This window comes from Sceloporus occidentalis, unplaced genomic scaffold (genome assembly GCF_023333645.1).
Source record: "Sceloporus occidentalis isolate IW3139 unplaced genomic scaffold, rSceOcc1.0.p SCAF_66, whole genome shotgun sequence".
Taxonomy (NCBI): Eukaryota; Metazoa; Chordata; class Lepidosauria; order Squamata; family Phrynosomatidae; genus Sceloporus; species Sceloporus occidentalis.
In genome coordinates this window covers 4,055,600-4,127,688 of record NW_028317046.1, presented here as the reverse complement: position 1 = coordinate 4,127,688, position 72,089 = coordinate 4,055,600, and the positions used below count along the sequence as shown (strand labels likewise).

The 72,089-nt window shown below is 41.9% G+C and overlaps 1 protein-coding gene across 1 annotated transcript; it reads right to left on the bottom strand.

Annotated features, from left to right (window-relative positions):
* Nucleotides 1-47,770: 47,770 nt before the first annotated feature.
* LOC149286925 (protein turtle homolog B-like) lies at nt 47,771-70,477 on the bottom strand. Its single transcript, XM_089493706.1, has 19 exons — nt 70,213-70,477; nt 68,803-68,949; nt 67,894-68,045; nt 66,819-66,936; nt 66,482-66,623; nt 65,465-65,610; nt 64,879-65,021; nt 64,259-64,399; nt 63,054-63,170; nt 60,251-60,401; nt 59,635-59,758; nt 57,784-57,959; nt 57,444-57,670; nt 57,259-57,343; nt 56,757-56,918; nt 56,466-56,511; nt 54,678-56,177; nt 49,084-49,190; nt 47,771-47,985 (listed from the first exon to the last, which is right to left on the bottom strand). The coding sequence occupies exons 1-19, from the start codon at nt 70,475-70,477 to the stop codon at nt 47,771-47,773; spliced, it is 4,164 nt and encodes a 1,387-aa protein (XP_089349832.1).
* Nucleotides 70,478-72,089: the final 1,612 nt, after the last annotated feature.

Below are 72,089 nucleotides of genomic sequence, written 5' to 3'. Positions count from 1 at the left end.
AAGAGTTGACAAAAAAACACTAATTACTGATCACTAACGGTTAACAAGAAAAAAGCAGAAATACAAAGCCTGGCATGGGATAATTAGCTGCGGAGGTCGCTCGTTGCGAGGCCGTACATATGTTCCTGATCTTGGCTACATATGTAGCGAGAAAACCTTTTAATGATATTTCACTTAAAGGGAAGTCGCATGAAAATAAAGAGATTCCCTTTGAACATTAAAGGTTTTTTCAATAAATTCCCTTTATTAGTATTATTTAGTCTTTTATATAGCGCCATCAACTTCCGTAGCGCTGTACAATGGGCTTTATCTAAAGACCCGAAGGCCGCTATTTTGGACAAAACATGCCGGTGTCTAAAAACATTATGTGTTCGAAAAAAACGATCTTTTTAATGCATTATTAAAATCTGGTGAGAGTTTCTCTTTGAATTAAAGGGAAACAGGGGGCATTTTTGAGGCTGGCCTAACACCTTGAGTGGCTGATGGGCCTTAAAGTCAAGAGCTTAGGATAATGTGTGGCAATACATCGATCTCCGCCATGCCAGACTCATGGGGCTTTCATCAGAGAGGAACCCAAAAATAACGCTCCTCCAAAGCCCTCTTGAACCTGGTTGTTGGGACTGTCCATGGAAATTCATGACTGTTGGCAGCTTTGAGTACAGTAATTATTGACTTGATAACTACTAGTTTTAGACTCCTCCATACTATTTATGTGCCGAATAGTCTGCAGAATCTCCTGCTACCATCTGCGGGCCGTGGGGTTTCTTTTTGGCCCGCATCATCGCCTTAATGTTGGATCTCGGCCCGGAGACGGTTACATTATCTTCACATGTCAGGCAGTGGATACATTTGATGTAATCTCGTTTTATCAGCACAATATCTGAGACATTCTCAATTCTCAGTCAACCAATTATACGGACGTCTGTTAATCTGCGAATATAAAACTCTGAAATAACAGATCTTTGGCAAGGTGTCAGGAAGGAGCTCAGCGCGACATGGAAGTTCCGTCTAATTGCTGAAAAACCTCCCCGTCAGGAAAGCGTTTGGGAGAAAAGCGAGTGATCGGTCTTATGAAGCGGAGGTAACGGGACCGGATCTAGATCTTTAGTAAAGTAAATTTAGAATTCTGGGTGTGGGGTCTTTTGATGCATTTCTGTCGGCCGGTCCTGTTATGTTTGTGTAGAACCGTTCCTGATCATAGATACTTTAGTCTTCAGGATAAATAACACATTCCAAAGCAGGCACCAGACTTTTGCATTTGGATTCATACGAAATGCGAATTTGACGGAATTTGCGTATTTCGGCAAATTCACATGAACATCTGAAAATGAGGTGAGATCCCCCCCCACAGAACGATCGAAAAGCAAGCAAAAGGATAAGAATTTTCATCCATGTTCTCACACTCTCATCCACATTCTCTCACACTCTCATTAACTCACACTCGCCTTCTCTCACACTCTTATTCCCTCATTCTTTCACACTCTCATTCTCTCTCACTCTCATCCACATTCTCTCACACTCTCATTCACTCATATCCCTACCTTTTTCTGCTCCCATATCTCACAGCTCTGGTTTCATTTTTATTTTCAGGACATTTGTTTCCAGACAATGAATTTTGTATCCTGCCCTTTCGATTTGGATGAAAGTTGGAAGATGCTCAGTTTCAAAACAACATTTGGTACAATATTTTATTTTCTCTCCACAGTATTCTTGGATCTCAGCCAGCTCAATTAGAAACACGTGTCTCCTGTCATTTACATCGATGGAAGTCTATTATTCCAATAACTTGAAACAATTGCTGTGTCAGCAATGATAGAGTTAACCCTCCTTTTTTAAGGTTTATTATTGCTTGACAAGTTCCTATGAATCTGAATGCACAAGTCTACTAACCAAGTCACATAATAAAAAAATAAAAAAAACTCGGCTCCTGCTGAGATTTTACTCAGAAGTCATTGAGTCCACAGCCAACTCCTACACACAACATATATTCACAGAAACAGCCAGTTGGAGGGGATTATATATTGGAAAAAATACTGTAGCATGAAGGTTTTTAAAGTGGACCTATCACCATAGCAACTAATGGAATGTTCCTGCTAATTGGACCATTCCATTGGTTGCTATAGTAATAATACCACTTCTCAAACTTTGTTTCACACGAGTCCACAGATCAAAGACACGGTGTCATGATATGTGCCACGGAGATGCCGAAGACTGACTTACCTAGTGTCTTGGGAAAAGGATTTAATAAAGGAAGAGACATTTTAGAGCAAGGCCATAACGAGGCTAGAATCTAAAACTAGAGGGTCAGAGTCATAGACAGAATGTTAGGAAGTTTACTTTACAGAGAGAGTGGTAGATAAGTGGAACAGCCTCCCAGCAGAAGTGGTAGAGGGTAATACACTGAGGGTATTAAACATGCATGGGATAGACATACGGCTCCTGAATCTAAGACAAGACCAACGACTGATTAAAGTTGGGAGTCTTTAAAGCAGGAGAAACGGGCGACGGGGGCCGGATGGGGCCGATCTGCCGGCAGGTTCTGAGTTTCTAAGATCCAGGTGATTATCAGATTCCTTTGAAGGTTCGGGGACATCATTTTGATTATATTCGCCATCCCAATTCTAACAAACACCGGGCTTTCCACTTTTTATAGCTCTGCTTCCGAAGAGTCTTTATCCTCGCGGGACATTTTATAACCACAATAAATGGTAGGAATTGTCTAGACGGCTCACGAGTCTCTCCCCGACACCAGGCTGGCTTCTTAATAAACTGTACATTTGATTAAGTATTGATTTCACTGTACGAGGAATTAACATTTTCAGCCGGGGATTACAATTAAAAACAAATTCCAACCATTCTTAATGCGAGTTATTGTTACTCTCCAGAAATCTTTGGAGGAATGTAAATTAATTAGAGAAGGCCTGGACCCCCCCCCCCATAGTCACACATTAATATTAAATAAAATGTATTGCCATGGCCACAAGTGGCTTTAATTGGGGCATAAAAGCGCAGATGATATTGTTGCTATAATTGCCTCCTGTTTGCATCCCGCAGCCGGAACATAATTTAAAGGGACACTCCGGCCGCCGTATGCACTTTAATGCCTGAGCGGCCCCTTTAAGTTCTCATGGTGTCCCTTTTGCAGACACGTGGGGGCATTTTGCAGAGCCCCCCCATATCTATTTGCCCCCCCCCCCTATTTGCCACGCAGGAGATGCGTTCGGCCGTACACATCCCCTGACACGTGGGCACCAGGGTTTGGGGCACAAGGAGGGACTGCCCAGGCTGAACCGGGACATTTAGTAGGTACGGAATGGGAAGTACTCGATCTCCCTGATGATTGATGCCTCGTCGTATAGACAATTAAAGGGATTTTGTCTCTGATTTCTGGAGCAGATGCCTCCGTCGGTGATCCAAGAGGCTTTTTACAGCTAATTCTGACATCTTTCCGATAGCCGATGAATCACACATCACAGTAAGTAATATTCCGCGCCACGCAGCTCATTCTCCGAGACGCTCGGCCGGCCGGCGCAGACGTCCTCAAGATGAGTTAATAGTCATATAGATCTTTGGGGGGATTTTTCTTTTATTTTGTGTACGGAAAGAGCTTGTCAGCGCAATGCACAGGGTGAGTAACGAGTGACGAGAGTTTTTTCCCCCCATTTTTTTGGTGAATGGGGGGGTAATACATTTCTTTATTAATCTACAACAATCCATTGGACTTATTTCTATAACTATTTTATATCTGCTCGAATAAATCAAGCGGAGATTATATATTACAAATATTATATGTATTTTAATCTATTTAATGATTAATTTAATTAATTAGATATTCTTTCCCAACTTTCTCTCACAAGCTAATGTCACTAAAATCCCCCAAAAAATCAATGAAGTTAATAGAGAAAAGAGGAATTTAAAATACTGAGTTAAAGGGGTGACGATGACATCATAGAACATACAAATTCATGACGGAACGTGGCACGGAATTTTCAGATAAAAAGGGTTTGTTAGATGTTAGAGGGATGGCATTCTGTAAAAGGGGTTAAAGATAACATGAGATATCATTATCATATATATGCATTTTAGCCTTTTTAATAAACTTCGGAATATGTATTTTAAAGCCACAGGAACTCATTAGATTCTAATAAAATAACTTGTTTTGTTGTTTTTGTGAAAATAAATAAACAAAAAGAAAGAAACAAAATAATATAAACTTCTACATACTGCGTGTGATGTAAAAAGAAAATCAAACAAAGTTATCACTCTCAGGCATCCCAAAGCTGTTTAAAATTTGAAAAAGTCATCAAATTCATATTTAAAGTATATTTTTGAAAGCGAGCGGCGTTATTCCCAATTTTGTCATATTGTTTGGACTTCTCTTTGAATGTACACGGAGCATTAAAGTGTCCATGATGCAGGGCTATCAATGACGGAATAAACATTAATATTTTTTTAGAGCGTCTCGATCCGAGGAGAAATCTGATTGCATTTTGGAGTCAAGAAGGACATTTTTGGCAAGTGGCAAAAATGTGGAAAATAGCTGAATTGGGTTTTTTCCTGCTTTTGGATTAAAAGCAGGAAGGATCGGTAGAAGGGTTGAACTTCACGGGCTGAGGTCTTCTTTTAGTTACTATGATTTGGTTGAGCTCTATAAAGTAGATTATAATCCTCATCATGCTCAGGCAAATTTCCAACAGCGCCACATGTCCAGCTAAGTATGATGGGAATAGTAGTGTGCCCATGGGGATAGTCCAAGCCCAAAGAACCCGTGGTAATGCATGGGGGGGGGTAGTGGTTGGTGCAACATGTATCTTTGGTTCGGAGTGATGTGACTTGTATTCCGCACCAGCTGCCGGTTCCCGGATGCGCTGCCACCCACCCAATGTTACTTTCACCCCCCTGAATTACCATCCTTGTGTATATCTCAGCAGAGCGTCTCTGAATGTATTCTCCGGAGGCTCAGAGCAATTTCTTCCACAAATATTTGTCTGGAAGGATTACGCTCCATGTAGGAGCCGCTTTCCGGCGAAGGAGATGCTTCCGATTTTAGGCTCTTATGTATTAACCGTCCGGCTGCCAGAGAGGTTTGCAGTTTGCGTCTTTAACTCAATTCCTAACCAATTATTGTACAGTAAGATCTCGCAGCGTTTACTGGCACTGACATACCGCAAAGAAATGAAACATAATGTTTACTAAACCTACTTATATGAGCGTCTGCGTGTTCCAAATCATTGGTGGCTAATAGTTTACCATCCAATACCAACAGCGACAAAAGCTTCTCAAACGGGGGATGATTTACAGCATATATAAGGTTTTAGGAACAGAAAGATCTAAGCAGTGTGGTGGATAAGTGGAACAGCCTTCTAGTAGAAGTGGTAGAGGGTAGTACAGTGAGGGTATTAAACATGCATGGGATAGACATACGGCTCCTGAATCTAAGACGAGACCAACGACTGATTAAGGTTTGAGTCTTTACAGCAGGAGAAACGAACAGACTAGACGGGGGCCGGATGGGGCCGATCTACACTCTCCAGACGTTTGAGATGTTGTAGCCGTTACAATAATTGGTATATTAGGTGGGACGAACAGCTCCCAATTCTCCCAATTCCCCGCAATAATGTTTCCCGTTTTCTTAGTTGGTTCTATTTTGTTTGCGGGTGAAGCCGGCGTCACAATAATTCCCTCCTGCACTATTCCTTGTTTTGTGAATTTCTACATTTACGCCATTTTTTATTTTATTTTTTTAAATCATATCCGGAAAGCAGATCTTCTGACACCGAACCCCTGGAGATTATCGCGCTCCTCGCCTTCATAAATCGCTGTCCGCAGTTCTTCTGTACATTTTTTTTATAAACCCGCCATCTATATTCAGTTGTCTTCTTCTGCGGTGTTTTTGCTCATTGTTTCCCGGTGTTATTTATTTTATATCTCGGAGGAATTCTTGTCATTGCCTGACATTGATGATGATGGGTATTTTTTCCGATACTGACCCTGGGTTACAGAGTATCATTTTCTCTCTGATTTTCCATCGTTCGGGGCTGGATCAGGCTCCGTGGTTATCACTGTGTCCAATTTGAATCGTCTGGTGAACAATCATTTCTCCGGGGACGTGTAACGTTCTTTTAGATGAAACTTCATCGTTCTGGAAAACCACATTATGTGGAGGTCCAAGAACGTTATTTCCTTATTATTTTCATTATTCATCAATTAACGATGTCGATTCCTTTGAATTAAATACACTTTGATGTTCCGGAGTATTTTAATATGCTTTCTTCAACCTGTTTAACAATGAAAATAAATGGACTTCTCAATCATTTCCTCCCGTATACCCTCCACCTTCCCCTACTCCCTACACCCTCTCACCCTGTCACTCTCCCTCCTCACTTAATCTCCACTCTCCTCTTACTCCATCCATTCTCCACTACTCCCCCTCACCCCCTCTGCTCTCGTCTTACTCCACTCACTTTCCCCTACTCTCTTACCCTCTCATTCTCCCTACTACTCCTCACTCCCCACACTCTCTCCTAATCTCTACATACCCCTTCATTCTCACTTACTCTTCCACACTCCCCACACTTCTTCTACTCCTTACTTACACCGATCATTCTTCCTTACTCCCCCGCTCTTCTGTTACCCCCTCTACATTCCTCACACTCTCTTCTACTCCCCACTTACCCCTCATTCTCCCTTACTCCCCCTCACACACTCTCCTACTCTCCACTTACCCCTCATTCTCCCTTACTCCTCCACCCTTCTCTAACCCCCTCTACATTCACACACTCTCTCTCTTTAGATTCCTACTCACTCACCTTTGCTCCCCTTTATCCACTCACTTTCCTATACTCCCCTACCCTCTAATTTTTCCTTACCCCCTCATTGCGCACACTCTCCCCTACTCCCTACATACCCCCTCATTCACCCTTATGCCCCCTATTTTCCTCTATATCCCCCTCATTGTCCTTCACTCCCTCTTACACCCCCCCTAGCTCTACCCCCCTTAGTCTTCCTATCTATATCTCTACAAATACAAATTCCAAACCAAAAGCTTTTCCATTTTCCCAGCCAAGCGAATTAAATATAATATTCTGACAAACACCACCTTCCGCCCTCTGATATATTCCTCTCACTACCTCCTCTGCAACTTTTAAATCACAAACAAAGTCTAGAAACAGGAACATTTCCTCTTTTCTTTTGGAATCCTGACAGCGGTCGATTCTCAAACTTTGAGCAAGACTTATAAACCCGAGAAAGCAAACGACCGGAATCTGAAGGCTCCATACGTAAAAAAAAAGACAATTTAACAGAAACTCGGCAGTTTGAAGAAATGAGGAGTCAATAAAAGCAGCTCGGCTCTCGATGCTAAAAATGAGTTAGTTTGTCTTAAAAATAATAAATCGGAATGACAGCATCTTGACGGAACTATTTAGGACAGTGAAGGTGGAATTATAGGATTTAAAGTCTGTGTTTTGGTAGTTTTTATCACATAACGGTGACAGATCTCATCATGATCTGAGCACCATTCTGCGTCTGTGTGTAATGTATTGTTCATCTAGAACCCAATCATTCTATCGACACACGCATTAGATTCCAATTTGCACTATGAAAAAAAAGACAGTATGGCTTCAAACCCAAGATACGCCAAGACGAGAGGCATCATTCCACTAAGAATGTTCTCCAATATTTACCTTTTCTTACCCCCCCCTTCTTAGGTTGAAGGGTAGTACGTAGGGTTCATAGTCAAACATATAGTTTGCATCAGATGGCCGTTCCCCACCTTCTGTATCCTTTTTTTCCCCCCAAATTACCATCTTTCTGGTAATGGAAGTTTTGTAAGAATTCAAAATACTTAGACTTAAAAAAGTATTCATGATATAGTTGTAATGTTAAAAAAAAACACCTTGCAGAATGTAATGGACCCAGAAAGACTCTACTGCTGTATCGCTCCTGCTTTATAATTTTTTATTTCTGTTTTGTGTGTATGCAGCGTGACTACATTGGTGAAAACTCAGTAACATTTACATTAAAAATAGATTCGTATGCAGAAGCAGCCAACTTGTAGCTTTTTAAGAAGATTCTCCATAAATCGCCATAAACAATGTATCAAGGAATATCAGCTCGCGGCTGCCAGGAGATAACTTGCCTTGTGGTGTAAATTCATGCAGTAGATGCCAGGATGGTCTCTGGTTTGAACACCATGATAAGGTCTGTCACAATGAGTTGCTCTCAAGCTTAAGTTGACTTCTTTCGAGCTACATTTGACAGTTGCTGAGTTACACTTCAGTGCTGTTGAGTTGAGCGAAGGTCGACAGTTGACTTGTCTTCCAAGATTCCACCAGTAGTGACTGTAGGGGTTGGAAGCCCTTTGGATATTAGAGAGTCGACTTGCCTAGTTCTGAGGATGATTTTGTTGAGATGGACTCCTTCTTCAATTCAACCACCAACAACTTGACTCAAGTTGAATTTCTGTGGATAGATGAGTTGCAACACTTTTTATGGCTTCTATTTGGTCCATATTGGTAGATACCATCTTGTGTCTTCCTATGGTATGTCTTTAACGTAGCATGTAAGGGTCCTTGGACTGTGGTCAACTTGACAATCGTGTTAACAGATACTCAACCATACTTTGGATTCAGTTTGACTGTGAATAGAACTCCAACCTTTGTGAATTAACCCAATAGAACCTTAGCTAACATCCTGGGAAGAGTCCATTGGGTTTTACAATTCTTTCCAGTGTTTGTTCTTTGGAAAATTTAATGAAATGCAGTCAAAAATATACCTGCTGAAATATAATGATACCGATATCTATTACGAACTGTATCCTTCCCATCTCTGTGATGGAAATGCCCGTGGCAAACTGTCCTTGGAATTGAAAGCACTAAAAAATGGTGAGCTTTCATTGTTTTTCTGTGTCTTTCTTCTTATTTCCACCGTAATAATAACATTTTAAACACAAAATAATATTTCATATTATCATTAATCAATACTTGAAGTCTATCCCAGACAGGATTTTCATTCTATATTGTTTCTGCCGTTAACATTTTTGTAAGTTTTGTCTATTGGGAAATTCTGAAAATAACAGAATTACAAACAATTGTATTTTTTTCCTGAGCAAAAATGTCCTCGGGCAACTTTTTTGTGAACAAGTCAATATCGTTGATTTTGTTGCTTATTCCTGATGCTTAAATTGTGTATAAGTGAACAAGGGAGGATACCTTGTATCAGAAAAACAATTGTTTACCATAATCAGAATAAACTGCACGAGACGCACTGCATGCCTCCTAAAAAAAAACAGGTATTTACTGAGAAGAGGATCAGGTGGTCACAGTAGAACACAGCAGATTGGAATATATTTGGGATACAACATAATGGGAACATGAAAAGGATCTTGACATGGTGTAAATGCTGCATAAAAAATCCTTGTTAAAGTAGACATTTTTGAGTTGGGCTACACATCAAATACACAAAAAGGGCTTCTGGTGGTCTACGATGTTGAAATGAGGGCTGCCCAACCCCCCCCCCCGGCCCGCTCACCTTGACAGCCTTCCAATGAAACAAAGTATTTATGTAATCTCTACACTTTTAACAGTGTTGTTACATTATATCTAAAATTACTGGCCGTCTCTTTTATTTATACCAATACCCTGCCCCATATGCAAATTAACCACTTTACATTAAATTTGCATATAGACGTACATATTGATCACAAAAAAGTTGAAGCCAAGAAAGTATTTTTTCCTCTTAATTTATATATTGATTTTTACTTCCTAATGAATGCATTGTCTCCATTGGGTTCTTCAACGAACATTAAATGTCTGGTATTATTATTAAGTTATTAATTGCTAAATAGTTAAATAAAAAGTTATTAAAAACACTTTCAGGGTCGTTGTCTTAATATAGGATCTGAATAAGGCATTTGTTTTTGCTACATTTTACCTTCTTATTCTTAAGGGATCCACTGAAATCTATCCCCGTTTAATAATTAGCTCTGATGTTTGGATTTTTGAGATTCGCTATCTATTTGTAGAGAACACCACAGTTCCTTCATAAATTCTAGAGATCTCTCCTAATTCCCAATCTGGGGGATATTTAGTTTCTGAGAAGTTAATAATACTAAAATAAGGTCATCAGTATCAGTTTTCGCTCGTCGGATTGAAAGAATTAATTATAATTCTCTGGCGGGATTCTCTGCATCGGATCATCATGTTTACCGGCGCTTATTATTGTTTTGATACAAATGTCATGATTATATAGATATACTTGCTAATTGGTGAGGGGAACCTCTAGAGTTCCGCGGCTCCTGGGCGCGGGTCTGATGAACTCAATCTGGACTCCGCTGTCTTTGGACTTTGTGATTGACCTCTGCACCGTGTCTCTGATCGTCCGTATGGTTCAGCCGAGCGCTGTTAGGACTTTCAGGTACTGGGTTCCTCTGAATCCAGAGTCTTTATACCACTGGGAATTAAGTTCAATTTTTAGTTCAGTAAACGGTGCCCAGGACCCTTGTAAAAGCTCATGGATGGACACGCTTTAAGCAAGACCACCAGTCAATGTCCAATAAATGTTGGGGAACCTAATACTGCCTTTCCCCGTCTTGGTCCGTCTCATCTAATAAACCTCTAAAAATCACTTTACAAATTGTCGTAGAAAACTATTTTGAGATTCTCGCCAACAGACTTCATAGCCCGTTCTACGGAAACTCTCATGGGCACATAGAGGAAAAAAAATCTCTATCAGCGTATCACTCTGATTCCAGCGCAGAACCAAAATCCCTCTGCTTTAGAACAACCACCCCAGAGAAACATTGAAACCTTCTGAGACCTAATCTGGGGAGACAGCAAGGAGGTCCACAGCTGCACTCACCTTGTGATTTGGGATGGACCCCAAGAGAACCCCCAAAATGAAATGCCAAGTTTGAGATGCTCACCAAGAACAGTAGCCGGTCCTCCGGTGCGTCCCTCGCTTGGAAGCATCTCAAGTTTTAGCTTATTTCTGCCGTTACAGGAGGAAAATATCAGTCAGATACTGTGCCAAGGGCAGAACCGAAAGGTGGGGCAAATTCCCCCTCGATTGTTACCGTCATCACATTCAACCAACAAAAAGCAAAAGATAAAAAAGATTACAATGTATCATAAAATACAGTATATGACAGTGTCTGGAGCTTAGGGGGTTAAATCTAGAAATGATAAAAAGTGACCTTGTGTAGTTCTTTATTTCTTTATTGGAAATCAGGGCTGTATGGCCGGCGCTCTGCGTATCCATCGCTTTACCCACCGTATCCGTCCGTAATGAATGTGATGCGGAGCAAAGAAAATATTGAAGTGAATTAAATATAATGCGTTTTATGGAAAAACCCTGTTTTGTAAATTTTCTGTATGTCCTCCGTCGGTATGAGCCAATAAAGCTCAATTCCGTACGTCAGCTTTAATCCTGTCTGCAGATTACTTTGTGAAGCTGATTTCTAGACATGTATTTATTTATTTGATTTTTTTTCTAGGTGAGTCGCTTCGAGATTTGGAGATTGTCTTTCCGGATATTCCAGAGGTAGCAAGATGTAGCGTTCTAGACTCGATCCGAGATTCTAAATACGGAACATAACAAGAAAAACAAAAAAACTGGTAAAATAACGAAGGTTAAATATTGCCTCTGGTTTTAAGCAATATTGGGACCAGAGATAAACCCCAGAACCTTTACTTTAAAACATTAGAGCAAGTGAACCCCAAGCAGATGAGGCTTAGAAGGCTTAAATGGAAGGTAAGGAAGTTTTATGTCACTGAGAGGGTGGTAGATAAATGGAACAGTCTCCCAGCAAGGGTGGTAGAGGGTAATACAGTGAGGGGATTTAAACACACATGGGATAGGCCACAATTTCAGTTGCAAATAGTTATTGAGGATGTGGATATTCCCAGATAATAAATCTTTACCTGGATTTGTCGGCAGACAAATTAATTAAAATATTTTCAATTTATTTATTGATTTTGGAAAAATAAATACACATTTGACATGTTAAATTGTCCGTTAGCGAGTCGGGGAGCGAAAGTGGCCCGGGGCAGTTATTAGCACATAGCTGAGAGATATTCACACTTAATTACCTCCTTTATATCATTACCATTTGCTACCCAGTACAGCTGATGATGGTGGGAGTTATGGGGGCCGCAGCCGCTCTGTACTCTGCGGCAAACTAATGATTCCAACAGCATAGGAAATAGCAGCGAGTCTCTGTGTACCAAACAGAACGGGTTTAATGATTCACAGAACGGGTCTATTGCTAATGATAAAAGAACAGCAACGAGCGTCAGCTTATAAACAAAAACATGTCCGGGCGATGTATTTAATACCTTGTATCAACCCAACGCGTGCAAGTGGCAGATGAGGTTCAATATAGAGAAATGCAAAGTTATGCATTATGGTAAAAATAATAAAAATGCAACCTATTCTTTAAATGGAATATCCTTGGGGGAAACGACCAATGAGAAGGATTTAGGAATAACGGTTGACAACAGACTTGACAACAGTGCACAATGCCAGCAAGCAGCTGCGAGGGCCAATAAGGTGTTGGCTTGCATAAAAAGAGGTATCGATTCAAGGGAGGAGGATATCATCTTGCCTCTGTACAGGTCGTTGGTAAGACCTCACCTTGAGTATGCGGTACAATTCTGGGCACCCGTCCTTAAAAAGGACATTATGGAATTAGAAAAAGTGCAAAGGAGGGCTACGGAATTAATAAGGGGATTGGGAGATACTCGTTATGAAGAGAGACTAAAAAAGTTAAAATTATATACACTGGAAAAACGGCGTCTCAGAGGGGATATGATAACATTATATAAATATATGCGGGGCTGATATAAAGAGCTCTTCAGTGTCCTGTTCATTAACAGAAATATACAAAGAACAAGAGGTCGCCCTCTGAGACTGGAAGAGCGCAGGTTTTATAAACGACAAAGGAAGGGATTCTTCACAGTGAGGACAATTAAGGTATGGAATTCACTTCCATGGGAGGTGGTTATCCAATACATTAGATACCTTCAAAAGGGGCCTCGATATTTTCTTAGAAAGGCACAATATACAGGGATATAAATAGAATAACATTAATATTTTAGAGCTTCTGGATCCAAGGAGAAATCCGATTGCCTCTTGGAGTCGAGAAGGAATTTTTTCCCCTGATGGCAGAATTCAAAGTAGCTTAATTAGGGTTTTTTTGCCTTCTTTTGGATCAAGAATAGAAAGGTTAGGTAGAAGGGTTGAACTTGATGGACTTAGGTCTTTTTTCAACCTTATGAACTATGTAACTATGTAACACATTTGTGATGTCTGATTAAAAGGGACAACCCAGTCCCCTGAAAAAAAAATCCATGTTTAAGAACTTTATATGTTTATTAAATCTGCAAAAGAAAAAAAAAGAAGACTTAAGGAGAAGCTGCAGCTCTAGAGCTGCTGCAGCAAAATGCTTCCTCCATGGTCCAACATTTCATGCTGCTGATTGAATGTTACATGTAAGGTCGGGCTGGGGATGATAAGGCAGGCCTGGCACTTTAAGGCCAGTGGCCGTCTGATGATGCAAAGGGAACATCACAAAAGTTTAAAGGGGCCGCTCGCGTTAAAGTGCCTGATGGCTCAAGTATCCCTTTAATGGCTCGAGGTTTATAGACGAGGTCCAGCTTTTTTTTCGCTGGATAAACCTACAATTTTATAATTTCAGAGAAAACCTTCCAATAAAAGAGACATTAAATCCAAAAAAATAAATTAAATTAATGTATTTTTCATCACAGAGGGCTTAGTTTTTAGATACAAAATATTTTTTTAGATATCTGATTCATTTTTTTCATTTGTATGACATAGAAGGTACTGTTCCGTTCTATAAGACTGTGTTATATTACATCGTGCAGAAGGTTATCCCCCGACCGTCTCCACAATGGGTGCCATAAATCTTACAGGTCATGTGTTTGGTGTTAAGGAGGCAGAAACCAGACATGGAGAGCATTTCAGGAGCTTTTACTTATGGAATATGGAAGGTCCGGGACTTGAATCTCAATCAGATTTCTTTCACTAGACCACATACTGCTAGATACTTAGGGAAGCCGATTGATATTCAAAGGAAAAGAGAAACCGAAGCCCAGATATCCTTCGCTATTTGAAGAAAAACATAAATTAAGAGGTACGTTTCTTGGTTGTCACATAATAACTATGTATGCTCTTCAGGAAGGTTCAAGCGTCTGGAGCCAAACACGCAAATTCTATCAATTTCAAATAGAAGAGCTTCTGAAAAATCAAATTCAAGTCCTAACAAACTATTTTTATATTTTTTTGGTGGACTGGAATCCATTATATGTTGGGAATGAGAAGCAGAACTTCTGAGAGTTTAAAAATACCATTCAGAAGTTTGGGGTCACTTAGACATTTCCTTGTTTTTGGGGGGGGAAATGACATTTTGTCCATTAAAATAACATGAAATGGATCAGGAATCCAGCGCAGACGGGGTTAATGTTGGGAATGACTAATGTAGCTTGGAACGGCTTTTTTTAATGGAATCTCTTCATAGGCGTACAGAGGCCCTTTATCACTCCCATCACTCCTGTCTTCCAATGGCCCTTTATCACTCCCATCACTCCTGTGTTCCAATGGCCCTTTATCACTCCCATCACTCCTGTGTTCCAACGGCCCTTTATCACTCCCATCACTCCTGTGTCCCAACGGCCCTTTATCACTCCCATCACTCCTGTGTTCCAACGGCCCTTTATCACTCCCATCACTCCTGTGTTCCAATGGCCCTTTATCACTCCCATCACTCCTGTGTTCCAATGGCCCTTTATCACTCCCATCACTCCTGGGTTCCAATGGCCCTTTATCCCTCCCATCACTCCTGTGTTCCAATGGCTGTTTGTCACCCCAAACATATCCCCGAGCAGCCTCCCAGCAGAAGTGGTAGAGGGTAATACAGTGAGGGGATTAAACATGCATGGGATAGACATACGGCTCCTGAATCTAAGACGAGACCAACGACTGATTAAGGTTCCGATAGGATTCTATGTTTTCAAATCCAAGAATACGTAAAGCTGGACCCTTCTTATGCCCTAGAGAATGGCTAAAGGAAGCTTATGTGCTGATATCTGCCTGCTGGCCTGATATTCTTTAATAAGTCATGCTTTCTCCTTTAACATACCAAATAAATCATTTGCATTATTTCTGAACACAGCCGCTCCACACAACTGAAATTCCGCAGGCGAGGAAAAGGGAAACAATGATGTCGTTCAAACAGCTCCTTTGTGAATCTCCGGCTTCGTTGCCGTATGTCTGACCAGAGCGACTCGATGTGACGCGACTCCATCGTCTCCGCAGACACACAGAGGCCAAGCGCAGCCGCGCACGTACAACAAGAATCAATAGCACAGCCGGTGTGACTGCTGGAGTCCGCGGCAGACGCCGATCGCTCGGTGATATATGAAGCCGCGCGTGAGCCGGCAAGCTGTTCCGAGCGCATGTCAGACTCCGCTGGGCCGCGCAGGCAGGTCGACACCTTTTGGTCCGGGTTTCTCTGTGCCCTTTCCAGGCCTGTATACTTTGAATGCATGCACACGGCGCAGCGTGTTAAATCTAAAATAAGGGTTAAAACTCAAATAAAGAGCATCGTTGGGTTTGGGATTCCGCCCCTTCCTTCGCTGCCTGCCAACTCCTGGCACTCTTAGACAGCCAGACCTCCGTAATCGCCATTAAGCTAATGGAGCCTTAATTTGTTTGCAGACGGAGGGGCCGTGTACACGGAGCTTCATCGCCTCCGCAGAGGGGGGTATTTACCAGGAAGGTGACAGACCGAAAGCAATGGAGGGGCTGACCTGCAAGCTGTCTCCCGAATCACCTCTCTGCGGCACGGCCAGGCTCATTGTCATACCACAGAACGCTAGCCGCGCATGTAGAGGGACAGCCGAGGCTACCACGCTGCCCCTGAAGGCTACTGATCCTCCCTTCCTGCTGTCGGGCCACCTGTTGGACCTGTCATTGTCATTTCCGATGCATCCGACTTCGCTGCGGGAAATTTTTCAGGCTAAACACGAACGGCATATCAATGGGTTTGATTATTTTCCGCTGGCATTCGGCAAATTAGTGACAACCAAGCTGACTTACACGGGGGTCCTAGCAGCTCCATACCTGCACATAATGCACCTAGGGGCTCAGGGGCTTTGCCACCCCAATATCTAGTTCAATTCATGGAAAGCCATATGATGCATGTCGCTTTCCCAAAGAGCTTACAATCTATCCTGTGGAGGAGTGCAGTCCAGCATTCTTCTTCAGCCTTAATCCCTGTTTCCAATTTAATTTAGGACCAATATGGCATAAAAAATACCTATTTACAGTAGCTCGGTTATTCATGTTATTGCGACCTTTTACATCCGCAGTATTCCGCTTGCGTAGCCGGCCGGATCGTCCCGTACATATAAAAGCGTCCTCGGGCGCGGGGTCATTGGCATGCTGCCGGATCGCAGACCCCTGATCACGTATTGTCAGCCCCATAATGGATGTCATTGGTATGCGGCTGACAAGGTTGCTCTTTCGTACCGGCCTGCATTGTGGAGCTTAAATATAGAGTGAATAACATCGGGAGCGACGTGGAGCCTGAAAGAAAGAAAGATAAAGTCGCTAACGCTAGAAAAGTCATCTCGAGATAACATCTCCCAGATCAGAAGGAGCTGCTTCTCACCGGCAGACGAGGCCGGAACTGTAAATCCGTTCTGTTACATGTTACGTTAAAAATTGCTACACAGTATCACATCAATAGGCGAGAACTTTCCGAATCAGCCAACAAGCCTTCAAATGATTAACCTTTTAATAGCCATTTGTTAATGGAACCCCCCCCCCATTTGCACCAGCATTTAAATGGACATCGCATTGGCCCAACGCGTTTTACGGCACGTGGTTGGGTCTTATAGAAATGATACGTTTTTATGACCAAAGAGTGGTATCCGGCTACTGGCGGCAGGCTGAGGCAGCAGATCAGGTGAGTGGTGCCGCTGACCACCAGGCACTCGATGAGTGTCCAGTCCGAGTCTGCGCTCATACTCCTGTGAGCTGAGTGCCAGCTGCTTGAATGCTTGCAAGTTTAGCCTGGTGTGACCCTGTCCCAATTTATCTGGTTCTGTCCCCATTCCTTGCAGCAGCGGCAGGAAACGTTAAGATTCTTGACACGGAGCGAGAGATGCGCCCGGCGAGCTAATCCGAGGAGGTTAATTCCCCGCTCAGTTCATTTGCTCTTATTAAAGCCGGCAGACACCCCGTGGATGCCTCATTACCGGTACCACTCCAGTGCAGGGTTTGTCTATAATGAGTTCAGCCACGCGAAGCCTGCTGAGATTTTGAGGAGGAACTCAAAGCAGGGAGACCTTCAACTCAAATAGTATTAGAGAGACTGACAGATACAAGGACAGAAATACAGACGAGTGTCAAACACGGACAAACAGTACATTTCAGAAGCCTAGAGGGGCGGACGGGCAAACAAGGGAGATGCTGGAAACACAAAGCATAAGCCGGATGTCTGATAGACAGAGACAGGCACACGAGCAAGGAGATTGGAACAGACATGTGTACTGGAGAGATCTGCCGAGCAGAGACAGACATACAAACCTGGAGATAAACAGACATTAAATAGACCGACAAGAAATGAAGGCAGCGGACGGAGCGAAGACAAGAAATAAGACACAGCAAGCAACTCTGGCAATCAGACACGAGGCTCGGTACTCAATACACTAGAGACAAACCTGGGACACGGTTAGCCCTGCATTAACCTACACATAGCAGCCAGCGGCCATCTGCCTGCGATTGGGGTAATTACGACAAAAAGACTCTCATCATCAAACCTTGAAGGGTTCTCCACACTTGTAGGACTTTTTTGGGGGACTCTTCCCTGGCCACCCAAATATCCTGAACACTTACCCCTCATTTAAGCATATAAAGTAACAAATGAACTTAAATGTCCAGATTATTTACATTTACCAGTCATCATCCCTAATGTTCTTCCATTGTGTGCCGAAACTACCTACGCTGCTCACCCCGTATGTCTTCTCATCATAACGCCGAAGCTTTCCTCAAAAGCCAGTGTCCTTTTTTTTTATATCGATGTAACTCATGTGTTTAGTAAGAGATAGAACTTGACATCTAACCCTGTTTAGGTAGGTTATGTAGGTTTATGTAGGTTCTATCGGACTGTTGGCTGTATAGACGCAAAAAGACTCCAATAGTATCTCCCATTATCTCCGGAAGGACCGGTCACTGTAGACCCAAGATAAATAAGCTGAAGAAGACAAGCAAACACGAGTAAAATTAGGAGTATGGAGAAGCAATAATAGTGACAGATGACAGAAGCTAAAGAATTTTAGAAATATCAACACTGATGGCCCTTGGATATGGCGGGCTTCTGGTTCAGGTTTATGGTCTTCAGCTCAGCTGCCAAGTCAACCCCAGATTTCCAGAACTCCCTCTGGCTATAGATATAAAATACTGGAATATTACTAATCATTTTTTTCCTGATATCTTAAAGCAAAAATTCAATTGGGAAGAGGAAGCAAAGCCTGCACCATCGGAGGTCACACTCATGTTTCTCCCAGACCATTGAAGATCGTGGAAACCTTCTTAACAGGACTTTACTAAAGAAGACCAACATCTGATATCAAAAAGGCCCCAAAACTTTGCACCGACCACCGCATTATTATTCCAATAACCATAGAGTTAATGATTTGGTCTTGGCATGAGGCTGACCTTCCATGGTGTAGACTTTGCTCCCTATTCTTCTGAAGGCCGAGAACAAGAAGATTCTATACAAGCAGAATAAGGTTCTATACAAGAAGAAGAAGGTTCTGACTCCCACTCGGTCATGAAGGATAATAGAAAACCTTATATATAGGATAGGTTATAGAAACCTAGGACTTTGTAGAGAAAATAAGCACCAGTTGAAGGTCCCATTGGGCTCCATGTCATGTTTACAGCAGTTATTGTGAAAACAGAAGACTTTGGGCTCCTTCTGCTCTTAACTATTACTAAAGAGATTGCTGTTACCCTGACCTGTAGACAACACTATGGTGTTTATTACTGCGCTGCCCCTCGGCTCTTACCACTCTCACACCCGACCTTCCCACGCTGCTCACCTCACCTCTACACGTTAATATTTATGTATTGTTTCATATAGCGCCATTACTATTCTGTAGCGCTGTACATATTAAAGAACCCTATTCTCCCAAGCCTGTATTTATGATCTAGGCACGGATACGCGGATGTGCGGTGCACGGATCTTTGTTTAGATTACATTTTATTCCCTGCTGTTCTCATTCCCTTGTCTGCTGGAAGGAAGGATTTAAGTGTATCGCAGCATTAGGAGACACTCCATTAAACTTATCACAGCTAAAAAAATATGAAGACCTTTAACACTAGAACTATTTAATAAATTGCTTCTCGTACCTCCCTTAACCCTGTGCTGCAAAATACTTCCTCGGATGGAAGACGATCTAAATACTCGGGCAAACGTATCTTATGTTAAATGTTAGCCCTTAACTCTCTCGTGCCGGTAACGCCGGACACCAAGAGAACTGCGAATCGGTTCTTCTGTAACGTTTTGCTTAAGAATATATTATTTCGCAGCTATTGAGACCCTTTAAGTCCCCCCAAAAATATAGCGATGGTGATTTGGCATTGTAAGGGTTGGAGCCTCCCGAGGCGTTGTGTACGGCACACGGCGGGTCCAGCTTGCCGTTAAAAACAGCTACGACAGATGATGGAAGGAGCGGTGAGATGTAAGAACAAGGTCAACCCTAGTTAGAAGCTAATGGAGTCATCCTGTAGGTCTTTCCCAACCGCCTTGAAGAAGCCCACGCTGGGCGCCACAGGGATCCAATAACCCCAGCCGCGTCGGCTTCTTTTCATTTCTCCGTTACGTAAGAACCCACAAGAATTAAACATGAGGAACGCTGAATATTACATGAGCCCAGGCCAAGCATATTGACGGGATGTGTTTCAGCGGCTTTTGTATTCTTCAATCTGTACATCTCTTTCTGCCAATCTCTTCTCATTATGCGCGTCTTCCGTCCACCCACCTTCTTTCTTTTTGACTGTTTTTCTTACTTGCTATCTTCCTCTTGGCTCAACCATCTATCAGTCTCTCTTCCCCTCTTTAATTCTATTCCATACGGTCTATAACACAACACAGCGCGATAGAGTTATGTTCGAAGGGCGACGGCTTAGTTACGGTGGACCAACCAGCTCTTTCTTGCCTTGTGGAATCTCACAATTCTTTTGTTATCTCAGGAACCCAATTTTTTTTCTCTTCTCAAGTTTCACTCCTCCTTTTTCCTGATTCCCTCCTTTCGTGCTAAGGCAAAAAAAAATCACACATGAAATAAAAATGCAGAACACTTTTTTTTTTTGTGACCTTTTCATAGTTTTTTTTAATGGGAAAATTGCTGACATCTGTTCTGGAGAGAATTCCCTAGGGAGAAGCAAATACAGTTTTATTTTGCATGTTTCCTCCATTCCTATAAATATTCGTCTATTCATGGTGAGGATAGAGCACACGATATTGTAAATAGACCTGCTCGGAGCACTTAAATTGTATAATTTCTTAAGAATTACCAATAATCAATCATTTCTTTTTTTATAGCCATCTTTCTAACCACCTCTCTATTGTTACTGCTTTTGTTTTATAGTTTCAGATTTTCTTTCTGCTGGATACATTCGCATCTGTCCACCAATTAAGGTTCCGCACATTCGACTTGTCTGTAAGCAATCGCTTCCAAGTATATCCCGCTCCATCGCTTGTGATTGTTTAGTTCCACAGCATTTTTTTTTTTTCACCGTTTCATACTTTTTGCACTTTTAACTTCATTTTATTTTTACTTGGTACGTTAGGGCGAGAGTTTCTCAGTTTTGTTTAACCTTCATCACCCAATGGTCTAATGAAACTACTGAACTGAGAAATAGAGAAACTATATATTGTTCCACTGACATACCCAGATGCGTAGAGCATCCAAAATGATCTATACGGTTTGATAGAATCACTGACAAAGCAAAGATTGGAAGAAATAGTTCTATTCATTAAGGTTGGAGTCGTCAGTTGAGTTACGGTGATTACTTGACCGATTTCGGTAACGCTCGGAAGAGCCTGACCAAGCCAATTCCTGCATCAGCTCGAATATTCACAACGTCGTCATTAAGATCAATCGTAATGGATATTGGGATGAGCTGATGTTGGTTTTTTTTTTATGGGTTCATCTCAACTGTCCATCTGAACTCCACTGCTGTTGAGTTGGTTGACATCATGGAGGTCATTATGGGTCATAGAAGTCTACCAAGGAAACACCAGCCAGTTGTTGAGCTGAAGTCTTTCAGTCCTATAGGTTCAATGGCGTTCTGGGTCTGCTTGGAACCCCACCTTGACTCAAACCGATCTCCTGTAAATAGAGAGGTTCCTGTACTTTTCAAATCAAAATTGCAGCATGATGGCCATCTAGTTGACTTCAATTTAGATATCCATTAGGGCACAGACTAGGCATGGAATGCCCTTCCCGGTAAACAGTACTCAAGAGCCTCAGCCAAAGCATAGGTATTCTGAGTCCTTTGAGTTAAATTTCTACATCAGTTCTCAGAGGCTGTCGGTGGCTGTCGGAGGCTGTCGGTGGCTGTTGGTGGCTGTCGAGGCTGTCAGTGGATGTCGGTGGCCTGAATCATGTTTAGATGACAGTTGAATTAAAGCTGGCAATGAAAACCGCTTGGAGAAGATGTTACCTCAACGTAACTCTTTACTGGGATCCACAATTCTGGTTTTTTTTTTTCACTCCATCTGCTCCCTTAACACCTCTTCTTTTTTTTCCCTAGGAACTCCTACACAACTCCTGACTCCGTCACACACAGAAGCAGCCCCAGGTAACGCCGCGAATGTCACAAACACGAAAACCAGGGAATGGAAGCATTAATACAGCGCGGCTTTAAAAAGACTTGTAACCAAGGCGAGAGTCCATGTTTACCGCATCCTTAGGATTTACGGGGGGGGAGGCAAATCTCTCTTCGCACACCCAGTCCAAGCACGACATTTTAAATATTAAATAATAAAAAAAAGAAATAAAAAAAAATATTTTCATAGACTGTGAGATTAGCTCTGCGAGAGGCGGCTTCTAAGCACTATTTAATGCTAAGAGTATATTGCAATTAGTCATCGAAACTACACATTGCTCTGTATTAATGATGCTTATCGCAAGTCATTAATTAAACTTGTATCATGGTATTAATTTAATAAAGGCAGAGACACTAATAGCTCCCAGAACATGACATAATTAACAATATTGTGCCATTAGCTGTAATTGTCGTGTTAATTTGGAAAGCGACAATTTCTAGCAATCCTGCTATGGAAGGGTATGCCTCTCGGCTGGCTGAATGTCATGAGAGTTATAGGGGATGGATAGGGGTTGTTTTTTTTTTATTATGGATATGGAAACTTTACAATAAAAGAAAGGGGTGTAGCGGGTGATTTTTATTCTAAATCTTAATTCAGCTTTAACCGGATTCCCAGCCGCAGCACAAAAATTATATATTTTATATTATAATAGTATAAAAATGATATATTTGCCAGAACTGGAAGGCGGGATGTATAGAAGTGGAATACAATGGAATGTTTTTATTTGCCCCGCGTTCCGTCTTGTGTTCTCTAATAACTGGTTTTTATTTCTTCATAAAATAAATTAACATTTTGGAAATATAGGAATCTGCACAAAAAGGAAAAGAAAATATGCCCGAATGATGAAACAGTACATTTTCCCCACGACTATGAGGTGTGTTGATTGGTCAGCTCTCTGACTTCACCGTGTACTATGAAGAGAGCTGACACCGGGCCCCCCTGGAAGACTTACAATGGGGGCCCCCAAGCTCCTCCTACACACACAATAACATACTATCACACATACTTTCACTCATATTAATAAACGCAGTAATAGACTAACATACTTACATAAGCCCTAACTCACACACACACTCTCTAACACAGTAACACCTACACACATACTAACACCCACACAGTAATATACTTACACGGACACACACAGTAACATACTAACATACTTAAACGCACACTAACATATTAACACACAGCAATATTCTTACACAGACACACACAGCAACATACTTACACCCATACCCCCTGTCCTCCTACCTTTGTAGTTGTCCACATATGCCGGCAAATGCCGATGCTCAGACACGGTATCTCTGGACCAGCGGCATGCACAGCCCAGGGTAGAGAGGGGTTTGGCAGGGGTTGTGCTGATGCTGGCGGCCCCTCTGGACAGGAGACCTCTGAAATGCGGGGGCGCTCCGTTGCGAGTGTGCTTCAAGGACACGTCAAGTTATCATACGTGGTCCCTTTAAATGTTTGTGGTGTTGCCTTTGTAAATGCATGCAGGGATACGGCAGAGTGCAGACTGTTAAAGGGAGTGAACTTCATGTCAGTAATCAAATATCAACAAGAAAAATGTAACATTTCAAATTAGGAGTTATCTGTACAGACTGCAAAGATCTGATTAAAATTTATATTTTTTACTTTTATTAAGGTTTTTCTATTTCGCCACCAATCTTGACCATCCTCTTCCGAGTGATTTTTACCTCCCTGACATTGTCATGCGTCTGTATGTCTAGAAGTGCGAACGGGCCGCACAGCTGGTCTACTTTCCTGCATAATTTAACGACCCAGACATGTTCATGTAAGTGTCAGCGATAATGAAACCGGCTGCATAGAATATACTCGCGTTCAGTGTTTCACATCAGCTGCGCATTAAGACGTTGGACAAGGAAGACACCTAGAAAAAAAAAAGTCTACAGAGAGGGTTTTCATAGAATTAGGGAATTAGAGGCATATACATTGTGACATGTTCTACCGAAAGGGTGGTTGATAAGTGCAAGAGCTGGGACAAAACTAGAAACCACAGGGCCCCGGTGCAAAAATTGCCACCTTTGCCCCAAGCAGCTGAACAGTGCCATTCTAACCACCAAACACTCTGCCTGTGCCATCTTTTCTCCAAACAGCTTGTCTTTGCCTTCTTTGCCCCCGTGTAACATACACTCTGGCACACATATGTAAACACACTTTCACAAATGCTCATACCTATACAATTATTTTTTGTATTTTGGATGAATTCCTTGACCCCCGTCTCATAGATGTGTGTGGAGATACAGATCATGTTGTGTATGTGACTCCCTTGTTACATACTTACAGAACCTGCCTGACTCCTATTATTGGGTGAGAAAAACAAATCCTCCACTGAATTTTCTTTACATGAAAACATTGTGGCCGAGCCGTAACGCACCAAAATGTCAAGAAAACAGATACTTTTGCTTAAGGTAATTCGCTGTTCATCATTCAACGCGGTGCCAAGCGCCTTCTGTTCCATTCATTACTCGGTTTATTTCTTGACCATTAAATGGGTCCTCACAGCCTCTGTACTCCATTAAAATATTCCTAACCTTCAATCCAAGGTCCCTCCGTTGCTGTAAAATATTTTTTTACTGCCGGTGACCATTTTACAGAGGATTAGAATACATTATCTTTCAGCATCGTACCGTATTGTTTTTGTATAAACAGTGGTTATTTTAAGGTGAAAAGGGGCAAATAGATTGTTATTGTGTTGCTACTCTGAGAACGCGGATTTAAATGAAATAAAGTCATGCACTAAGAAAATGCCACATTTCACGTGTATTTATTTGCGGTTCTCTAATCACAAGGGCAAACCGTCTTTTATTATCTAAAAAGATAAGATTCAGCCTGTGGCAGAACTAGCATTATCTAGATCATTTCCTTACTTGATAGTTTAGTTACTTTATGAGACAACTAGGGAAAAAAAAGAGTTCTGAAATATTCATAAAAGTAAATATGGTCAACCCATTTTTCTTGATCACCCTACAAACTGTAGGCTTCTCTTTTTGCCATAGTGTTGCGTTGCCCTTTACTTCGTGGCGCATTAACCCTCCGGTTAACCCTTCAGTTTTGGAATCTATAGTTACAGAGAGCTCAGATGCACTAAAAAACACAAACTATCCTAAAGTTATAGAGAAAAATCCAACAACCCTTAAATCCAAAGAGTCGGACTGCAATCGGAGCGCGCGTGCACCAAGGGTGTTTTTCCACTTATTTAGCGCTCACATTCAGCTGGAAAGAAGGCAGCTCTCCTAGAGAGTCTCTTTCTTTGAAAGTTTTAAGACTCCCACAAGACATTAAGAGCTCACAGACTATTTCGCTTTGACGAGCAAAAGCTGCAGATATGAAGAAGTCCTTTCATCCCAGGGTTCTGCGGTACGAGACACGAGGAGACACTATCAAGGATGCCAATCCACTTGGAAATTCAAACCGGAGGGTTAATGCGCCACTGCGTGCTGACCGGGCGCTGTCTGGCCCTAACTCGTTAAACTTCCCCAATGTGAAATGAATATTGTGTGTCGCAATTACTATCGGATACATATTTTCTGGAGGTATTCAAGAAAATGGCAGATCTATCAGTCTATTTATAACATAATTGTCTTTGTTCTACAACAAGGGTCAGCCCAGTGAACTGATGTAAAACCAGACAGGGCTTATTAATAGGCATCATTACAGACGGTGTACATTTGCCAAAGGCAGGGGATCATATTGTGTTATACGAGCTGATTTATATTACCGAGTACCTGGCACTTCATAAAATAAAGGCACACAATACACGTTCCCAGAATCCTGTGTACTAGACATGTGCAAATGAGCCTAAATATTTTTTGGTTCTTTTTGACCCATTTGTGTTCGGGTAACGAATTTCATTCCCTGCCCATTCGGATCAGACAAAAATTAAGGGGCATTTTTCTAATTCAGGAACAAAATGAGTTGCCCAGTGCACACATTCACCCTCGCTCATTTGCTTACATTCTTATTCTCGTTCACTCTGGGCAGAGAAGGTAGGAAAACATTTAGAGAGTGTTAAGGGGGAGAATGAACGAGCGCGTGAGACGGCGTGAATGTGGGCACAGGGCAATAAATTTAATTTCAAATTTGCCCCTGAATTTTTGGTTGAAGTTCATTGCCCCAAAACAAATGGGCCAAAAACTACCCGAACCGAGCCATTTGCAACACACTCCTCAGTTCCTCTTCACAATGGTCTCGCTGGCACGCAAGGGGTTAATTGTATCAGCATTGCACGATAAGTGAAGTGAAAAATAACTTCCGGTCTGCGCATGGAATCTGTCTGGAGGGGGATAGTTTGTCATCGTCCCTGCGATGCCAAAGAGGGAAACAGAAATTCCATTAACAGAGTCATTTCTGCTGCAGGACCGGTATTAGTATAAAGTACGGCAAACGGCGGCAAACGGCCTCCGCAGATTCATTCGGACCGCTGGCGAATAACCCCCATCCCCGGGCACCTCTTTACATGATTGGTTTCTATTAAACGAAATCTAATTATTATTTCCCAAAAATCTCCTTTTATTATTTTCTGGGTATAGTTGATATATGTTGCGAAAAAAACATCAAAATAATGATTCGGGAGGGGCATCCATCGGTTTGTAGCAAACTGGAAGTTCTAACTGTCGGAGGTAGAATTCTACCATAAAAATGACTACTAAAGGGTTAATCTGTCATTTATGATAAAAAACCATTGTATTTTTATAACGGAACCAAGCAGGGGAGGCCATTTTGTTTGATTCCCACGCAAACGCATGTCCCCACCTTACGGCGTCTGAGGGGGAGACAGAGGCAAGCTGACATCTCCCCTTAACAATATTGCCCCTTTCCCATGATCCCTCAGTGCAGACTGCCGTGGAATCCTACTGTCAGCGTAAACAGGAAGTTATAACCCACTTCCTGTTCTCTTCTAACATTATTTTAGCGGACCGCTAGCGCTACAGATTGTTTCCGGGTTCCTCTGTAGAGTTTTGATCGCAAATATCTTAGGACGAGGCAGCGATATAAACCATGTGATGGGGCAGCAAGATGGCGGCTCAACGCAACAGGAGATAACAGAGGGGATTTTTAACATGAACATTTAAGCCAAAAATAAAACTATAATATATTAATATAACACATATATTGTGTATAGCTGCAAGAATAACGATTAGGAATAAAATAGAATGGAAATGATCGTCACACCGCACTCCCTCTCCCTATTTTTCTTATAATAATTATGTTACAATTATACGTTTAATTCTCGGCCCAGGTCTTCCATTGTGACAAATCGATGACCCATCAATGGCTTTGTTAATCTGCGTAAGAGCTATTTATTTCCATAAATACACAGGCCACGGATGACTGCTCCCAAATTACACGTATTTACTGTTAATTCACCCAGGATCCTGTCCTAATCACGCAGGTGTGAGCCGGATTCAGACAACACCTTATATTTAGCCGGTGATTGCACGTTATAATGTTATCCCAGATTAAAGCGCACCATTAATTATAAAATGAAGTCCATGCATCCTATATCTATGCATTAAAGGAACAAAATTGCTACTAAAATGTTGGATTTGTTAATATAACGGATAAGGTGAGGATTGTAGCCTAAAACCTACAGTTATTGGCATTCCCTTAACCATGGAGACCCCCAAAAATTATTTCCTAAATTCATAGCTTCAAACTGTACCAGAAAACATCACAATGAGAATTCCAGCAATACATTTATGGCTGAAATTTGATTTGCCTACTAAAGGCCTGGGTAATATATTATCATTTTTTATTATTATTATTATTTTTATTTTTTTTTGCGAGTGTCTGCGTGGAATGCTTGGTCTGCGTTTTTTAAGTTAAACACTGGAAATCAAAGGGTCAAGGAACCTGCTAATAAAAGACATTGCACAATGAGACATAACATTATGAATCAGCCATCGCTTAAAGCAAAATAGCTGGTGCGGATCATTAGGAGTTATTTAAATGGCTGGTTGCTCACGGTCAATAATGATTAAAGTTTATTGAGTCAGGTATGAAGGCCACATATTCACGTTCAATAAATTTCCTGTCTTTCCCCCCCCCCATCCTTAAAAAGGCTGCCTGAACCAATTAACAGCAATCAGCAACTTAACAATGGGGGGGGGGGCTAATGGGTATCAAACAGAAGCCAGGAACAGGAAGTTAAGATGGATTCTCCCATTGTATGCAGATAAGAGGGGGGTTCTAAAACATCTATGTACATCTAATACATCTCAGTCACACCAATGTGTGAAGCTTAGCCTGGCCCTGTGAAGGGTCTACCTTCTGAACAATGACCCTCATAACCACGGGAATAATGTTCTTAATTACAAGAAATGTGACGGTTAACCACAGATCTGCTTTGGTTTTTATTTGATTAATATGGCTCCACGTTTTTAGTAATATTTTTTAGGGCCTCTGTCACCTAAGCAATGTTTATGGAATGCATACAGAATGTATAATGTCGGTACGGAGAATACATATTTACATTATGCTAAATGACAAATATGTAAATGTCGGCTTCCCCATTCGTGGTCGTATGCAAATTAACCTTCACCAGAAACAATAACCCATTTTCATAAAGTGCCACAGGGTGATATGATAATTTTTTGTGTCTCGCGCATTCAATACATTTTCTTGAAATTCTACCAGCACAATGTAAATATTATATTGAACGAGCTACGTCATTTATTATTATTATTTATTGTTTTATATAGCGCCATCAAATTCCGTAGCGCTGTACAATGGGATGTTCACACCTCAAATAACTTCAAAGAGGATCTGTCTCTTTTCCAAAATCTATAAGTAAATATAATGGAGTCTGCAGGTCAGGATGGGCGATGTACGTCTATTAGGATCCCCTTTTTATGTGTATACTGTAGAACAATCCATCTTAACTTCCTGTTGTAATCAGCATAATTATCCCTCTGTCATCAGCTGACCCTTGTTTTTTTTATTTTATGATTTGTTTTTTAATTGTATCTAAATTAATTTTTTTATAAAATTGTATACATTTTAAGGAAAATACCTGAAAGATTTCATTGACCTTGCATACCCTCGCCTGAAAATTGGAAAATTTGAAAGCAAATACCTTTATTTTTTTTAAAAAATGAAACAGGTTTCCCCTATTAAACAGGGAAGGGGAGCGGGCAGATAGTCAGATGTTGTCTACAATGGAGTGTGGTCAGTCAGGTTAACCCCTAACTCATCTGACCACTCCACTTCCTCGTAAAAAAACCCAAATGTGTGTTTCTCTCACACTCTTTGTTTGATATGATTCTTCACACTCAGCGGACATAAACCGTAATAAGTTAAACTTGTCACCTTTACAATAAAATAGCTGAGCTTATTCCAGCACTAATTATTATTAAAAAAAAATGTGTTCAAAATGACAAAATGTACAAAATTAACCAATATTAACTCTTAGCCTCTTATTATGCCAGTAAATTGATTCAGTATTAGTCTAGGGTTGACCAAATTACAATTGTGGTGATCTTCTCTACAGAATCCTATCAACCACAGCCAACCATAGATGGGAGTTGCAGTGCAAAGCCAGTCAGATACCCTGGTGAGCTTTACTCAAGTATGGGCAGATTTTGGCGTAACTGCTGCTGTGACGCTCAACCATCCATTTGTTGGACGAGCATCATAAAAGTTGCAAGCCACAACTCTTATGACGCTCATCCAGCAAACTTCATCATATCATAGGCTTTGCATATCCTTATCTTTGTAAAATATTGATCTCTAAATTAAAAAATCCCCAACCAATGAGTGTCAGCCCCATATTTATGTAAAAAAAAAAATACTAAAAAATGTGTGTATTAAATTGAGGTTTTTATCAACAAGCAGCAGGTTCCGTGGAAAACCTTATGGGCTTTAAATAAATCGCGTCTCCGATGATTGACAGGCTAGTGGCAACGCCGTGCAGTTCTCTCTTACTCAAAGAGTTAATAGCGCTTCAATTGTTTCTTTGAAAGCAGGTTGATTTACGTAATAGAGGCAGAATAATGAGTTGGGAGAAGTGAGTTTAATTCGTTTCTAGGTGACCAGTTCACCTTAATGAATATCCCAGTCACCAGACCAGTACAGGCTATAAATCCCCCGCCCTTCCCCTCTGATTCTAACATATTTATGGAGAAAGAATTTCCTTTTTTTAATGGATTTCTGGTCTTTTAGTTCCATCTACTGGTTGATTCTTCACAAGGCAATAAATAAGCCCCCCTGTGGGGAGGGGAAAAAAATCAGAGACCATATGCCTATAACATGCATGTTTAAATCCCCTCATTGTGTTAGTCTCTACCACTTCTGCTGGGCAGCTGTTCCACTTATCCACCACCTTCTCAGTAAAGTAAGCAAAAACCTTATACTCTTGTGAAAATTACACCTCTGTCACAGCAGGTATTTATATCGAAACTTTATCATTTGTTTCTGATTTTAAGAAATAGATTTTACTCAATGCAATGCTGTCTTCAACATCTGTGATGTCACTCATTTGGTCAAGAACCCAGACTCATGACATCATACGTGGCGAATCCCAGTGGGAAACCAATACAAAGTAGCTTAACTATGGACTAAAGCAAAGTGAGGGTATTTCTTTTTAACCCTTTCATGCTACATGGCTATTTTCACACAATAATGGAAACTTTAACCGTTCTGTTTAGTAATCATCCTGATAGCGCAATACTAACAGCTGAAATTGAAAAATATCAGTAAATCTATAATATTTATTGTTCTACAAATCTCCTTTCTGATGAGGTTCATCGAGCAGATTGAAGAAAAAAAAATCAAACTATTGAAGTTTCTTCCGGTACGGCTTCAAACAGGAAAACTTATTTCTTCCTCCCAAGATGGCAACAGGATTTCTGTGTGGATTCAGTTCATTCTGGTAACCTTATATATATAATATAACAAAGTATCCATCCCCTTATTGAAGGTATTTACTGTATCTCTCAACATGACCCTTCTGGATCTCGGGGTGAAATCCGTAGCTTTACTGCTCTTACTGCAAAGAAGACTTTCTGCAGCTGAAGGCAAAATATAATTTTCTCGAGTCTCAAAAGATGACCTTGTTTCCTTTGGATGTTCGCTCGGCTGATGGAAATGTCATCAGATAGTTCTTTGTATTGCAGAAATTGTAGGAAAAAGTATAAAATATCCCTCGATACTTTAGGTTGCACATTTTGCTACACAAACTATATGACGGGTACATTTTTTTACACAGATTTGCTCACTTCTCTTGAATCCATTGAATGAGATGTCTATATTACATTTATGTAACAACAACTAGAAAGGGGGGTTGCCAAGGTAACCAATCATTTCCAAGAGTGGATGCATGATCAAGAAAGCAATCTCAGCTTAATGAGAACAACAAGGATCTGCTTCTGCTTTACTACAGGAGCCTGGAGATGTGCTTGGTGAGGTTTCCCAGCCGCGTTACAGGTGAAAGAATTTGGCTATAGGTTATGGGACACGCCAATGCCTGGACTAGTTACACACATACCTTACGCAGGGTTTGACCTCGAGTCTCAGGGTTTTTGCCCCCAATCTCAGGGTCTTATGGTGAAGGGGCAGATTCTCAGGATCACGCAGTCTGGAATGGACTCCTTCTTATACTTCACAGCTGGGATCATATATAAGACTCCCAATTGGTGCTTTTGCTACCAGAGTATGTTATGGCCAAACCTGGGACGTTTTAGGCTCCGCCTACCATGGGACACCCCCCCCCATTCAAGGGGAAATGGGCGGGAGTGGGGCGTGTCTGGACCCCGCTCCCGCAACTCGGAGGATTTGGTTGTCGACCATGAGAATCGGCACTTCTCCTGGAGTCCCTAAGCTGTATCCTATCTCTTCTGATTGGCTGAAAAAAATAGATTTTTCTTGTTTCGCTAAAATTCTGCATTTCTTGCCATAGCAAATAAATATATATGTATATAATATATATATATATATATAATATATACACATGTGCATGTATAAACATAATATAAACATGTACAAAATAAAATGGAAGGTGAGAGATATTTTCATTCTGTATCTCTCATCTTGAATGTATAAAGAGACTGTGGCATGTTCCTTCTTGTGTTACCTTCTGATTCTGTGAAGCATAGAAGATGTTCGATTATTTATAACGTATATTATAATAGGGAGCCCCGTATTCTGCACCTGAGTGTAAATTACCTTCTCTGCAGACAGTGTCAACAATTCTGCCTCCTAGCGTTCATTATGTAGAAAAAGAACTCGTTTCGAAAGAAGAGAGGAGAAGAGGAAAAGATTCTGAAGATCGGTAAATCCTTTCTCTCCAGGAAGATGAAATCCCAATATACAAAGGTTTTCAGAAAGAGCGAGGATCAGAAGGGCCCCCTTTCCTCAAACCCTACAAATGGATGATGGAAACGACATTATTATAGTTATTAGATTCTACATCTGAAAAGTTTGCTTAAATATTGCGGTATTTGCTACCATGAAGAACATCAATTTCTTGAAGACATCTAGAAATATGTAGGTATGGACAGAAAAGAACATTGTTACAGAATCTTCAATCCTTGGCTTTTAATTTATCTTTTGTTAGGAGTTTCCAAAGAAGTTGGTTGAAAATCATAAGCTTTAGAGAGGAACCCCCATCATTTTTTTCATTACTAAAATTGTAAAATTGTAGTTTTTGCCCCAAAATATAATTTCAGATAGCTGCATCAGCCATTTGTATGATTCTCACTCTGTTATCTGATCCCCGATCTACTAAACCCCCCGACTCCTTATCATACTGCCTGTGGGGAACAATAGAATGGCTCAGTCTAATCACCCAGCCAGACTCTCTGACTAATGGAGGAACGGACTTCATTAGCATCGCCATAAAGCATCAGCTCAGTGTGGTGTTTGAGCCGGGAAAGTCACCCAAAATATCACATGACTGACAGCGACGGCGGCCTCCGATGCAGATTAAAGGCTGCAAATATGAACCCAGTTTAATAGAAATGTGAGCAGTTTGAAGAAGCTATAATTTAAAGCTTCACAGCAAAATACAAAATAAACTTCTGTCATTATATGCAAATCCGTACGAAAAATAAGGGAAAAAACATTTTAAGCAGGAGAACAATTTAAAGGAAATACATTTATTCAGCAATTTTAGAGGAAATTTCAAACAGGGTAGTTAAATATTATGTGATGTAAATGTTTATATCTCATAATATCAGTAATTTTAGGGTTTTTTTTCCTTTTTATCTTTACTGTAGTTTCTTTTATAATTTTTTTTTACTTAAGAGCAAGGAAAAAAACAGGGATGGAAGTGAAATGAGTTAGTAAAACCGATGTATATGATCCATTAGCTAAATGAGAGAGGACATTAATAGCCTCTGCGTGTGTTTTGGGGCAATTAAATGTATAATCAGGTGCACAGATTATCTATTCCAGTTCTTAAATTGTCTAATTTGAAATCTTTTCTTTTATTATACATATATACACTATATGGACAAAAGTATTGGGACACCTGACCATTTCACCAACAGGGACTTTGATGACATCACATCTAAATACATAGACATTAATACGAAGTTGGTCCCCCCTTTGCAGCTACAACGGCTTCCACTCTTCTGGCAAGGCTTTCCAGTAGATTTTGGGGAGTTTGTTTGGAAATTTGTGCCCATTCATCCAGTAGAACATCTATGAGGTCAGACACTGATGTTGGATGAGACGCCCGGCTCGCAATCCCCGTTCCAGTTCATCCCAAAGGTGTTCAATGGGGTTGAGGTCAGGGGTCTGTGAGGCTGCTCAAGTTCTTCCCTAATATAAAGGGGGGCCCAACTTCATATTAATGTCTATGTATTGAGAATGTGATGTCATCAAATTCCCTGTTGATGTCATGGTGAGGCGTCCCAATACTTTTGTCCATGTTTAAGACCTGATGGTCTGGTGTCCACATACTTTCGGTCATATAGTAGATTTTGTTTCTAGAGCTCCAGCAGGTCCTAAAGCTCTATCACATAATGGAAAGAAACCAGTATTTTAATCATTTTTTTTTTATTTCATTCCTAGAGAATCCGCTGAACCCTACCATCTCTCCAATATTTGAGCGCAAATATTATAGTATTTTCATAACATTGATGTTGACTTTCTTTTGGCTCAAGTAGACGACAGATATTTGAAAGAGATGTCAACAAAATTGAACACTGAAATTTGGAGATTCAAAGCCACTGCGCTCAGAAATAAAATATCACAGGCGGCAGATAATTCAGGGTATTTTCAACGCAAAAAGGTGCAAATTGCAAGCGTGGCAGCTTACCTTTGATGTTGATATTAGACTCAGAGTCGGTATCAAAGAACATCTGGGCTTTGAAGTCAACACAATCTTGACTTTCTCTCTGGATCTGGGTGGCTATTGATAATTTATGCAAGGAACTTAGTAAGAGGTAGGATCGCCCGTGAATAATAAGCAGAAACATTTTTAATTCTGCCTTTTCTGTGGTTTTTTTTTTTTACACTTTTTTTTCCTAAGGTGTTTTATTTTGTGTTGTCAGATTTTATTACCGTTTGTTACAAATTTCATCAAGGTTATGAGACAGATCTTATTATCAAAGAATTTTCTTATGAGGCTTTCTTGATTTCGCATGAAGTGGATCTGTCGTTTCAAAAATGATTTTAATCAACAGAACATAAAAAAAACTTAATGCTTTGTTGGAAATATTTAAAAATATTTAGCTTTTTTTTTTTTTTTTTTTAAATGGGAACTGCCACACACATTTGGCCAAAAATTTTATTATTGTAACTAATATTATAGTACCATATATTGAAAGTTAAGGATTAGAAAGGAAATTTGTGGCAAAAGTGGGGTATCGCTTAATATATATTACTGTATAGGTTCTGTGGCTAGGTGTTACCACCTTACTCATCCAACTATAATATTTGTAATGTTATGACCATTATATTAATAATAAGAAAACACAGGGTACAACATGCTTGAATTTTAGTAAATACCTGCTTTACCACAGGTGGCATGAGTGACAGATGTCTTCGGCAAGATCGCCTTACATCCTGGCTTGTAGTCCTTGAGGCTTTGTACTCTTGCACCCAATAATCATTCTCAGCTCTTAGAAAACATCCACATTAGGGGAGAAAAGAGGGACAGAGCAATTTACTTCCTAAAGGGACTGGCCACACTAAAAAGAGTCACTTTATATTATGGAGGAAAGAAACACATTTTTGCAAAAGATGAACCGGTGGTATGTAAAAACAACTTAGTCTATTCACTAAGAAGTGGAGTGGCCAGTTGAGTATAAGTGTTGAAGAGACTGACCAGACTTGACTGCAGTCCATTGTCTCACATGCTAACACTCACAGAACTAACCTCAAGCCCTAACCCAATACCCTAAACCCAACCCTAACACTCACACCGCAACCCGAACCCTGATCTTAGCTTCGAACCCAAATCCCAACCCTAACCACCAACACTAACACCACATCCACAACCCTGACCTGAACACCCAACCATATCCTCAACCCTTACTCTTTAACTCAACTTGCAGATTTGATCATTTGCGAGTTGATTGCGAGGGCTTGAGAGGGTGCATGACTATACATTTTGTGAGATTCAGGTGAGGGAGTGCAAACTCAAGGTCAACTTTCATGTCCTAATTTGAAACTTGCAAATACACATAAAAAAAATCTAATTTAAAAATAATGAATTAAAAGAAACAATTGTGATTCCCTGGAACTCCCTAATAACCAAGGGGGCCGATGATTGCCAACCTCAATCCTCATTTGCCCCTTTTTTTAAAATTCGGAAAACGAAACAAGGACCGTAAAAGTTTTGGTATTCAAGACAGGAGAAAGAAAAACAAGGCTACAGACATTAGCTATTTCATAAAGGTCGTGTTTTCATACAAAATGTGAATAATTTATAGTAATCTCGCGGCCCTTGTGCAATTACGCCTCTTGATCTCCTAATTGCACGCAATAAAACAATAACGTTTCATTAATTAATGATTGGAAAATATTTTGTCAGCGATTCCGAGCCTCTCTGCAAGATGCATATTTATGAAAAAAAGGTTTTGTGAAGCTTAATATTTCAGTGCTCAAGTTACATAGAGGCATTCTTCACAGAATTTCACCACATGGGCTCGGGGGCCAATCCAGAACTATGAGACATCAAGGCAAAAATAAGAGACATCAGTCTAGAAATAAGAGACATTCGGAGTCTTTTGCATGTCTGCTATGTGGGGTTAAGTACAACTACAAGCAAAAGAAGCTATAATTTCTTGGATTACATGTTGTATGTATTTTGGATATATTTGGATACCGTACATAGTTACCTAGGTCTAAAAAAAAAAAAAAAAGACCAGGCACCAAAAATGAAAAAAAAACACATTTATTTAAAAAAAAATATAAAAAAAAAATAAATAAAATTGAAAATGGAAAAAAGGAATGGAAAAGCATTAACAGAATGTTAAAAAAAGCCAGTCTTCTCCAGCCTCTAGTCTAGATGTGGATGAGACAAGGTCTAGAGGCACCTCCTTGGGTCTCAAGTCTTATAAGTTAAGAAAGGGGTTTCGACCTTCGACCTCACCCAGATATTTAAAAACAAAGCACCAACGTTGCAGATCGGAAAGTGGACGCCACGTGCATTCTGGAATATTTTACGTTCTATTTCCAGGAGGCAGAAACTGTAAGAGAATTTATTTTGGAAAAATATTCTTAAAATTACCCATTTTTTTAAATTTTATATTTTAATTTATTTTCGGGTCTATGGAATAACAGGGGGGGGGGAGTATAAAAATGAAATAAATAGATTTTTTTTAAACTGGCCAATATATTCTATCTAAAAATGGCAACAATGTTTTTAAATCCAGCAATGAATGTTTTTAAATCCCAGTCACATTTTATTGTGAATATTCTTGTCTCGTTTTGTATTAAAGGTTCTTCTTCCCCCGACAAACTCTTTGTTACCCAGGGCCGACGTCATTCCGCTTGCCTTATTATTCACTGATTGCCTCATTATATAGTAATCTTGTTATTTTCCTTTAATTGTTTTCATTATCCTGCTTTTTGTTTTTCTCATTATTCAGAATAAGGCTGTTTTGATTATGTTGGCCTCATTATCTAATGCGAGGATTGTTTTGTTGGGTCTATAAGTAATTTTTAAACGTTTAACTGTTTCAATGTTTGCCACCCGAATAAACATAATCATGGCTCGATTTGCATTTCAAAATAGCTGTCTTAGGTGCAAGAAATTTAAGAAAAAAAGAGATATGTTGAATTTGCCGGCAGATCGGCCCCCATTCGGCCCGTCTAGTCTGCAGTAAATCAATCCTCTGATCAAAAGAAACACATTATGATGAATGAGAAAACCGCCAAAATCTCCAAAATATCCCTAAAAAAATCATGAAGATTTTATCTTTAAAAAAAAAAAAAAAATTATTAATATCAAAATACAAAAACATTTTTATAGAAAACTCGTGGATTTTTTTTTCTATCTTCTGGTTGTGTTAAGCGTCTTCTTTATGAAACAACAAAATAATTATCTCGACAATCTCTAAAATGATCAAAGCAGCTTCATAATGAACATGATTTTAAATAAGGTTTGCATTGAAATTTTACTTTTGAAATTACAAATTGTTACAATATAACAGATCCTATTATCTGAAACTTTCCTAGAAACAATAGAACAGATTTATCGTTGAGCCAAAGTTTTTTAAACTGTCATTTTTGTTAACATGAACCAGATGACCCAAACTGTTTTATAAAGGTAAATAGTACTGACACCATTTTTGGCTTATTTCCCCTTAAAATTTCTCTTTAATTCATGTGTTTTTAAAGAAAGTCTCAAGTAATCTGGTATTTTCTAAAAAATAATTTTATATATTCTGATGAATTTTCAATTTAATTTGATGAATCTATCCTAAGGAAATGTAATTATTTCTAATTATGAAAAATGTTAATTTCTCTGATTTAAAATCTCATCGTCTAACCCCATTCTACGCATTCGGAATCCAACATTAAACATTATAACTATTTTAAATAAATATATTGTGTCTGCCCCTCTCTAAGTAACAGTCACCACGGAAAAAGGGGGTTCTGTATTTTAAACTACTGGTAACAATAAATTGGCAAAATAAAATATTTTTAATCAAAACATTATAACCCCCTGTCCATCTAACACACTCATATTAAAATTCCCTTCATATGGAACCCAGGCCTCCCGCTTTAGGTACGAGAAATGTAGAAAATGGAGTTCTGGCTGCCGTTCCGCATTTTTCTAAATATTCTATTCCTGTAATAATTCATATGCCACGCAGTTGCAGGTTTTAGTACACAGGGCAGATAATGTACATTCACGTAAAGAGAACGCTCTTAATGCAGTGAACTCTCATATATCATACATAGGCGAGGACACGGGTGAATGAATAGCCCCATTGTACACCACTGTGGAATATGATGGCGCTATATAAATCAATTATTAATAATAGTAATAATTATTATTATTATTATTATTATTATTCCTCTGTGGGCTTTAACTTCAAATTTAGAACAAGAAAAAGGCCAGGTATTGGTGTACTTGGCTGTGATTGGTTCAGTTTTTTTTGGCTAGAAAATTGCCCAATGAGGACCAAAAAAATTATTGGTCGGCACGAGTTCCCATATTAATGACATCATCTATGACCATCGGGCTGACAGTAGACAGTACTTTAGGGGTACTTTAATAAGCATTCTTTGCACATTTCAAAATAAAGTACTTACCTTAGGGAGAAGCTGCAGCTCCCCTCCTCATCCATGGTCCCACTTTTTATGGTGTGATTTAGCATGATTTATTTATTTTATGTCACAATACCCGGTTATATTTCCCCCTCTGGTTGTGTTTATTCATGGAAAGGCTCGAATCTTCGAGGGCCTTTAATCAGAACACAGGCAATAAACCAAATTACTGCTAAAATAATTTAGAAGCCGACTCCGCCGTTCGGTTATCTGACATCCTCTCCCCTTACGGAAACTCTCCCCATGGAACGAAATCAGACAAGGAGATCAGGATTATAAAACAGATATATTTATTGTAAGTTTTTTTTTCGTTTCATTAAATATGCATTCACTTGTACAAATATTTATTGAAAATTACTTTCTTATTTTGTGTTCCCATATTATACTTGTGAGGTTTCAGTTTTGCTTTTTTTTTTTTTTTACTTCCTTTCTCTGCGATATCTATAACAAAACCCCCACATCTAAAGATTGTTTATTTTGTGAACACTATATATATATATATAAATATATAAATATATATATATATATATATAGACTCAGGTATAGAAGGAAATTATATTCTAGGACGTTGGGAGTCTTGACCTTTTTTCCCTTTTATTGTCTCCAACGCGTTTCACTGTTCACGCGGCCTCACCTTATAGACAACACTTAAACACGAGGACCACCTTCATTAAAACCATGTTACCCCTGCTCTGAGAAACACCATCTCCTTTTAAACTAACAGTGAATATTAGGCTTCCCTCCACATTGACGCTTATCATATTTGTCCTAATCACGCTGTAAGCTGCAGGCTTATTAATAAGGAGCCTTGCGTCTTTCTAGACTCTGTAGAAAAAATGCCTCAGCTAAGCATAACCTCAAGGAAAAACTGTTGGCTGCAAAGCCTTCCAGAAACCTGCAGTTTAAACCGGGATTCAGGAAAAAATATATAATTCTGTAATTTTATTTTTTTCTACAATTTTTTTTTTCGGGGAAACGGAAGACAGACGGAGGCTGGAATTATGGAAATAATTTTCCTGGAAAGAAAAAAAAACCAGAAATTGGTAAGTTTAAAAAGTAGGGGATTCATGAAACACAAATAATTCTTATCCTGGGAGGTTCTGGAAAAAGTACTAAACTTTCCCAGAAATGGATTTAATAACTATAACCTGTGAGTTCTTGCGGGGTTGGCATATTTTGGTGCAAATTACCAAATTTCGGTAGTTTATAATCTGCACACAAATAGTATATTTTATACACACGGTGCTCCGAGTGTTAATGCAACCAATGAGCTTATTCTGTCGCCATGCCTCAGTGGCACCCCCTATCAGTTTTTGGGGGTGTTCTCCACCGTCCATTATACTTCGGGAGATTAGTATTTAAAACCTGAAACATTTCTCGGCTAGTTGTTACTCTTACGTGGCCGGCTACTACATACTATACTTGGTACTTCATTTATCAGTGGGGTATATTCTGATCATAAAGGCCACCATGTTTCTTATTCAACGACCAAATGTATCTTTTTTGCTTGGAAAAGAGGGAAACACATTGGTTTGCCATGGCTGATGGGCCGTCGTGTGCTACAATCATGCATAATGCGCTACAGGGTATAACTTCAATGGTGTAGACCTCCCAGGACATAAATACAGAAGTCATGGCCGTTTATTCTAGATTTTCTGGACCTGCTTGAAGCGCCGACCCTTCAGAATTCCAGTATGATGACACGCTCTATTTTTACTGAATAAAGTCTAATTTCTATACTTCTAGAATGTTACACACAACGACGTTATCAGTAACCAACTAAAACCACAGATTATCCTGAAATATTCAAATATTCTGGATTTCTTATGAAATGAAAATTTTAAATCTCAGAGATTTTTTTTTGTGAAATTGTAGAATTTGGAATTAAACTCCAAATGATGAGCCTCGTGCAGAACATCTCTGTACTGATCACAGACCGGATTTCCCTAGCGTCAATTGATAAAGGTTACTTTGTGGTTGCTTCACATGCTTCTATCAGAACAAGATACTGCATAGGGGCTCCATTTTTTCATAATATAGACCCACAAAGGTTCACCTATGTAAAAAGTGTGCTCGGCATAAATAACAACTTTCTCCATGACAACAATGGATAAGCGAAAAATGGCATCTCCTTCAATTGCAATTGACTGCCAACTTCGTAACCTTGCATTGCATTCATATAAAGCGCATGCTTCCCGCCTCATCCGTATCATCAACCTAAGGCGTGGGTTGGTTTATTTGACTTTTTTATGGCATATGTGCTTCTGATGGCAATAAGGCACTGAAGGGGCAACGTTACAAACAGAGAATACCCCTCCCTAGGGCTCAAAATGCAGATGATTCATTGCAAACATGCCACATGTCTTCAGAATATTTGAAATAGGTTTCAAGCCTGGACCGCAGGTTTGGGGTCATCTGTCCTAAATATGCTTCTTTGAACAAACACAAATTAAAAATTTGATATCTCAGCGACACAATAAAACATAAAATGTTTTCCTTATTTGTGTAATCCCCCCCCCCACACATAATTTAACCATTGGTTGGCCTTGTATGTAAAGGTTTGCTGTTACCCAGCTGGGAGCCATGGGGGTCTTGCTAATATGGACATCTATGGTCATATAATAGAATTTCAGTCCCAGGTCTCAACATCGAACATCGGGTCATTAAGCAGAAATATTCATGCTTTAACACAGGTGTGTCCAGGTATTCAAATAATCATTCATGAGATTAGCTGAAAAAGCCTTTGAGGAATGGAATCAAGGGTCAAAATAAATCCCTACCCCACCTAGAAGGATACGTAGAGCAGCGCATGATCATAGAACTTTACCGATAAATACTTTATTTAATAGAGAAACACAGCACTTAACTATTCACACAGACCCCCCCCCCCCCTAGAAATTTGCCGTCCGACATTAACACCTATCTGGCTACAAGCCCACCGCACCAAAGAAAATCTTTGCTATGAAAACCACCTTTAACTATAGCACCAAGAATAAACCCTATTCCTCCAACACAGGACCCCGAAAATTCCTAGAATCTGACAATTTATTCCCCAAATCAGCCAGGAGATCTAACAGCGGCTTGATACAAAAATAAAACATACTACATATGTTCTCTATATAGATTTCTTTCTCTTTTGCTCACTATATATTTCTTCATATATTATTTATATATTTATATGTATATTATTTTGTGTATTTAATCTTAAATATATTCACGTAAACGGCTACTACAGGCACCCCTCTTGCCTTCGGAAAAGAAAAAAAAAAAATAAAGAATTTCCTCCGAAAAGGAATTTTAACAATAAACGGAAGTATATACAACCAGGAAACCAATCGGATCGAAGTCGGTGTGTGTCGTCCCCAAAGCCAGCGGAAGTTCGAACGTTACAAAGTGACGGAGACGTGATGGGAAATATTTGATTTGGGATTCTACGTTTTTACGATTATATTTCCGTTTTGTTGTTTCATTTCAAAAATAATGAAGTTTTGATTTATTCCTATCTATTACTGGAGGAACTGTGTTTTTTAGACCCTATCAAGAAGGTGAGGCCATGGTTTCTGGAGAAGTGCCCGGTATGTCGCTCTTAATTAGTAGTTCAATGGGGAGCTTCTGCTCCGTGAGGGATGTCGCGCATGCTGTGCGGTCCCCGGCCATGTCGCATTCTTCCAGCACTGCGGTAAAGTAACTTGCCGCATTGCCCGGCCACTTGTTATTGTAAAGGGTCTCACTCCATAAATATGACCCTGAAGATTAAGGCGTAAGGCTGGATTTGTCTCCTGCTCACCCTTGCTGCTTGGGTATTTTAAGGGGTCCTTAGTTCTCTCGTATGTTCTTACCACCCACCACATGACACGTTTGCCTACGCGAGATGCAGTATCTCTAAAAGCAATACTCTGTGGGGGGTCTCTTGGAAGGAAGCGGGGGCTCTGCGCCTCCTACTGTGTCCAAAGATGGCGCCCCCTGGAGGAGGGATGAGAAACACCTTGAATATTAATCAATATTTGATGCTCATGTATTTGTTAGATAAATGGATACTTATATAGTTACATAGTTCAGGTTAACCCTTTCCAGTTTCGATATCGATTTCCAATATTGTCCCAAAGAGATAAAAACAAAATTGGTTTTGATTCTAAAGGCAGCCAGATTTGTCCCTGGACCAGCATTGTCTATGCTAAAGTTACCCATAATACTAACATTTTGAATGCTTTTTCTGGCTTTTTCAGCAATTCTATTTAATGAAACGCTGGCTGCTCGTTAAGATTGTGCAGTTAAACTGCTCTAATTGGTAACATAGAAACAAATTGTGCCGCATTAGTGCCGAGGTTGCCATAACAGCCTTTTGTTCCAGGATACGGATCCATTTCACGTGTGAAGTGCTGCCCCCTGCAGTATGTGGGATGTATAACCGAGTAACTGGTTCCTTTACCTCCGACTTACAGCAGGGGGCAGCATTTTGCATGCACGTCTCAGCGACATGTGATATTTATATGTGTCCCGGAAAAAAATAGATGATACAGCAACACTAATTAGTGCACTTGTTGTACAAGCAGCTGACTTCATGCATCAAAAAACAGTGCAGTGTATGTGTGAATTACAATTTCGATGAATTAGCCACAAACCATTTGACCAAAATGTCATTTTTGCTGAACAGATTACTTCTAAGTATCTACAAACAAGAGGATTGCATGTTAACTAAGTGGAGCTACATCACTACCAGTATGAAGCTGCTACAATGCCTATGTTCCTCGTCGATATCCCAGTGTGACGCCGCAGTCAATACCATCACAGTCAGCCGACGCTTGATATCCACTGTGAATACTCTACTTCTACATAATGACAGCCCTCCATGGTTTAGCTTTGGATAATGAGACTTCTGAACTCAGGTGAACTTGGACTACAACTCCCATGGTCTAGAGAAAGCCTCTTGAACCATAACTTGATCGATATGTGGATTGTTCTTCTGCCCGTCATTCATCTGATGGACTATCATTGCTTTATCCTCCAGGAAACAATGTTATCTCTTACACCATTGCAAATAAGTCCAATAAGTCTGACATGCTCTGGAACACGCCAGGTGACTGCAGACCTGTTTGTCCTTCCCAGGATGACCAATATTTCTCAGACAACATTTCTCTAAAGAGAAAGTCATGATCTGCAGGGCTAATACGTTAATGGTGACTGCCTGGAACTTAATGACAGAACCCCCCACCCCCCCACCCCGCTCCATCCTGGTCAAATAAATGCGATTTAACCCGTGATATGGTGCCGTCAAAAACCAAAGTGATTCAGGTGTTATTGGTGGAAGGCGAGTGGAATTGGGTTCGACAAGAGCTTCATCCTCATCGTTATTGCTGGTACATGAATACACGCCGGGTAATACTATACGGGAAAGTCCGCTTTATGAAGCCAAGCCGTGATGCAGCGTTTGGACGCAGCTCCCGATCGCTCAACAGATTTTTTTTAAAAAAGCACCATGAGCCGGGGAGACATCTGCCCCAACGGAGCGGTCACCGCAGGAAGAGATTGCTTTATTCCTGAATCACGCAGCACCATAAGCACTGAAAGATACTGAAATCTGTCGTCGTGCATCTCGCCAGCCGCCTCGCTCACGGGTTTCAAAAGATTCCAAATAGAATCCTCCTTTACAAAGTAGAACGGTGCATTCTTTAACCCCTTATGTACTTATCAAATCTTCCCCTCCATAGACACCAGAAAGAACTGATGGAGCCAATAAAATCCATTACGAGAACTTCTCTGCCTTCTCATCGGCCTCCTCTGTTGGCCTCTAGATCATCAGGAGGCGTTTTTTTTATAAAATGTTGTAAAATCCAAAGATCCAAGACTAGCCGACGAGCGCAATGATGTCACAGCCCTCATGGCTAACGGTGAGACACTTCACAGCCAAGCTATTGTAGGACTTGGTACAACAAACACCGTCCAACCGTCTCATTAGACAAAAAGCATCTATTGAGGAAGTAGCGGGCAGACCAAAAAATGCATGCACTTTACCACCATTAAATGACGCTCTACCTCCTTCTGGCAAAGTCTAGATTCACAGACAGCCCTCTAAACCTTGTTATAACCGATGTTTTATAGATCAGCATAGGTGGGGGGTTAACCTTTAACCCTTTAGTCAATCTGACACTGAGTGGTCCAGCACAGAACCAGTTAATGAAATCCATTGTCTAAAATGCAGAGAGCAACATTACTTCTAGAATGATTGTTCCTACACGTCCCGCGGGTTGGTTTATTGATAACATCGTTATTGACACTTAATATCCTGACCCGTTCATTCATGTTAACGAAATTTCAAATGTCAGTCGGTGCTCCCGTCGATAAATTCCTGCCCCGAGTAATCTGCGAACCGAAGGCAAAATACACCTGAACTTCAAAATCTCTGACATTTCAATCTATAGAAGCACAATGTCGCTGATCCTATCCAAGTGACCTCAACCTCCGCATTTATGCTTAAGCAGCTGAAATCATAGATTCTATTATTGCAACCGTTACACCGCAAAGAGATAATATTATTATGACTTAAGATAACGCGGGTCGGTGTTGGTTCCACTGCCTGGAACTTTTATTTATTTACACCGGGTACAGAGCCTATATTATACTATATATAGAATCTAACAAAGGAAATCAGTTCCCATATGGAAGATTTGCCAATTCACAGCTCGTCACTCTCAGCCGCTATCGGATCATCGATAAAAAAGAGAAATGTACTTGAAGACATTCTAAAGAGCACCGTTGAAATAAGGTCAATGCATTAAAACATTTTTAGTTGCCACCCAGCCGCACGTACACAATATTTTCAATAATGTTATTTTTTCCCCGTGGTAATCCTCAGACCAGCCACCAGGGGGCAGATCATTCACGTGGTTGAGATAACAATTCGTAACATCAGAGCAACAGTAAGAATTCACAGATCGATGTCTCTAGGACTCATGGGGCTTCTCCTCGGGTGTATCGTTGGCACTAAGATAGGGGTAGAGAGTTTAATATAAAGACAGTACACCCCACCTTTCAGGATCTATAGAAAACGAGAGCTAATGTCAATTTCTAGATTTCAACCCTACCACCATGAGGTTCTGGTGTAATTTACCAGCTGAGATGGGGGTAATAAGGCACTCAGCTGTTTTTTTTAAAATGCTAGACAGCTCAGTGATATTACCTACGCAGAAAGTGAGCACCATGTTACAAAAAAGCAGAGAGAGACTTCTAAAGGTATATATATATATATATATATATATATATATATATAAACACCGCGCTATCCCGGCCTCATCCGTACTTGGAAAGCAAAAAACGCTATTATTAAACTTTCAAATCACCAAAAAATTATTGCTTACACACCCTCGATCTATATTACTCCCCCAGCGCTATACATTCACAGCAATAAGGTACTGTACTGCTGAAAAGGATGATTCAATATCGGAAGGGAAAAATACTGGGGAGAGGGGGTAACAGCCATCAATCACGTGGAGCACGTCTGGAGAAGCCACCAAAAAAAAAAAAAAAAAGCATTTATGGATTTACAAGAGATTCGTGACTGTTTGCTCGCGGGATACGCTTCTCTTTCATGACGCTATGAAGCTGTCGTAATGGGAAATGAACAGAAATAATGATACAAAGTTTATTAGTGTCCAATACACACTGCCTACCCATTTAAAAAAAAAAAAAGTATTGCCTCCTGGTCAACATATCAAGGGGTCATGAAAATGGGGGTCATCTTCTTCAACTTCTCCTTCATCTCCTTCCCCATGTAAATAAAATTCAGGGTCATCCATAAGAGATTTACTGTGACGGGGCTCGGGGTCTGAAGTATCAGCATCTTCCTCCAGTTGATGATGGTCAAGTAGGCTGCTGAGATATCCTTCTAAAAGGGATGATCATCTGCAAATACTTGCCCATCGCATCTAGAGAAAAGTGCTGAAAGTGTCTTCGTTGGGCGATGGGCATCTCTTCAGGGTTTTGGGGGTAAATTGGCTTCAAAACATCACAAAACTTGAGCATCCCTCCTTGAAAACAGGTGACCCAGTAAAGATCATCTTCATGTTCTGAAAATCTATGGTCCAGGTTCAGACAAGCGGTAGAACCACTTTCTGAGTACGATCAGTAAGACACTGCATGGAATCTCCAAGATGGACCTTTAATAATTTCAAGAGTCTCAGAAGAGGCCCCTCTAGAACATTCCTGGCTCCATTACTGATAAACACGCACCCTTAATGTCTTATGATGATGTCATAATTAGGGTGGTGAAAACCTGGAGCCTATCAAATTCATTGCAACAATTTCATTTTTTTTAGTACATTGATTCCAAAAGACTACTATTTGTATCTACTTTGTATCTCAAAATATGTCACTGGTGTTTTTTACATTTTTTATTTAGAAGCCAAGTATTTCAGTCGCGGGCCCTAATTTTATCTGATTTTCATTTACTGCATTAAATCCTCGGAAACAGGAAAACCCGTGAAGATTAGGAGACTATTCGGGGCAACTGAGTTGTCAGGAGACACAATGTATCTTTTAAACACGCGGGCAGGTAATGGAAATCACTTAGAATGTTGGCGTTCGTTCCCCTTCCGCATTCTATTTATTCTAATCAGAAAAGATTAAAATAATGTTTCCAGATATGATGCAATATCCTCCAGATTCTTACGTGTGACAACTTACAGGTATTGGATACATACACACTGTGCACACTATAGAGATACAATGTCTCTATAAGGGCCATGCTCTTACGTATGGTGGAGTTTAGGCTTCGGACGCCGTACATAGAGGTGAGCGGTGAGACACGGGTGTATCGTCAGAGCTCCTACACTGTGCTCTTGTCATGTTATACATAGTTTGGGACCGTTCTCCTACGCAGATCTCCAGCCCGCAGTAACACTGTACATCGCTCCGAGTTGTGAGGCATGAGTCCATCCTTAGCACGCACACACACAGGGTCGGTGAGGTAGGCAATGAACACACTATTCGCTGCTCACGTGTTTTTGTGTACAGGTCTTTCTCATAGGGAGGGCAAAGGATGGGGGGTTTAAGCACCAAGAGATAGAAAGGTCCTAGGGTGGTGGCCTCTCTCTCCACGGATGGTCACAGAAGGGTGGCATGGCCGCTGAAGTCATCAGGCTCGGTGCTGGTCAGGATGGCGGCCCGATCGTCAGACGGTGCGCGGTGGCAGAGTTCGTCCCTCAGGGCCGAGAGGCGAGATAGGGGGTCTTGTCTTGTTGGCCGTTTCTTCCTACGGATGCAGCGCGTGTCCGTATACGTGGCTGGGGGTGGCTGGTGGACCTGCGAGGTGGATTCATCTGATAAAGACAAGAAAACAAACTGATTTAACCTCAAATATCTTAAACGTTAGACGAATTTAACATTTTTAACCATATCTATCAATTGCTTATTATTTTCTTATATATTTCTTTGGTCTGTGGCTAACTAGCACTAAGCGTCGCTCTCATGTCGCGGTTATTGCATACAGTGTGAAAACGGCTAGACGTTTTGCTTTAAGTAATGTCTGACTCCAAATATGGATAAAAATACGAAAATTTTGAGGTTTTGATGTCAGAGACATTTTTTTTATTATTATACAATTTTTTTTATTTTATTTTTCTAATATTTTCTAATCAAAAGGGTATATTACCTAAACAAAACCCAACTCCAATTGCTTATATTATAAATATAATTATGTTCAATAAATACACTACAAATAAAAAGCTATAAAAGAACTACGGAATGCCGTAAATATATCATCCCAAATTTGTTTTGTGGATTGCTTTTGTGACTGGGTCTGTTATAGAATGAACTTTTAATAATAATATTTCACAGTGGCGAAATCCAAAAAATAGCTTAATAGGGTTTTTGTTTTTTTACTTCTTTTGGATCAGTAGAAGGGATGAACTTGATGGACTTTTTTTTTAACCTTAATTAATGTTACTATTTATTTATTTAATAAATATATTTTTTTATTATTCAACTTTTTTCAAGATGTTTATGAAATTAGCCAAAAATAAGAAAATCATCTTATAGGTGGATCTGTCACCCTGGTAGTATGGTTACCTCTACTGACGATCAACACTTTATTTGTGGTTTTCTTTTTATCGGACGTTTTATATATTTAATGTGTGCCTTGCGTGGCAGTCTCATTCACTCACCTGGCCTTAGTTTCTCATCTCTTCTCATTCTTCTTCCTAAGGCCGGCAGGACATATGAGCTTCCACCAGAGGGACAAAACAAATTAATTGGGGAGGAATCGTCATGCAAATCCGGGTTAAGATGCTCTCGGTAGGGTGAAGATTTGGGAAGAGGGCAGATCCATTTTAATGGGGAAAACCCCAATACTTCAGGGACTGGTGTACCCAATCAGAGGTCTCCGCTCTGCCTGGAAGAAAGGGGGGACCACTGCTTACCAGAGTGCTTCCTGGACTTAGAGCGACCCTTGGTGGATTTTTTGGGCTTGTGAACTCGCTGATCTCTGACAATTTCCAGCCTCTCAGGTACAGCAGCGATCCCAATTCTGCGAAGGACAAGGAAGAGGAATCGGCAAAAGTCACCCAACGCCAAACCCAAACTGGGCCTTAAGACACGTGGGTAGGATACGGAACCTTGTTACAAAGTGACCACGTGACTGATGTTCACTAAAATAAATAAGTGAACAACAGAGCTTTAGAGGAGTAAATGAAACCCCGTGCCAGCATGCACAGCGCCGTGCACATCGCTGGGTTATCCTCTTGTAAATGTGAAGCCTCCTTAGTTTTTTGGGTATGGGGTAAAATGAAACTCTTATTGTAGGGAGCTACAAGTCCTTTTATGAATTCTAAATTAACCAAAGGCCATGGGTTTTGGGGGGTTTTGCACACATGAGCATTTGTGCAGGACAGATTTTTTTTTACCAAATAATGTAGTTTAGGTACAGTTAATGTCCCAGAATGCAACCCCCCTATTCTGATCATTTGAAAATAATTAATGAGGAGAGGATGAGGAAGTTCCTTAAGAGTAAACTTTTAGAGGTAACTGGTCCCCTTAAACCACTAAATACCCGTGACGTGTGGGTTATTTAATTCATACCATGACCTTCCTGACCTTCAGTGAGGAAATTTTGATTCCCATTAAAGTCATTGCATGGAGAGCCCTTCCTCAGGTGCGGAGGGACTTGTTAGTGTACTAAGCGCATTACTCATATATGGCCACTAGGGGCATCTTTATTATTCCTCCCTCCGTTCCCCTGAATACTTTCGACTTTCAATACTTGTATTTGTTGAGTGCCCTTGCTGCCCATTGTTCTACACTTAGGGATGTTTCTAATTCTATATGTTAAAGTTACATATTTCTAAGGCAACCAGCTTGGCCTGAACCAAGCCCAAACAGTCTCAGCTTTGACACAGAAACACAGGCCCCATCCGGCCCCCGTCTGGTCGCCCGTTTCTCCTGCTGTAAAGACTTAAACCTTAATCGTTGGTCTCGTCTTAGATTCAGGAGCCGTATGTCTATCCCATGCATGTTTAATCCCCTCACTGTATTACCCTCTACCACTTCTGCTGGGAGGCTGTTCCACTTATCCACCACTAAAGTAAAACTTGCTTCCATTCCATCTCAGCCTCTGACCCTCTAGGTGTTAGATTCTGGTCTCTTGTAACATTTCTCCCCCTTTGAAAATAACTTCCTTCCTGTCCTCCGTTAAATGTCTTTAAGTATTTCATTGTTTTTGACCCCGTTTTTATTCGAGGTGTGTTTATTTTCTTACAAAATGATTCAACTGAATCAAACGCCTTTCAGACTAATAGCATATCAACTAAGGCAGTATTTATACAATGTAACAATACAAAGCCACTTGAGTGAGTTCGTTTTTATTTGATATTAACTATTTTTGCGGCACAGATTAAAGAATAAGGGAAAGGATTTAGTTACCCAATCACACGTGGACACGGAGAAATATGGAGGACAAGTGGGCCAACCGAGAACGAGAAAACATTCAGAAGACAGAGACAGACTAGAACATTAATAAATACCCCGGGGATACACACAACGCAGGGGTATCAAATATTACAAGGCAGGATTTGGGGTTCTTTAGATGTTTTTAGATGTTTATACGATGAGATCTAGCGTCACATGGGCTTTGGGAGATTTCAGAGGTCTCTTTATTGAGTGTAAAAGTTTCCTGAGATGATGTGCATCCATCTTAAGATGTCTCAAAAGCTTATGTGACTCTATCTATCGTTCCATGAATATTCTGTTCTCATCTTCTCTAGTGAATGAAGCATCTAGATGGTGGCTCCACCATGTTGGAAATGACTTTAGGCATTCACATAAACAGCGGTTGGTTGTAGGACTTCCTTCTCAGATACTAGGAATAAACTCATAAACAGCATCCCATGCATGGAGTAAGATAAGAAACATTTCTCAGAGGAGACACTCTGGACAACAAAGACAATCTCGATTAAGAGGACAGACGTTCCAAGAAAGGATCGCATGGGTTCTAAGAGAGAGACAAGGAACGGTAGCGTTCAGACTGACACACGGTGAGAAAAGACAGCTAAAGGCTATGAAGGGGGGAATGTTTCTTAAAAAGTCATAGCAAGTACAGAACTGGCAGGCAGCTGCCCGCAGGAGGGTTTCACCATGACGGGAAGGGAGGAAGACGGAGGAGAGAGGTTGCTACAGTCACAGCATCGGAACAAAGCTTTTTCATGCAAGGAGTTGCAGTGTCTCCTTTAAAGGGGAACCCGGCACTCTCTGGGGAGGTCTACACTCTACCCCAGCCGATGACCGGCCTACGGGAATGCATCCTACACATTAATGCACCATGTCTATGAATGCATCTCCTCGGCCAACGGATGATTCACCCACAAAACATTTTGAGCTAGATACAGAGTATCCGATCCAGTCCCAGCAAATCTGAATTTCTCAAATTCGGTCTTCAAGTTCCCTTCCGATATTGAAGAATTTTATGGTCCCCGTCCCATGGACACGAGGACCTACTAAAGCCACCTCCGCTCACACCCCAAAGGCCTGGGGCACTTGCAGACCAACATGAGAATTTCAAGAGTGAGTCAAAATTCTGCGGGATAAGGAAATAATTTACGAGAAAGCTGAAAGGGATATACTTTAAAACAGGTCACTTATTGGCCACGTGACGTTTCAAGATAACTTGGTGGAAATTAACGTAAATCGTGGTCATTGTGAGATCCACAGACGTCTGACGTGTGACTCTTAACCCTTTGAGCCCTACTAAATATTGTTGTGATTGCCATATAATTGGGAGTCACAAAATAAAATTCAAATCCCGGTAAATGTTTTATTACTTTTTCATGCTGATAAAGACTCGAGTTTGATTAGTTTGGGTAGTATTAAAATATTTGGCAGAATGATCTAAGAATTCTGGAGAACCTGCCTTGAGGTTCATGGGCTTCTGGATAAACTGGTTTTCACTTCTGGAATGTCAAAGGTCTAACTTTGAACACTAAGACGCAGGCACTCTAAATTCCTATACTCTCAATGCAATGAATTTAATAAACAATAAATCTATACCAGCTGTAGGGTCTTTAATCTAACAACCCAAGCATTTCTTCTCCTTGGGATGATGTCCATATGTATGTACTTTTAACTCTGTCATACCCTATAATATTTTATTAATCATACTGTGTTACCAGGATGCTTTGGGGGATGTGTCTCATCTCCTTGCAGGGCAGGGATGGATTCAGCAGTCAAGGGGTTAATTCAATGCACAGTCAGATGCCGTGGTCTCGTCCATATGCCGATCTTTTGGGCTAAAATTGTGACCCAGGGGTAGGAGAAACCATGGGTTTTTCCCCACTGCAATGTATAAGAAGATAAGCCATACGGGATGGAGAGATTAATGACGTGCTCTGTTCCCCTTTAAAGCAGGTCCTGGGATTAATTAACAGAGGGATAATTAGTGCCAGTGTTTTGCCAGCCTTCCAGGAGCAAAAAACCCACCCACCCGACCCCTCTTCCCCCTTCGTACATGGATCACCCTTACCTATTGGATGGAGGAGTTCATGACGTCAACACTGCTCAGATAGCTGAGATCAATCAGAAACAGACACAATTACCATGGGCAGAGCGGTGGAGATTGAGCTGATCTGGTACTAGCATGCCAACTGTTGGTTATACCATCTGTGAACATGAGCGAGTGGCCCTCAGCCTGATGTAAATGAGGGTCTCGCCCTTACCGGAAGGAATGTGAGTCTCAAACATATTTTATGGACATCATAAGTATGGTAGAACCTTGAATAATCCTACAAGAACACTGGTAAGCCCGTAAAGTACGGTGATAATCTAACTTGAAGAACCTCAATACAGATTCAATGGAAGAAGGACGCTACGCAACCTCAACATCCAGGGAGACCTGAGAAGGTGACCCTTCCGCCGTTTTCCCTCTTCTCCTTAAATCTTAGTCTTAATAAATAAATCTGCTCTGTTATGGGAGTTTAGAATGTTATGAAACTCGAACTAGAACTATTCAACATTCCAAGGTTCTGATGGTCCTTCTTCAGTCCTGGGTCTACACAGGTCTCGATACATCCGCGTGTGATCAGAGACATTTGGTGATCAAAACCATACTTAATTTGTAAACATTATTGCCACTTTACGGGGTATAAAAGTGGGAGGAATATGGAAATGGAGAAGAAATATGCGCTTAACGGAAATGGAAGCATGGGTGATGGGAGAAGCAAAAGCCTCTATGATAAAGCCGGAAAAGGTCACACGGGCCATTTAAATTTGCCACAACCAATGGGAAATCAGTTCCATTTCAGGTTTTTTTCTGATTGGCTACACTGTTTATTTTAGGCTTCTGTTTTCTGTTTGGAGGGAGCTGATTTCTTAACACCAAGAAGTCCATTTATTATGTCAGCTCTTTGAAAAAGTTGACCAGCAATTAATAAATTAAACTCGTTGGCCGTAATTAAAAGGAGTCAATGTGGAAAGCACAAAAATATTTATTACTGCTGACACGGCACATTTTCACAATTCCCGAATCAGTGCGTTTATTTCACTTTATTTTGACAACAAATTTAGTTCGTTTTCTCTTTTTAGAGGACCTTTAAAAGAAAATGCAGCGGCGACCGGCTAAAAAGCCACGATATTTCCATTAAATTGGAATAAAAAAATGACGTATACAAAATTTGACAGAAATTGGCACTAAGGATAAGTAAACAGAGGAGCCTACTTTGGCACATTACTGATTCATCCAACTAGCCTTTTATTAGTATTACTTGTGAATATTGAAACATTGTCCAGAAATGATTCTTTAAGCATGGCTAATTTCGCCACCTTTATATTTTTATCGGGAAAGCTAAAATCTGGGCTGTAGTCATGTGACACAAGGACAGGGCAAGTCGCGTGAGTACTTTTTAAGCAACATATTTGTCGAAGAAAAGTAATGATTGTTCTCCGTGACATCATGAGCTCATGGCCATATAGCATGGAACGAAACATTATCGCATGGTTAAATATATACAAGAGAGAGAGAGAGAGAGATGTATTCCTATAATACTCAGTAAAGCGGCAATAACGTAGAACGTGTACCTACACACCCGGTACCGGCAGGACCACAAGTATAAAACACAAGGATAATCTCAAACATTGTGTCCTTTCAGTTGTGTTTCCCGGCGCGTCTCGTCCCTAATTCTCCCGGAAGCTCGTATTTACCCCGTTACTTCACTCGTGTTTGTAAATAATTTATTGCTTCCCCTTAAAGAATGAAAATAGGGAAATAATAGAAATGGGAAACTAAGACATAGGCAGAGTCGCCTTTATTCACCCAGCTCTGCCGCTCAGCCGCCCTGAGGCTACCGTTTTTGTTATTCCGGCAACTAATTTTCCCCGAACCCAAAGATAACCGTAGAAACTGAATTTACTGAACCACCTCCTCGGTGACAATGTGGGGGCCACGTTCAATTTCTTGTTAATAACAACCCGCGTTCCCTTTTTTCAAAGCAGGGATCCCCTCTTTTTCTACGGCCGCCGTCGTCACACTCACCCTGCAGTGCACAGCACCGCCGTCTCCGCGTGCACTCGTTCTTCTCCTCCCCGTCTCCGTCCCTCAGTGTGTGGGGAGGAATCAGGCGGGGTGGCTCGGTAGCTGGGGCTTCCTCCGTGGCTGCTTTTTCCTGGGGATCCGGAAGATGGAGGTGATTTGTGTGAAAAACCCGGAGGCTGGAGGGCGATGCCGGAACAGTCTGTCGGCGGGGGCAGCAGAGCAGGACGTGGCCTGGCTCTAGCGCTCAGCTCAGGAGAACCATGTCTTGAGCTTAGAGGGCTTTGGGTGAGTGGGGACAGGCGAGAGGGCTGAAGCACCACCTGATGCAAGCCGGGCTCCAACCTGCGGTGCTGCCGGGGGCTCATCTGCGGACGCGTCCGGCTTTCAAACCAACGGGCATCCATACCGAAAGGCCCTGGGTCGGGGAGGTCTGGGTAGGGAAGCACTGGAATTCCCATCCCTTGACTGGTGTGCCGGAGCTGGCTCTGAGCAGCCAGTTGCATAGCTGCATCCTGCCAAGAACTCGGGTGGGGAGGCGGTGGACCCCGACTAGGGAGCCTCCCTGCCCAGCCTGAGTGGGGCTCCAGGGGTATAATGGCAGCATAAGACGGAACCTGCAGGGAGTTGGGTGGAGGCCGTCCACGAGGAAACGGCGCCGGAGGAGGTGGAGGAAGCGGACGCCTAATCTCCGCGGTCTCATACCGGTGCTGAACAAACATGGAGGGAGACGAGGGAGCTTCTAAACCACCAAATGGGAAGTCAGGCCCTCCCCACTGTTCCGGAGAGCGCCCCCCAGTGGGTGTATGTGTGAGGGGAAGGGTACTGCTGGAACTGTTCTCCCCATTTTCCTCAGGGATGGGTGGGAAAGATCCCTCTGGAAGTAATGGTGGGGAGGACATCACAGAGCTGAGCGGGCTAACTTCAGGCATGTAGAAAGGTGGAGGAGGATCCGAGTCCCGAGGACTGCTGCTAAGATAGCTGTACAAATGGGCATGGTGGTAGCCGCCAGGTCTAGATTGGCCAGAAGGCTGCTGTCTTCCTTCACCCGGCGGATGCTGGAAACGAGGACTGTACGCCGGAGGCTGAAGCGGGGAATCCTGACTGGATGAAAGAGGAGTGAGCTGGGACTTCAGACCAGAGGGCTCATCGTTCTCCTCATCGGACTGCCGAAACTCGGGGTACATATCTGTCTCCTCGGCGAAGGGGAACCCTTGAATCCTGCGGCTCCTGAGCGTGGGTTCCTGCTCAGGACCTCCAGTTACAAAACGGCCATCTGGGCCCCTGCTGATCAGCTCAATGGGTGTAGTGACCTCCGCCTCGGCCTGGCTGACGCTGTATTTCTTGCTTGTCATCGCACGTTTCGTTTTCTTGTACAACGACAACTCTTTTTCCCGCCCAGGACTCAAAGGACGCTTGGAAGGAGGCCCTTGATCTTCCGATGACTCTGATGGTGCACGGAGGGTCCGCACGCTCTCAGGACTCACCTTGCCAGAAGACAACCTTTGGAAACAACAAAAATGACTATAAACTCTGAGTAAAACCCAAACACTCACTAAGGACGCCGTTCTAGTAGGTAAAACGCAACAGGATGTCTAGGATTTTTGTGTTCTCAACACAAGCAACTTCAGGAAATACAAATTATGTTACAAAGCTTCTCTCTATGCTGAGCGATTTATTTATTTTTACGCAGTGAGACCGGCTGGGATCCAAGACGGAGCCTTCAAAGAAAGCCTGATGGGCGTAAGCACTGCTAGAATACATCGACCGGCCCCTCCGGACGGTACTTACGGAGACTCCATGCTTTTCCTGCAATGTGTAATGGAGAGAGGTGGATCTGTAGAAAAAGGTAAAACACAGCCCATGAAAACAGATTACTATTACCTTTTATTTATCAACCACCAACAAGTTACCCAGCGCTGTACAATTCCCCAAAAGAAACCTAAAATCTACAAAAGCACAAAAAACGCATTTCTCTAAGGGCGTCTTCCATGCTTTCTAGAATCTTCAGCACCAAATAATGTAAAACCCTGAAAAAAGATACAGTTTTTGTTTCTAAAGCGACCCCCCAGCCGCGCTCACCTTTCTTCCGTTTCAGTTTGCGCTTGCGCTGCCTGTTCACCACGCAAGCAGCTAACGTACTGAACAGGACGGCGGCCGCAAGAAAGCAAATAGTGGCTACGATCCCAGCGAGCACCGGCCGGGCGAAGCCCTCGTCGCTCAGGTCTGGAGACGGGAAGACATCTAAAAGGATAATATTGGTTAGAAGGGGAAATGAATAAAAAAAAGGAATCGTCCAAAATTAAGAGCAAAAAAATCAAGGTGTTTAATTATTTTAATATTATTATATTATATAATATTTTTATTGTTATTATTATTATTATTATTTCATAGTATTTAGTCTTCTGTTGTAATTATGCTGCAGATGTTTCGTTTATAACATCATGGAAGCTGACATCAGTGGCAGCCTGTGGCAGAGCCAGCATTTTCTGATCGATTTTGTGTCCTGCCGTATTTACAAAGACTGTCAGAGCCTTAAAGACAGGGAAGACATAACGTGGACCGTTTGTGGCTGTTGACGTACCAGTGCTAGACACTCCGGCGATGTTACTCGGCTCGCTAATCAGGTCTTGCATGACGGCCAAAACTCGGAACTCATACCAAGTGTCCTGCAAAAACACCAAAAAGACTCTGAAACAAACCCCGAGTACGCCCTGTGGTTACCCTCCTCGAGGGGCATCCTGTATCTCAAAAGGTGCATTAAAATACCTGGGATAGCTCCTTAGCCAGCATCTCGGTGTCGCTGCCCGCGATTGAATCATCCAGGATTTCCCATCTTTCAGCCAAGCGGAACTCCATGATGTAACGTTCTAACGGCAGGCTGTGATTGGCCGGAGGAAGCCAGGAAAGAAGGACGCCCTGTTGAGTTCGGTTGGCGATCAGGCAGCGGGGTGAGGTCAAAACCACAAGAGGCTCAGGGGTCGTCGGAAGGAAGGCTTTAAACAACAGCGAAAGATACTTTGTTACACGAGTAATAATTCACGTCGGCGGCCCGCGCCCGCTGAAACCCACCGAGTGAGACGAGAACGCGTCGGTGTGGCCTCCTCACCTAGGGTTTTTACGGTGACCACCTCACTGAAAGAGCTGGTCCCCAACTTGTTCTGAGCGAGAACACTGAACTGGTATTCTGTCTCGGGGTCCAACGAGTCCACAAGGAGGAAGGAAGCTCCGCTTGGAACCGGCATGGAGACCCAGTCATGAGGTCCAAACTGAGCACGCTTGATCCTTCAGAGAACCGAATGGAGATCGGTAAAAGACCAAACACTTTGCGATATCCCAGGGCAGAGCAGAGAAAAAAAAATGGTAACAGGGAACTCCAGATCTACAATGAGACTAAAGCTATCAGAGGAATGGTGACCGCCGGCCGGCATCTGACTCTCTTCGGTCCGAGTGGCATGAATTCGGGAAGAAAAGCCTCTAATGCGGTTTGGAAACTCATTGTCTGGTGGAACGGAACGATTCACCAGATACAAGATAGAATGAATTGTGTCTCGGGTTCTATTCATATAAATATAAGAACGGATTTGCACGATTGGTGCGCTCGGTCACATGAAGGAACGCAAAGTCACATGACTCCTCTCAGTCTAAACCTCGGCGTTCTATGTACTGAGTGTATGGAGTGCACGTTCTTAATTAACAGTAGAGATCTTATTTTTAATTAGAACGAATAAGATAAAAGCCAGCGCAGGACCGCAAGAGTCAGACAGACTGGACAAAGCCACCTAAGAAATACAGATACGGCTGGAAAGCAGATCATAAACAGCCGCATTCTAAGAATGCAAACGTCTAGATTCCTCCAAAGACGTCTCAATCGCCCCCCGGGTCTCGCACAAAGACTCTACACAAAGGGGAAAGAAACATGTTATTGAGCCCTAAATATTAAACGCATTATAGACTTTAGGGCTTAATAATGGCATTAAAACGTATAAACCAATCCCCCCCCCATTACCCTCATAAACATCATCACAGACCGGAGCGACGGGCAGACTTTGTTTAAGGTACCAGATTGGGGGAAAGAAACTGATGACCCAGACTTCTAAAATCTGACTATAGATTATATCATACATGTCATATAACATGTATACACAGTGTCCTTTATCATACATGTAACCACTCACACATACATACGCACACATTAATAGTGCTGGATACGAAGGGGTTAACGTTCAGCCAATGTTAAACTGAGTGTATTATATGGTAGCAAATAAAAATCACACAAAATAACTTAACCCTTAGTATCAGTGAGCAGATTATTTTACTGAACGCCTGGCTAAAGTTTAATCCTTGCCTTCATTGCAGATACATTGTTACCTACTGGTCTGAACGATACAGCGCTACAGAACCTGCTGGCGCTATAAAAACAAATGTAATGTAAATATCAGAATGACCTAATATTCTCTCTGTCAGCTATACTATAGTTTATTTTAATGAGAGGATAGTACAGGGAACTGCCTCCCAGCAGAAGTGGTAGAGGGTAATATAGTGCATGGGATAGACATACGGCTCCTGAATCTAAAACGAGACCAACGACTGATTAAGGTTTAAGTCGTTACAGCAGGAGAAACGGGCGACTAGACGGGGGGGCTCTCGTTTTGTTATTATGCTTTCCACTTGGACTTTATTTAATCCCGGTCCGTACGTTGAATGTTCCTCCTCTCTTCCTTTACTCGTCCGCGGTAGACATATTAATGAGGGCAGCATTATGCGTTTGCACCTATATCTACAGCAAGACACACATGTACATGTGTATATGGTACCAACACATATACACAGATATAAACACATATAGAAGCTTTCTATATGTTTTCGGAGGATCATGGAGCGACCCTCCGGCTGAGATGGTAAGCACAGAAAGACAGAAGCGCGAGAAGAAGCAGCAAAGCATGCTGGGATGACTCACAGAGCGCCGTACCAAACAGAGAATGTCTGATCGAATCCTCCATCGTACCCCGGTTCCCACGACACGTTGGCGTTGTTCATGGACACAGAGATACGGACGTTAGAAGGGGCATGGGGGCTGGTGCCTAAAAAAAAATTTTAAAATGAAACCATAAAAAAGGGTTTTCAGGCAAAATTCTCAAAGCCACACTGTAGGGTGGACTGACGCTTCGACCCAATGGTCTTCATCAGAGTTACAAATCAAAATACCCTGACGAAGACCACCGGGTCGGAGCGTCGGTATGACATCATTTAAACAAATGGCAATAAATTAAAATACAAGCTGCTAATTGGAATCTTCTGTGACCGTCAGAATCACGATCTGCCAGCCTTAATTATAAAGTGAATTGTAATAATGATTCTATCGTAGAGGTCAGCGGAGGGGAGTAGGACCTCGGAGCCGATAAACTAACGCTGGAATGAAACAATGTATCAACTGAAGATTGTACAGCTCATTAATGGAATACAGTGACCTCATCAAATTAACGATTCATATCTTATTTTATGTTGTATTTTGCGGAATGAGGGTTTTTAAAATTCCAGTGAAGGGCTGACTGCGGGCGAAGCGGGCGACTTACCGATAACGGTGAGATGCGCACTGGCAGTGATGCTTGTTACGACGTTGCTAGCGACACATTCCCATTCCCCGTGATCTTCTTTGCTGAGTGAGCGAAACTGCAGGGAGCCGCTGGGCAGCACACTGTGCTTACTGAAGGAAGGCTTCCCGACCTGGAACGGAAACACAGAACAGAGTCACGGATCCCGGTCGATGGATTCCAGCTCCGCGTCTCAAGAGCTTAAGTCACAGAAACTTTTTACCAAGGCAACATGATGATTACTGAGTAGATGGAGCTTCTCATACTGGGAAACAAAAGAAGTGCAAAAATACTACAAGAAACAAAAAAGTTACCAAATTAGTAGGAAAGCAGGAGAATCGTTATTATTATTATTATTAATAATAATGTTATTATTCGGAGGTCAGGAAGTTCCCGGCACATAAGCCAGCAAATTACCCAACAACGACTGCTCAGCATCTGAACCGGACTTTCCTTTTATTTCTTTCAGATTTTTTTCTTTTAACATTTATTGATTAATCGGATGACCGTTTGATTAAAAGCCTTCTGCAGCACATTTCATGGCTGGCGGCCAAATCAATGCATTCTAATCGCTCTTCCAAGTGACACTAATGTATATTGACCCTGTGCGCCAAATGATATATCGCAGGTGATAATGTTTAAAGAAATGTTCAATATCCCTAGAAGATGCTAAAATCAGGTGACCGTTGTAGACCATAGACTGTCTATTTATTTTCCAGAGACCTTAAAATATCTGGATATTTGGATTAATTTAGATCAATACAAGTTGAACTTGTAATTAAAATTGGGGGCTTTCACTCTTAGTGAGTTAATGGAACTGATTGATTTTAAAAGATAGTCATTCTAAGCGACTCCACTACAGCGCATCAGACCTCTGCTATGACAGAGCAACTCCACTAGAGGGCATCAGACCTCTGCTATGACAAAGAATCTCCACTAGAGGGCATTAAACCTCTGCTATGACAAAGAATCTCCACTAGAGGGCATTAAACCTCTGCTATGACAAAGAATCTCCACTAGAGGGCATCAGACCTCTGCTATGACAAAGAATCTCCACTAGAGGGCATCAGACCTCTGCTATGACAGAGCAACTCCACTAGAGGGCATCAGACTTCTTAAAAATACTACAGGAATGTAACAAAAGGAGCTTTCTAGGGAAGGTAATTTTTTCCATTATAGGGAAAGGGCAGGATAGACATAAAGTTATTGTGAATCAAAGGCGAGGCAAAGAACTGATTAGGTCTATGGCTGTCAGAATAAATTATACATGACATGGGATTTGGTGTTAATTCCAAGAGGCAAATTTAAGTCGGCAGAACTCCTCTGTACCTAAAAGATCTCTGGGGCCTCAGGTAAACCCATGGGCAACTGCTTGATTTGCCTGCCAAGACACAAGCCATTGATAAAGGAATCTGATTAACATCAGGTTTACAAAATGCTCTTCCCACTCAAAGGGGAAAGGCAACTTCCGGTCCTATTAAACATCTTCCCCCGTTGGGGTACATTGACCCGAGCAGCTTCTGTGCCAGGCTACTGATGGGGTGGAGTGGCCTCAAAGTCAACCTACAGCCCACCAACCTAATTAAATCACTTAAAGCCTTTAGAATCAGCCACCAACGGGAAATGACTCTCCGGGAGGGTTGAGAGACTTTTCTCCATCCAAAAACCAATGCATTATGAATAACGACTTTCTCTTTAATAAATCATTAAAATTCTATTAAACGAGATGCTAAACGCAACCAAATAGCATTTTCTAATCGTAAAAAGGGTACAAAGGCATCACCCAAGCACGTAAAGTTTAATAGGCGATGTCCTACTTAAGATACATGAACATTCTGTGCGATTCCCTGAACAGTGGTGAGTTTTGGTGAGTTTTTTATATTTTCTGCCAGTTCTGCTCCTGACATCAGAGCTATTTTTACATCACAGACAAAGTGGTGAAAGCTGTGTGCGAGATGAACTATCAGAGGGAGCATTGTTCTCCATAACTGGTTATTTTTCACTCCAGCATCTCTTACACACGGTTCTACTGAATTGTTACTAATAATAATAAGTAACAATAACACAATTATTATTATTATTATTATTATTATTCTGTTACAGATGGTTGTTTATGTTCACCAACACCAGATAAAACAGGTTATTGATACATTTACTTGCGTTTATATTGAAATATTTATAGTGTTATTTCCATGAAAAAAAACAGGGTTTAAAAAAATTTTTAAGCGATGCTTAAAAAATGCAAAAAAAAGAACACTTCTTTATCTGCCTTAACAAAGTCAATTTCATAAACATCTGGAGATCCACTTCAAGCCAATCAGATAAGGAAGATCCTCCGACTACTTATTATTACCCCAAAAGAGTTGATTTACTGAACTTTTATTGATGAGTGAGAAACCTGTGGATGAAAAATCTCATTTTTCCCTAGAGTAAATGTGCCAACCCTGCCGCGTTTCACTTATTTTATTACCATCATCATTATTTATTTATTTATATAGCGCCAACAATTCCCACAGCGATTCTTCCAGTCCCTACATTAAAAAGGGTCTGACAGAGCTAGAACCGACCGACTGAGAGGAACCGATACACTATGTAGAGTGGGCTTGGCTCGCAAGCTTACAATCATTTATAAATGATAATAGTTATTTACGGCGTTATCGTCATCTCAGTTCTAAAGCCCGTTAGTTTGTCATCTGCTGGTCTGCACCCACGCTTTTCATGCCACGTGAATCCTAGGGATGTATAAATAGAGCATTGCATAACCCCCAGGACACAGCCACTGTACCTTTCTCCATGAGATGGCGGGGAAGGGATCTCCGGCAGCCACACATGGAATCAGCAGCTCCCTCCCGGCTTCTTGTCTATACTCCCAACCGGGCAGCACCGTGAAGTAGGGCGGGTCCTAAAGAAAAAAGTAAGTTGGAGTGGAGTGAGTTAATCTCTGCCTCGGTAGCAGCATTAAAGTATATCGGCCACACACGGGTCCTGTTTATAATTCAAATGTCTGCAGTACAAATCGGCATCGTGCAAAAAAAAAAAGCACAAAAAGCAAAAAGTAAGAAAAAAATACTTCATAATAAAAAAATAGAAATGTAAAAAAAAACTATTTTTAAATAATTTAGGAATTCTATAAATTATTTGCATGCAAATCCCTCCAGGGGGCGCTGTTGGATGTCATTTTAAATTGGCAAAGTCCCTTAAAATTCTAAATCGTGACACCAGCAAAGCACTGGATCAAAACCAGAAATAAAACAAATAGATTAAGTGTCTAATCCGAGTACAAATCATATACAGTGACACTAAACCACAATATCATCAGAATAGGATAGAACAGAATGCACATAAATTAACTTTAAACTGGTTCTAGGTGTCTCTAAAAGGCTCCGTTCTAGGTGTCTCTATAAGGCTCCGTTCTAGGTGTCTCTATAAGGCTCCGTTCTAGGTGTCTCTATAAGGTTCCGTTTTAGGTGTCTCTATAATTCATCATCAAAATTGTCAACTAAAGCCTTCTTTCATTCACCACAACATAACAAAATAAAAATCATTAATATATTTCCCTGGGCGGTTTTTAGAATGTGGGCCAAACTGGGAAGAACAGATCGCTTTCATTTATGATTTGGACTGCAAACAGTCTAAGACCAAGAAACGCAGATACAACGTATCTTTCTGAAATTCTAGCCCAAGAATGGTACAAATGGAGTTATGTCACACTATCTGGGAAAAACCCGTTATTTCGCACTAACAAGCCTAATTATTGTGTGCGTTACAATGTTGCACACCACCCAATTAAACCCGTCTGCGTATTTATGGAATTAATGACCAGTTGCTGGTTTAGTGAAAGACTCTGCCCATCCTCCTCTGTTATTAATCAAAGCAACCTCTCTCCGGTAGAGAAAATTCTCATGGAGATCGTTTGGATTCGTTTGAATGCTCCAAACATTTGACCGCCATCAAACGGAGGACCATAAAGATTCAAGAACTTTTACCTACCTTCAGCAGCAGCCGAGCAGGAGGGGACTGGCCCATGGTCCCCAACGCGTTATAAGGCACACAGGTGTACGTGCCCAGTAATTCGTCCGTGGCCTCCTCAATGTGAAGAGATCCGTCTTCTAAGAGTTTCCATCCTGAGAACTGGGGAATAGACACGATATAAACCTCAAGGTCAGGCATCGAAGATCCAGACTCTGGGCCAGCAGAAGGCACGCTAAGGCGCATGAACGACCTTAAACTTTCATGAATGGGAATCGGAGATCTCTGTAGTTTTTGGCTTCAGGATAAACACATTGATCGGCTGCACTCTCCGTTCCCATTTCCTTTTGTTAATGACATCATTGTTGGTTTCAGGTATCTCGTGATTCTATTTAAAAAAAACTCTAAGCTATTTTTTTCCCAGTTCTAAAAGGACAGGAGGAGCCGAGAGCCCCAAGCGTCCCGCAGACTGAAGACCCGGAACCAAGTTAAAGCCGGCGTCCACGTTCAAATAAGCCGGGGTGGAAAGAAAACGATCGGAAGCTTCTCAAAGTTATGGGCTGCTTTACTATTGGACTTTTTATCTAGAAGAAAGAAGACCCCGAGTTGGTCATCTCCCGAAGGTGGTTTCCCCGACTTACTTTGTCAATCCTCAGGGGCCGACCATCTTTATTCCACTTCACAAAGGTCACAGGCGGCACGGCATCCCCAGGGCAGCGTATGTGACCGTGAATACCGACCGGGACGTAGATGACGGGGGGCATGTTGACTACGCGTGCTGGGTCTGGGAGAGAGTTAAGAAAAATCTAAACAGCGAGTGACTGCGACCCAAAGGAGGTGCATGTCTGAAATAATAAAATAATCCTCCACGCCATTCGGATGACGCTTTGCTGTCCTATTGTGTTAAATTATTACCCGACAGCATAGTATACAAAACAAACAAGAGCTAATAATAATAATAATAATAACAATAATAATGATAATAATAATAACAATGATAATAATAATGATAATAATAACAATAATAATAATGATAATAATAATGATAATAATAATAATAATAATAACAATGATAAGGTGGACGAGGTGTAAAGCTCTACCCAACTAGAACAAGTAATCGGATATCCGGCAGCATCATTCCTATGATCCACACATTAAAGGCCGGTTCACATTAATGGTTAATGCCCCCTTATCTTCTCACGCAGCAGGTGGTTGGGGGGCACTTACATTGCACAGTTAGAAATGCTGATGCGGATGGCGAGTGACCCAGGCTGTTGCTCGGCACACAGGTGTATTTCCCAGCATCCTCGGGTTTAACTCGGAATATGATGAGCGTCCCATCGATCAGAATTCGAACCCTCAGCTTCAGGTCGCTGCCGGACAAACACGGGCGTTACACAAACCCCCCAGCGCTGTATACAGTAATATAACCCCCAGCGCTGTATACAGTAATATAACCCCCAGCGCTGTATACAGTAATATAACCCCCAGCGCTGTATACAGTAATATAACCCCCCCCAGCGCTGTATACAGTAATATAACCCCCAGCGCTGTATACAGTAATATAACCCCCAGCGCTGTATACAGTAATATATCCCCCCAGCGCTGTATACAGTAATATAACCCCCCAGCACTGTATACAGTAATAATAACCCCCAGCGCTGTATACAGTAATATACCCCCAGCGCTGTATACAGTAATATAACCCCCCAGCGCTGTATACAGTAATATAACCCCCCAGCGCTGTATACAGTAATATAACCCCAGCACTGTATACAGTAATATAACCCCCCAGCACTGTATACAGTAATATAACCCCCAGCGCTGTATACAGTAATATAACCCCCAGCGCTGTATACAGTAATATAACCCCCCCAGTGCTGTATACAGTAATATAACCCCCAGCGCTGTATACAGTAATATAACCCCCCAGCGCTGTATACAGTAATATAACCCCAGCGCTGTATACAGTAATATATCCCCCAGCGCTGTATACAGTAATATATCCCCCAGCGCTGTATACAGTAATATAACCCCCAGCGCTGTATACAGTAATATAACCCCCCAGCGCTGTATACAGTAATATAACCCCAGCACTGTATACAGTAATATAACCCCCCAGCGCTGTATACAGTAATATATCCCCCAGCGCTGTATACAGTAATATATCCCCCAGCGCTGTATACAGTAATATATGACGGGTAGAGCGAGGTTAATGTATTAGGGTTGAAGGCAGGTTCTTACTTTTTGAAGAAGACGTTCTCATCTTGCCAGTACCAGGTGTATGTGAGGTTCCCTGGATAAGCCTCGGCCTGGCATGTGAACAGAGCATCTTGGGAAATGTTAACGGTGATGTTCTCGGGAGGGGAAACAATGAACGGTGACCCTAGGGACAGGAACGAAAACATTACCTCAACAGCCCAAAACAGCCCATGCTGTCACCTGGAGCCCAGCCAGGAAAGGCCGGGCGCGGGGAGCTCAGGGCCATCTCTCTCGCGTCCCCAGGCTCCCGGCGTGAAGCGAGCACCAAGGCACCCGAGTTCACAAGGAAACCGAAGAGCAGCGTTACGGGATGGCGTACCTTGTACCAGCAGCCGGGTGCTGTGAACCGCCTCGCCCTGAATACTGGTGGCCCGGCAGGTGTAAGACCCTCTGTCTTCGCGTCCGATGGAAGAGATGGTCAAACTCCCATCATTCACCTTAACGGAATAAAAGTCAGGATTTGAAGCCGTAAACGGTTACTATGTATCTAATATGCATTATCTAGATTTCGGCAGCAGCGCAACAAACTCATGCTTAAACATCTAATTTCTTAATGCTAAACTTTGACCTGCTTTTCAATTATAAAATATATAAAAAAACATAAAAAATATAAAAACTATTCTTAATGAAAAAGCTTTGACTTTGCTCACTTTTTGGTTAAAGTGGCTGAAGGCCAATAATGTAAGCGCTGATTGGAATTTCACCGATCGATATTCCATCAAATAAATACGATTGTGTATTGATGATGAATGTGCGGTCGTTATCCCAAAAAATAAAATCCAAACCTCACAAGGATACACCTGACCTAAAGCAGGGTCTATAACAGAACTAAAGCACTCCTATAAAGATGTAGCGATATATGGAATACCGAAGCATTTTATGGACCTACTCAATATTCAGTCTGGAAAACAGCAATATTCTAAAACTGTTCCAAAATCCTGAATAAATCACTTTCACGACTCAATGCCAACTGCTAACCCCGTGAAACGTAAAAACATTCATTCACACGAAATACAATTCAATCAGCAATTATGGAAGACAGAATTCTGACAATGTGAACGTTGGCGCTCAAGGACGCCGTGTGACAAACTGAATTTAATGACAAAAAAAAAGTCGACGGGGAAATCTCGAGGTTTACTATTTAAACTCAACGACGATCTAAAATCATAAACACAGCGCTAGGTCCTTTCATTCATTCCTTTCATTCCCTCGCACTGGCTGTGGTCACCGCATGCCGCCCGACAACTCCTAAAATTACTACGCTGGGGCTTTATTTCAGATCAAAAGTTTGGGGAATTCCGCGAAATGATGGGGGGGGGGGGGGATATTTCCAAGAGATTCTATGAGATTCTTAATAGGACTCCAAGGAGAATCCCGACCGATTTGAAACCTACCTGGTATTTTGAAGTTCCTCCCAAAAATTCTCCCTCCCGTAGCCACGAAACGGTAGGTTTGGGGTTCCCGAAAGCCGTACAAGTCAAAGTAACACTGGTCCCTTCTTTTACCTCCAGGTATTGTGGTGGGGTTTCGGTGAAAGTAGGGGGTGCTGAGGAGAAAAAAAAACCCACGAGATTACAAGGTTTAAAGTTCTACTGGAAGCGCATCATCCGCCTGCCCTTATATGCAAATTAGCCCTTCCACTGAAACGTATTTTACATATGCGGGGGGGGGGGGCTGGAGATCTCCAAAGACCCCAGAACTCCAGAAAACAAATGAAATTTCCAGCTGTATCTCGGAGCAGAGCTCGGAATTCTGACGTTCCGAAGACAGCGGGATCGCCGATTGTTTTATTGTATAAATAATTAGAGCTTAGGATAATTAGGACTAAAAAAAAAAGGACTAATGTCATGTGCCACAGAAATGGCTAATTACACATTCTAGGCCAAAAAACACAAACGGGGAAAACAAAATCACCAATTAACAGTAAACTGGAAAGTGTCCACGGATTGGTGAATCTGTCCTTAAAACGGAGGAACCGGAGCGTTTTATTAGCCGTGGAGAAGGCTCGCCCGCAGCTCATCACTCCAGACACGGCCTTTCGATAGATTTGTCTGAAAATAGCCCAAAATAGACTACGGTCTACACTGTGTTCTCATGCATGTAAAAAATACCCCCGGCCACCCCCCCCTGTGCAGGCGCCATCTTTAGTACAAGGCGCCGGACGTGGCACAGCTTCCATAGTGTGAAAGGGAGCGGGCTGGTCATCCAAGAGGGCAATCTGCCCCCCAATTTTGCCCCCTGGACTTGCCACCCTGGGCGCGATCCTACCCGGCCTCGGCCCAGATGTGTCCGCGATGGCTCACCGTTTACCGTGAGGTGCACCCAGCTGCCGTTGTGAAAGGTGTCATATTGCTGCTCCAGCATCAGAACTTTGCATTCGTACCAGCCCTGATCCTGCGAGCGCGTCTGCTCGATGCGGAGGGACGCCTTGTCGTGGAGGGCTGCGCGGCCTGAGAGTAGGAGCAAAAGGGGAGGCAAATGAAAGGAGCACAAAAAGGACGGCCCTTGGCAGCTGTTGTCTTATTATTCAACCGATATAAGCCACGGTTGGCTGCAGGCAATGTGAGTCGCAGATCGTCGACACCAGGAGGGGTATAAGTTGGCTGCCCCTATGCTCATGTTGAGAGAGGGTGAGGTTGGGGGTCAGGGAGATTGAAGGGAATCATAAAACCTGCAAATCTGACTGTGATTTCGATCTGTCGCCCGCCCGGCCGAGCCCGGAGACATCTTCCAGCCTACCGCGTCTACAAAGGCTCCTGAGCATGGCCGCCTGAGATAAACTAAGGAACAATGGGGGGGTAATGGGTGCAGAAGCAAAGAGTTAAATGACGTCAGGACAGAAAAGGGATTCTGGAATTAGGACCTATAGAAGACGGCCGCGATTTACATTCTCCTTACTCTGTCCGGATCGCCCGCTCAGAAGAGGAGGTAACCAGGAGCTCATCAAACCAGACCAGACGATGGTCATCGGTGCAGATGGTTAGCGACTCATACGGCCGTCTGCGATCCCACCCGAAAAGCCAGCGCTCACCCCCAAGCCTCGAAGGGTGGATCGGTGAACGAGGCTTTGGATCGGGGATCTTCCCAACTAATTGAGTTTAAATTTTGCTATCCTGTTGGACCAGCAGCGTGCCGGCCACCAACGGAGATGCGGAACCCCCAGGGCCGGCCCGACAATGGAGCCGAGTGGGGCAACCGCTCCAGGCGGCACTTTTGAAGGGGGGCACTTTGCCGCCCCAAGCCCCCTTTTTTTTTTTTTTTAAAGCGAAAGAGAGAGAAAGGGGCGCCGAGTGGTTTTCGGTCACCAAGCTGTCAGTACCCGCTCGGCGCCCCTCTCTCTCTCCTCTGCGGCGAGTCTCCCTGTTCGGTCTCGGTGCCGGCTTGTAATGCTGAGTGCCGGAAGATTTCCTCAAACAGGGAGACTCGCCGCAGGACTGCTGAAAGGTAAGTACAAGGGGGGGGCGGAGGGAGAGGAAGGGTAGATGATGGGGGGGGCAGCAGGAACGGAGGGAGAGGAAGGGTAGATAAGGGGGGGGGTGGCATTTTGCCTTGGGCCGGCCCTGGGAACCCCCCAACAGACAGGTCGCCCACAGACCTTTTCCATGAATCAGCAGAGCATTAAAAACAAAGTATAAAAGATTAGAGTTAATTTTTACAAGCTACAAATACCGAAGGACAGCGCTCGCCGCCCGGCGTTGCCGGCTCTCGCTTACCTGCATATTCCGGGTCCACGTGAGGCGGGTAGAACCCAAACTTGATGAAGATGGGGATGGGAACTCCAAACTTAAACCACTCAACTACGTACGGAGGGGGCTGCGCCGTCAGCGGATGTATAACATCGCATCCTAATATCACGCTTTCTCCGGCACGGGCCGTAACAAACTGCGGCTCCTCCCGCGAGCCCACCGCACCTAAACAGAGCGAGAGGTCAGTCTGACGAGAGCATTTCTCCAAACCGTATACCACGGGAACAGCCATCCCAATGACCTGTTCTCAGGATCTGCATAATTATTCCTCCCCATTGTCTGAACTTGTAGGGTACATGAAACTGATCAGATAATCCCAGTACCGTTTTAGAAAAGGATCTCGAATTCCTGGGGTGAGCTGCAATGAAAGTATTCACCCTAAAGCGTTAACACTCCATTATACAGTGTGATGTCATGACGATGTCATTTTTTTTGTCATAAACTACCCCCGTCTAAAGCTTATGGTTTAGTTAATAAACCCCACAGAAACCCTTCTAACATCAAAATATTCTAAAGCGATTCTGCGTCTATTTATCTCGTTTTGAACAAATTTCACCAAACCTGAAAACAGAATTCATCTCATTTTAGGGTTAAAAGGGGCAGAATTTCATGGTTGGTTTAGTGTCATTCTAGGGTTAAACGAAATAAAGCCGAATACAAAGAGACATGTGCGAACGTGACATCAAAAAGGTGCAAACAAACCTCTTACTTTTAACCCTTTGTATGCTGGGTTTGTTTCTCTGACATTTACAGGGTTAATGATCAATGACTCCGGATAAATCCCATTGTATGGAGAACGAATTCTGTGACCGAAATACAGATGTAGGGCAAGGGGGGGACTCGGGATCAGCCCTCTGCAGAGCCTTGCGGTGCCTCATTGCCCTTCCCCCACCTCGCCCACCCAGCCTCTCCATCTCCGCTCCTTCTGTAATAAGAAGGGACGGGGCTAATAATTGATCCGGGCGCTAAGTGATTTATTTAAATGCCAAGAAAGAATCGTTAAATGCCGAATGACGAGTCTCTGACCGCATACGAGAGACCCCCAGAATCTGCATTAAAACATGGAGCCCACCATGCATCGGGCTAATGAAGACGCTGTTGACATTTCTCCTGTATGGAGGGGCAAATGGTAATATTACAGGCACAGTTACCCCAGGAGGCAGAACATGTGAGCTCTGCATGGCTGTAGCTCAACTGGTTACCCCCAGGGGGTATAAGGACCATGGTGTCTTCTGCGGAGGCTTCTTGGGAAGGTGGACGGGCTGTAAAGAGTTAAACTATGATATTCTTCCCAGGGCTGAAACGGTTACAGAGAAGCAGAAAGCCTGTGCTGGCATCTGATTGGCTGCCGGTGACATCACCAGCTCTGGGGAGTGATAACGGGATATTTCCGACACATAAGGAATGGGTAAGCGGGGAGAGAGGGAGAGAGGGGTCATCCCAAAGTGACAGGGGGCTAACACGAGCCGGCCCCGCGCCCGTCACGCACGGCAACGGGGTACGCAATTATATCTGGAGATGAATTCATTTTACATGCTGATTTCCAAGCGTGTCTGTGTGCGTGTGTCTGCGTGTGTCTGCGTGTGTCTGTGTGCGTGTGTCTGTGTGCTTGTGTCTGTGTGCGTGTGTCTGTGTGCGTGTGTCTGCGTGTGTCTGTGTGCGTGTGTCTGTGTGCGTGTGCGTGTCTGTGTGCGTGTGCGTGTCTGTGTGCGTGTGTCTGCGTGTGTCTGTGTGCGTGTCTGTGTGCGTGTCTGTGCGCGTGTGTCTGTGTGCGTGTGCGTGTCTGTGCGTGTGCGTGTCTGTGCGTGTCTGTGTGCGTGTCTGTGTGCGTGTGCGTGTCTGTG

Coding starts and splice junctions, on each gene's coding strand:
- LOC149286925 (XM_089493706.1), bottom strand. CDS start 70,477: ATGGCTGTTCCCGTGGTATACGGTTTGGAGAAATGCTCTCGTCAGACT. Junction 65,611..66,481: donor GAGAACGTCTTCTTCAAAAA/GTAAGAACCTGC, acceptor TTTGTCCGGCAG/CGACCTGAAGCTGAGGGTTC. Junction 64,400..64,878: donor GGCCCCTGAGGATTGACAAA/GTAAGTCGGGGA, acceptor TCTATTCCCCAG/TTCTCAGGATGGAAACTCTT.